The sequence below is a fragment of the Oculina patagonica genome, chromosome 12, assembly GCF_052425735.1.
Source record: "Oculina patagonica isolate OP01 chromosome 12, crgOcupat, whole genome shotgun sequence".
NCBI lineage: Eukaryota > Metazoa > Cnidaria > Anthozoa > Scleractinia > Oculinidae > Oculina > Oculina patagonica.
This window is the reverse complement of record NC_135769.1, coordinates 1,621,707-1,693,795: the sequence shown is the minus strand read 5'-3', so window position 1 is coordinate 1,693,795 and position 72,089 is coordinate 1,621,707. Positions and strand designations below refer to the sequence as shown.

General features: G+C 39.3%; 4 protein-coding genes across 5 annotated transcripts in view; all 4 read right to left on the bottom strand.

Moving 5' to 3' along the window:
• LOC144633756 (uncharacterized) overlaps window positions 1–5,962 on the bottom strand; it is a 16,518-nt gene extending 10,556 nt beyond the window's left edge. The window contains exons 1-3 of one of the 2 annotated variants that reach the window (XM_078492621.1): window positions 5,884–5,962; window positions 2,004–2,174; window positions 1–1,535 (exon numbers count right to left, since the gene is read on the bottom strand). The exon at window positions 1–1,535 is cut by the window's left edge and continues 2,530 nt beyond it. In XM_078492621.1, coding sequence (XP_078348747.1) covers window positions 1–1,535; window positions 2,004–2,073 — 1,605 coding nt within the window. In that variant the 5' untranslated portion in view covers window positions 2,074–2,174; window positions 5,884–5,962. The remainder of the gene's footprint in view (window positions 1,536–2,003; window positions 2,175–5,883) is intronic. The other variant, XM_078492622.1, reaches the window with a different exon arrangement.
• A 25,009-nt stretch (window positions 5,963–30,971) lies between these two features.
• On the bottom strand, window positions 30,972–39,304 carry LOC144632362 (uncharacterized). The gene is made up of 7 exons (XM_078490991.1): window positions 37,729–39,304; window positions 36,466–37,470; window positions 35,832–35,945; window positions 34,955–35,332; window positions 33,471–33,559; window positions 32,530–32,640; window positions 30,972–31,827 (listed from the first exon to the last, which is right to left on the bottom strand). The coding sequence occupies exons 1-7, from the start codon at window positions 39,302–39,304 to the stop codon at window positions 31,741–31,743; spliced, it is 3,360 nt and encodes a 1,119-aa protein (XP_078347117.1). The 3' UTR covers window positions 30,972–31,740.
• Window positions 39,305–48,534: 9,230 nt separating this feature from the next.
• Window positions 48,535–50,189, bottom strand: LOC144632361 (uncharacterized). The gene is made up of 2 exons (XM_078490990.1): window positions 50,182–50,189; window positions 48,535–50,124 (listed from the first exon to the last, which is right to left on the bottom strand). Exons 1-2 carry the CDS (start codon window positions 50,187–50,189, stop codon window positions 49,878–49,880), a joined length of 255 nt encoding a protein of 84 aa, XP_078347116.1. The 3' UTR covers window positions 48,535–49,877.
• Window positions 50,190–50,539: 350 nt separating this feature from the next.
• On the bottom strand, window positions 50,540–69,417 carry LOC144633806 (serine/threonine-protein kinase BRSK2-like). The gene is made up of 25 exons (XM_078492677.1): window positions 69,210–69,417; window positions 69,018–69,112; window positions 64,556–64,641; window positions 64,033–64,111; window positions 63,876–63,937; window positions 61,547–61,631; window positions 60,725–60,759; window positions 60,527–60,560; window positions 60,306–60,374; window positions 59,765–59,801; window positions 59,217–59,227; window positions 58,819–58,917; window positions 57,653–57,687; window positions 57,318–57,366; window positions 56,798–56,910; window positions 56,594–56,700; window positions 56,426–56,486; window positions 55,736–55,807; window positions 54,873–55,066; window positions 53,826–53,874; window positions 53,653–53,719; window positions 53,460–53,531; window positions 53,021–53,087; window positions 52,564–52,674; window positions 50,540–50,836 (listed from the first exon to the last, which is right to left on the bottom strand). The coding sequence occupies exons 1-25, from the start codon at window positions 69,277–69,279 to the stop codon at window positions 50,562–50,564; spliced, it is 2,034 nt and encodes a 677-aa protein (XP_078348803.1). The 5' UTR covers window positions 69,280–69,417; the 3' UTR covers window positions 50,540–50,561.
• Between the last annotated feature and the right edge of the window lie 2,672 nt (window positions 69,418–72,089).

Below are 72,089 nucleotides of genomic sequence, written 5' to 3'. Positions count from 1 at the left end.
TACACTAGTAGATGGTGAAGCAGACTTAGTTACTGCTACACTTGTTGATGGTGATGCAGACTGAGTTACTGGTACACTAGTAGATAGTGATGCAGACTGAGTTACTGGTACACTAGTAGATGTTGATGCAGACTGAGTTACCTCTACACTTGTTGATGGTGAAGCAGACTGGGTTACTTGTACACTAGTAGATGGTGATGCAGATTGAGTTACTGATACACTTGTTGATGGTGATGCAGACTGAGTAACTGCTACACTTGTTGATGGTGAAGCAGACTGAGTTACTGCTACACTAGTAGATGGTGATGCAGACTGAGTTACTGGTACACTAGTTGATGGTGATGCAGACTGAGTTACTGCTACACTTGTTGATGGTGATACAGACTGAGTTACTGGTACACTTGTAGATGCTGATGCAGACTGCGTTACTGGTACACTAGTAGATGGTGATGCAGACTGAGTGACTGGTACACTACTAGATGGTGATGCAGACTGAGTTACTGGTACACTAGTAGATGGTGATGCAGACTGAGTTACTGTTACACTAGTAGATTGTGATGCAGACTGAGTAACTGGTACACTAGTAGATGGTGATGCAGACTGAGTTACTGGTACACTAGTAGATGGTGATGCAGACTGAGTTACTGGTACACTAGTAGATGGTGAAGCAGACTGAGTTACTGGTACACTAGTAGATGGTGAAGCAGACTGAGTTACTGGTACACTACTAGATGGTGATGCAGTCTGAGTTACTGGTACACTAGTAGATGGTGATGAAGACTGAGTTACTGGTAAACTTGTTGATGGTGATACAGACTGAGTTACTGGTACACTAGTAGATGGTGAAGCAGACTGAGTTACGGCTACACTTGTTGATGGTGAAGCAGACTGAGTTACTGGTACACTTGTTGATGGTGATGCAGACTGAGTTACTGGTACACTAGTAGATGGTGATGCAGACTGAGTTACATGCACACTAGTAGATGGTGATGCAGACTGAGTTACTGGTACACTTGTTGATGGTGAAGCAGACTGAGTTTCTGGTACACTAGTAGATGGTGATGCAGACTGAGTGACTGGTACACTAGTAGATGGTGAAGCAGACTGAGTTACTGCTACACTTCTTGATGTTGAAGCAGACTGAGTTACTGGCACACTTGTTGATGGAGATGCAGACTGAGTTACTGGTACACTAGTAGATGGTGATGCAGACTGAGTTACTGGTACACTTGTTGATGGTGATACAGGCTGAGTTACTGGTACACTAGTAGATGGTGATGCAGACTGAGTTACTGGTGCACTTGTTGATGGTGAAGCAGACTGAGATACTGGTACACTAGTAGATGGTGATGCAGACTGAGTTACTGGTACACTAGAAGATGGTGATGCAGACTGAGGTACTGCTACACTTGTTGATGGTGATACAGACTGAGTGACTGGTACACTTGTTGATGGTGATACACTAGTTGATGGTGATGGAGACTGACCAGCTGATTCTGTGGCAGATATTGAGGGGGTCTGATTAGCTATTGATTCTTTAAGAAAAAAATCATATTTATGGTTTTTTTTTTCTCTTGACCATAAGATAATAATAATAATAAATAATTTCTTGATGCGTATTAGGGGATAATTTGAAAACCTTGTGGTTCATTTAGTTTCTACGCCCAAGTTAAAAAATTACTCTTCTTGTTATTTCCTTTAATTGATTTTAATGCAAAAAAACATCTCTTTTGTAATTAATCTAAGTGATTTAACAAAGATTTTATAATTGCTACTTTTAAGTTACATATTTACTGGGATAAGAGAAATAGGAGCTAACAAGGCCTGTCTTATACAAATAATAAGCTATTATGCACAGTGCGTAACTAACCAGATAGCAAGTTTTACTATACATTCAGGCAATTATTTGTTTTCTTTGTTTAATGTTAAATATGTTTGCTGCTAGTATTATGCTTAACAGTAAAATGAAGGTTCACAATCGTAAATTGTTAACATTGTCCTACCTCTTGACTTGATGAGCAGAATCAATGTCGCAAAGAAAAATACCATAGGCTGTTTCTTGGAATGCAACATCTTGATCACGTATATATGAGACCTCTTTAACAATGATTGCTCGAGGAATCAAACCTTTGTTGTTTCTTTCCTGTATTTTCGTCTGTTCAAGCTATTGGGACCTGTGCAAGGAAAGAATTACAAATGAAGATCTAGAATGAAGAGGGCGAGTTAAACTCCTCTATTATTTGTAGCTGTTAACGTTGTGGTTTAAATTTATCTTTGATTTTAAATTTTTGAAACCAGTTTGATTTTTATTTCCCTTTGTTTCACATTATGATAATGAATTGAAGACAATGAAAAATAACATTTAAACTGGTTTGAAAAATTTTAAACCAAAGAAAAATTTAAACCACAACATAGCCAAAAACAGTTTTATGCAAAATATTCTCAAGTAGTTATTTACCTGTAACTTTTGCATAAGAACTGTATTGCTTTTTTTCGTTTTCTCGAGTTTTCTTTTAGATACCGCTGATTGCCTGGAACAAAAACGTTTGGGTTTTCAAAGCCATTTAATTTGATTTGGTTATTATTATATTTTTATTTCCAATGAGCCCCAGCGTCCCTCTTGTCTAGTCTAGTTTTATTAACTGTTATGCGTATGTACGCCACTAAACTATCGGTCAAAGAACTTCCTTGCCTTTCCGGTTGCTAAAAACGATGAAGGTTTTTATTTTAAGAGTTTAAATTGTAATCCTCCTTCGCAGAGAAAGATTGCGTGACGTGCTAAATGAATGTCCTCCGTCACGCGAGCGCACAGCAAATTCGAATTGATTAACTTCCGGTACTATTTGTAGTCAAGGGGACTACCGTTAATGTTACACACAAACAACCTTCAAGAATTTTCCGGGTCCTTCATATTATGTGATGTAACCTCCTTGTTAGTCTGTTTTGTGTTGAAAAGCATCAATCGAAACACGTTCCTATAGACACACTATTATGTCTTCAGAGACATGTCTAGAAGCATATTCTAGATGGAAATTGACAAGTTGACATTCTTTCGGATGTATGTTAATCTGCTGTTAAAATCTAGTGTATTCGCGAGCTGTATATAGAAAGGTCGCCAGTTTAAGATGGACTTTTTACAAGACTTAAGAGCTAAAGTATCGTTCCAAAAAAATAAAAGTTTGAATCAAGATGCGTCTTTGTTAAGTGCCTTATTTACTACGTTCCGAAGTCATTTATTTTCATGATTGTCAATATTCACGGTTCATTCTTGATTTGTTATGACTACTTGTATTGTGGGAGTTTTAAAATAAGTGAACCATGAGATCACAGTTGTCATAGAATGTTTGTCATGTTCCAAACAAATCTTCTTTTTTGGAAAAGGCACGCGCCCAGAGCTCACCAGCACGTTATCCATTTCAAGTTTTGAACTTTAATTATCTATGATTTTTTTTGTAATTAACTCGTCCATCAATTAAATTTATGGCCACCCTTGCTGACATCCTTTTTTCCTTTTTACGCACTGAATTAATGGTTTGTAACGAAAATGCGCACAAAGATAGCACATACATTCGCGCGTAACTGATCATGCCACTTGTCATGTGACCTGTCTGAAACGAGGTTGTTCGGCTTTACTGAATTATGCAAAAATGAGATCAAATGTTTTCTTGTTAAAGCACAATCATTTCCGCAAAACCGTATTTTCAAAGAAACACGAATTTATCTCTAGTGATAGATTGTTCTACGCAATTGTCATGTTCTACTTCTGTTGATGAGATCGCAAGTCGCTTAGCCGTAACCCTTCAGCTGGTTGTTTAAGTCAACTTCTGTCATTCTAGACGATAGTTAGCCTCTAGTGTGAATATAGTAACTGGCTGGCCGGTTTTTCCGCCATTAAGAGCAAGGTACAAACATGAACGATACAGAATTCCGTAAATATCATTAACAGACGTACTACAAATTCGTGACGGAAGTTTTAAAGCTGTGTTTCAGCGTTTTTGAAACATTTTTCAGACCGAGCTCAAGCCCAAACAGTCAGTACGTTAGTAGACATTCCTACTATTTTTAAATACCTTGAAGTAACCTTTCTATATTCGATCTACAAAAACACTAACAACAGTTTCAACATTCTCATTGCAAGAAGTAAAACGTTAATTTAGTGACCAAACTTTGATATTCATCCGCCCTTATTCCATAACATTTTGTTTAACTACAATATATTGCGTGCTTATGACCGTAATGTAGAAAATTTCTTTTTCCTTTTTCTAGATATATCTATGTTCTATAGATAGAGCAGTTTACGGGATTTTTTTGCCGACTGAAGTGGCCGAACAAAAGAAATTTTGTTCTAACATTATTGCACACGGTTAAATCACTAACCACAAAAATGCAAATATTCAGTATTTCGGTTGAATGCCTACCCTCTGACACTTGAAACTAAGTAATCCAGTCAAATCCATGATAGCTTTGTTGTTCCTTGATTTTGATATTAATCAATATTACGTCTCTGTTGTAAAACATTAAGCACGATGACGTGGCAAACAAATTATAATGAAGAATTATTTTTTGATAAAGCAGAGAAATGAACAACACTTCTCATATAAACTCATCTCTTGTTCATTTTTGCTTGGAGTATTTTCAATCGATAAGTATTTATAGCTTCAATAGATTTTTTAAATCTAAACCATTTACAAAGGTTAATTATATGCCCGTTAGAAAAACATGTTGCGTAATTGAAAACGACTGTAGACGCGACCATTTTTTGCATAATGGAGTTTGGAGATTATTCATAAAGCTGTTTGAAAAAATGCTAGTAAATATATAGCGAGTCTAAAAACACTCAAACCCTCAATAATATGAGTTTAAACCGTCGTATAATAATTACGACATTCGATTTCTCATGTAAGCAAAAGTGACAGTTCCAAATGACTTAGAAGAACAATTTTACCGCTTTATGTAGCTGCTAAATTCATAATTGTTTTCCTTTCGAGCAACGAAGAAGAAGAGTATGAAACGATTTCAGTTCTTTCAAACTTAATCTGATTAGTGCTTTAAATCGCTTCACAGTGTAATAATTTATATTTGAGAACGTCAAGTCTCTAGAAAAAAGGCCAAATATTGTAGAATAGACCATTCATAAACATACTGACCAATATTTTAACCGTAAAAATAATCTACTGTAGATAACAAACAAATTCTTTGGTTCCTATCGCAAATTACAATTCACCATAGTAAGATATCCGGTGCTGGCAACGTGCGTCCATAGCAACTCGATCGTGGGATTTTTGCCCTCGTGTTTGCTAGTTTATTCTGCTGCCTCAAAATAAACAAATACAATTTTTAAGCAAACATGATCCCTTACGAAAGACTGTTGTCAGATGATATTGCTTAAAAGCTGCAGGTTGACAACGACCTTGTCAAATGGTTAAAAGTTGCCGCATTGTTCAGCTTGGCGTTGGGTTAAAACTCGGTCAATCTCTTAAGATTGAAGAAAGATGTCATATTTACAGCTCACGTCATGCTCTTTACTTGGAGTGAATTGAATCTTGTGTGCGAATGGAAAGTGCATAAAAACGTTAACGATTTGACAAAATTTAGTTTTGATACTGGTGCGAAAATGAGATTTCTTCCTTTAGTTTCCGCATCGAATCGAAGCGCAGCATTTCTATATATAAGTTTTTTTTAAAACTTATGTTTGGGCCAGAAACTTATTTTAACTTAGCCAACTCGCTCTTAGCGCGGCACTTCTATATATAAGCCTTGTATAAACTTATGTATGGGCCAGAAACTTATTTTAACTGAGCCAACTCACTCTTAGCATGTGCACAGACCTATAAGTACTTCTAGTTCTTTAGAACTCGAGTTTAAACAAAAATTATTACTTACCGGGAAAAGTGTCGTCCTCGAGCGAACGATAATTCAAGCGAATGTCCAAGAATTTATTAGTCGCATATTTTTGTCTCCACGAGCAAAGAGAAAAAATTTATTCCTGGATCTAAATTTACAAGCTGACAGCTCATTAGTAAAACATTTGAGAAATGAGCTTTTACGTATTTACCGGAGGCTAGTAGATTCTATATCAATAAAATAACTGATTATGTCTTTTGTCTTTTTTATTTGCATAGATAGAACGTGTCTGGTATAACTTTCGAAAGTTTAATCAGATCATAGTTAATGATCAGATGAAGTCCTTTCGTTGCGGGTTATGTACGAGTGTCATCGGAGAGTTGAATTTCATGCAATGCCAGTTGATGCTCAGTTCTGTCCAATCGATGCATTTCCTATAATTCATTGTATCATTTTAAATCGAAAACCACGAAATGTTTCTTTGGGGATAAAAATAGTAAATCTGTTATGCGTTTTTCTTTTGTTTATTTTTTTCTGTTTTTCGAAACTTAATTGATTTAGTTAAGTTTGTTTTTTAAGTAGCATTAATAGAACGTGTCTGGCATAATTTGAAGTGGACCCTAATAACCATTTGTGATGTCACGCATCAGCTAAGTACGTTAGCTACGGTTCATTGTGCAATATTTTACCGTTTTAGACGAGTGTCTCTGTTATATACAGGGAAAAAATAGTGTGCGCATTTCCTATAATTCTTTTTATCATTTCAAACCGTAAACCGCGGAATGTTTTCTAAGCGAGACGTCATAATGAAGTTCTACGTCAGGAGAAGCTGTTTAAAAAAAGAAAAATTATTGCATGTACGTTTCGTGGAATTGACGTTTTGTTTGTTTCTATACGTGATATAAATCATTCCAAAATAACACTTAGAATGTATTTGTAACACTAACTAAAACACCAGCCGCTGATTTCTATAGCCAAGTTAAAGAAACTGTGTCACGGAATTTAGCCAAATTTAGACATACGAAAACGGCCACCAAATATAAAGGGTGAAATATAAAAAAAAACTTCGGTAATTTCTTGACATTCTCTGTCTTTGCTATTCTTTGAACGCACGATTTTGGAGTTAAAATATTAAAAATATCTTTGTTTACTGCTATAAATTTCGCTGAAATCTCAGCCTCGTCAGGCATGTTCCGCCATCTTGGATTCTAGATGTTTCTAGAATCCTAGATGGCGGAACATTTCAGTAACACAAAAGAATACAAAAGAAGGTAGGGATAGACAATAGTGAAGAAAATTCAAACACTGATTCAGTGATACATTGGTTCGTGCGGCATTTTTGGTTTCACGGTCTAAACTTGTATCACAGAAGCGAGGCTAAGTGCTTTCGCTGTGGTTTATTGCTCAATTGTTTACAGTTCAATGCTTTACCGTTTTAGATAAGTGTCTCTGTTATATACCCGGAAAAATAGTGCGTGCGTTAATTCGTAGTATCATTTTAAACCGTAAACCGCAGAATGCTGCCTAAGCGAGACGTCATAATGGCGAAATACGTCAAGAGAAGCTGTTTAAAAAAAGCAAAAATTATTGCATGTACGTTTCGTGGAATTGACGCTTCGTTTGTTTTTTGCGTGATAAAGATCATTTCAAAATAACACTTAGAATATGTATGTTAAAGGAACTGTACGTGTCACGGAATTTAGCCAAATTGAGACACACGAAAACGGCCATTAAATATATTGAGTGAAATATAAACGTTACTGCTTAAAACTAAAACAGTGATGGAAAATAGTGAAGATGACTGAGTAGATTGCGATATGGGTTTCTGAAATACTGTTAGGATGAACAATTTTCAAAGTTAATTTCGTTTGCTTTTAAGGCCCGGAAGACATATTTGGTTGTAATGAAGTAGGGATGGACAATAGTGAAGAAAATTCATTTAGTTCCATAGAAGTAAATTTCTTTGCGAACATTAAGTTTGAGTAACTCAGCCGTGACACAGTCCCGTTAAAGCAGCTACGTCACGGACAACGCATGTTGAAAAAATTGGCAAGTTTTTTTCAAGTTTGTCATTCGTAATGCGTCTTAATCTTCGAATCGTCAGTTGAAACCATCCTTGTTTATTTTGGGGTTTTTATTTCTCCTTTGGTGTTTCTCTATGTTAGAAAACTTTTAGTTTGAGGTTTCCTTCAATTTGAAAGTAATCAGAAAAATGACTTAAAATACCGTGACCTACAATAGCTCCTTTAAGTGCTATTGTTATATTGCACAATACCGGTATAATTACCAATAAACCTCGTGCGGCCGGCCATGTAATAACTACAGTGGAAGATATCACGTTTCATTGTCGACCTTGGATAAAACTTTTTCCCGTTTGAAACAAACAGACAAATTTTTTCCAGTCAAATCATTTAGTTTAAATTTAGTAACACGCACGTTTGTTGTTTTGGGACAATGTTGTTACTACTGCACAGTATTGATATTGCTTTAATTTTTTGCTTCGTGAGCGGTCCAGAAGAATTATGTCATTTGATTGGTTAAACGAGTAGTAAACGTTAAACGCCGGTATTTCGTAATTCATCCGGACCGCTCGCGCGCAAAAGCCGGTTTTAGCTGCCTCTAGCATTGTTATAAAAGAATATTTATTTTATTTGCCAAGCTTGTTCGATCCGAATAATACAGAAATTTTGACCTCGATTATTAATTTTTTTTGTATATTTAAGGAACCTTGACTTCGTTTCTATTAGCCGGCAGAACAGGCGGTTTATACCCGCAAAATTAAAAAAAATTGCAACTTCGCGCTTCGACCCGCAAAATAAACCGCCTGTTCTGCAGGCTACGTTTCTGTCCACTAAGAGACAAAACGGGAAGTAGGTCAATATTTTTATGTGTGGACCTCACACTTGGTCAATAACCTAGATATCCGCTAGAAAATAACTTGCCAATATGGAAAAGCTCGATGCGAACATTTTCCGTAAGATATATTTTCATGGCAATTTATACATAACCCATAACCGCTAAACTACCTACTTAACTTAGAGCTAAACTGAGAAAAAATTTAGGAATATGTAAAAAAAAATTTACTGATCGGTAGCAAAATGATAACCAAAAAGATGATAGAAAACAGCAAATAAAGTTTACATACCAAATCAAATGTCGTCCATTCGTTGATTGCTGTCTGCCCATAAGGGTTTAAGCTACATTTCAGTGGGTGCTAAACACCTTTTATAAATGAACTAAAAGTCGTCATAAACGCGCTGAAATGCGACTGAAAGGTTTAAGTACAGCGGTAAAACAACAAAACAAAAAAACAAACAAAAAGTTTTGGTAGCAGGCATGTATTTCAAGCATGTTCGTAAAATTGGAGTCGGTACTGTCCAATCAAGTGATATGTTCCTCGTATATCCCATAATTATAACCGTAGCAGCATGCGATAATTATAAAAAACAGTTATAATGAAAATGAAATGTTCAACATGACACGAGCGTGGGACAAAGAAAAAAATCCAAATCCCAGTCTCGTGTCATGTTGAACATTTCACTTTCATTATTTATCACCGAGCTTAAAATTTACCATCTTTATTCTTTACAACAGGTATAATGCTATAGTGGTACATACCATTAGTTGACGCGTTCCGGTTCGCCTTCAACACTTTGCACTTTGTAGAAGAGTTTGTCTTTACACTAAATACATTTTATATAAGCATATTAAGTGGTCGGACGTACGTAGAATGCGAGATCAAGACTGCGGCAAATTCTCTCTCCGCCACGAATGTGACGTACAACTAAGTTTTTAATTCTTTGCATATATAAACTGTTTACAAAACAATATCGGTTTGTTGTTTTTTCCACGCTAATTTCTGCTCGGTTGCAAAATATGTTTCAGGTTAAGTGGTCGGATGTTTCAGGTTAAGTGTGTGTAGAACTGGAGTGTCCTGGAGATCAAGTCCGCAGCGAATTCACTATGTTATAAATCAAGAAAGTTTGCAATTCTTTGCATTTTTCTTTTTCTATGAACTGTTCACGACGAGACTGTGAAAAATCGAGTTGTTGAAATAAAACAGTGTTGAAAGTTTTGGATTTGTCTGCCTGTGGGCATCCTTCCTGCGTCGAAGAAGGGATGACAGGAAGGAAATACGCGATGGCTGAGCGCAAGCTATCTTTGCTGAGGTTTTTAAAATGTTAAAAAACCTCATATTAACTGCTCCACCCAATCAGACCAAATATGCTGTTTCTTCGATCAATTAGGAGCAAAATCAAAACCCATCGTGCCTTGACTTACACGTGTTTCCCGCGCTTGGCGCCATATAAATTGTAAATTAATCGTACAATCAAAATTTTTTTAACACCTCCGCCTCCCCCTTGTAAGGTCCCCTTTCTTATTAGCCCCGAATCTGGAAGTTCAACCTTTTAATAACCCCCCCCCCCCCTCCTCCTCTCTATTAACACCCCGTCCCGGATTATAAACAAGGGAACAAGAACGCAAGGCAACTATACGCTTTAAAGGCATCCATGTTGCTATTTTGTGAAACTGTGTTACCAAACAGCACTAAAACATTTATAAATAAAAGTCTGCTATATTTCTCATATATGTACCCCAGCTGATATACAATTTGAATTAAGACCCCCGTCTCTAATAAGCCCCAAGTCCCCCGCCCTTCAAAAGATCATAAAAAGAAATAAGTCCTCCTGAGAGCTTATAAGACGGTTTCCCCTGAAAATTTGAGCAATAAAGGCAAAAATATAGTTACCAATAAGAGCTCATGGCATAGAACATTTTGAAATACAGTTAAGAAGATCTTATCTAAACGTTAGCTCTCAAGCTGACCACGCATGAGAAAATTGAATTTGAAGTTAACCATATTTCAATAAACACCAACGTAGCAAGTAACGAGATTCTTGTATCAAGAAACGAGATTCTTGTATCAAGAAACTAGATTCTTGTATCAAGAAACGAGATTCTTGTATCAAGAAACTAGATTCTTGTATCAAGAAACGAGATTCTTGTATCAAGAAACGAGATTCTTGTATCAAGAAACTAGATTCTTGTATTAAGAAACGAGATTCTTGTATCAAGAAACGAGATTCTTGTATCAAGAAACTAGATTCTTGTATCAAGAAACTAGATTCTCGTATCAAGAAACGCAATCCTTGTATCAAGAAACGAGATTCTTGTATCAAGAAACGAGATTCTTGTATCAAGAAACGAGATTCTTGTATCAAGAAACTAGATTCTTGTATCAAGAAACGAGATTCTTGTATCAAGAAACTAGATTCTCGTATCAAGAAACTAGATTCTCGTATCAAGAAACGCAATCCTTGTATTAAGAAACTAGATTCTTGTATCAAAAAAATGCGATTCTCGTATCAAGAAACGCGATCCTTGTATCAAGAAACGGGGTTTTCGTATCAAGAAACGGTCCAGTGCAAATTTCAGTGCTGCAAATAGACCACTTTCGTATTCTCAGTATTGGACTGGAACTAGCTTGCAATGGAGGCTCATGCGGGGGAATATCATTAAAAACAGCTTCATGTCATTTGCATTTGAAAAGATTACCCGCATGAGCCTCCATTGCAAGCTAGTTCCAGTCCAATACCGAGAATACGAAAGTGGTCTATTGCAGCAACATGTTGCACAAAGTAGAACCGAGTTCTACTTTTTGCAGCAATTTTTTTCAACTTGCAACACCGAAATTTGTCGCGAGACAAGTTGAGCGCTCGGTAGAAATACGGGCAACAACTCGTTCAACTGGCAATGCAACAATGTTGCGCGACAAGTTGAGGGTTTTTGTATCTCGTATTTCGCCGCCTTAAAGCCTCAAGCCAAGTATGAACGGTTCACGACGAGACTGTGAAAAATCGAGTTGTTGAAATAAAACAGTTTTGAAAGTTTTGGAATTGTCTGCCTGTGGGCATCCTTCCTGCGTCGAGGAAGGGATGACAGGAAGGAAATACGAGATGGCTGAGCGCAAGCTATCCTTGCTGAGGTTTTTAAAATGTTAAAAAGCCTCATATTAACTGCTCCATCCAATCAGACCAAATATGCTGTTTCTTCGATCAATCAGGAGCAAAATCAAAACCCATCGTGCCTTGACTTACACGTGTTTCCCGCGCTTGGCACCATATAAATTGTAAATTAATCGTACCCTTTCTTATTAGCCCCGAATCTGGAAGTTCAACCTTTTAATAACCCCCCCCCCCCCCCCCCTCTTCCTCTCTATTAACACCCCGTCCCGAATTATAAACAAGGGAACAAGAACGCAAGGCAACTATACGCTTTAAAGGCATCCATGTTGCTATTTTGTGAAACTGTGTTACCAAACAGTACTTAAACATTTAAAAGTCTGCTATATTTCTCATATATGTACCCCAGCTGATATACAATTTGAATTAAGACCCCCGTCTCTAATAAGCCCCAAGTCCCCCGCCCTTCAAAAGATCATAAAAAGAAATAAGTCCTCCTGAGAGCTTATAAGACGGTTTCCCCTGAAAATTTAAGCAATAAAGGCAAAAATATAGTTACCAATAAGAGCTCATGGCATAGAACATTTTGAAATACAGTTAAGAAGATCTTATCTAAACGTTAGCTTTCAAGCTGACCACGCATGAGAAAATTGAATTTGAAGTTAACCATATTTCAATAAACACCAACGTTTCACGTCAGTTCAAAACAAAATGACATGCGTTTTTAGCATTTTTACGAGGCTTGACATTAACTTTCTTAAGAATGCTTGGGAATTTAATCGCGGGGTCACTTAGAGAAGTGGACTAAAGTGAGATGTATCAAATGGTATATATCCAGAAAGTTACTGTGCTATGAATAAATTTTTGGTGATTAGTTCTTGCACTTGTTACTTGAACTTTGAGCGGAATCCGTCTTATTAGAACTTTTATCTGTGATCAGCTTCGAGCTCTGATTGCTTCATAACCATAACCTTTGCCTTACTCGGTGTTTGTTGTGATTAATTTACCAGAGATATATATTGTTTAGTCAATTAGACTGTGTACTTTTAGGAAATGTCTTTGATCATTCTGTCAAAAAATAACATCAAGGTTATGTGGCAGAATCATAAGGAAGGAAGACCTCGAATCCAGCATTGACAGGCGGGAAATCGATTGGGATGACGATAACGAGCAGAAATGGCCAGTAAGTACTTCTGATCTTTATTTTTGGTTTTATGTTTTTTGAAAGACCAAAGTACTTATATAGCTGGCTATTTTAACGATTCTCTGGGCAAGTGAGTCCCTTAACAGTAACATACAACATAGTTTTAAATGGAAAATTATTTTTTAACTTCCCTCGTTTAAGTGGACTTAAGTGGTCCTACTCGCGTAGCACGAAACGCGAACCTCGTCTCAATTCTCCTATGAAGAAACACGATTCTTGTATCAAGCAACGAGATTCTTGTATCAAGAAACGAGATTCTTGTATCAAGAAACGAGATTCTTGATTTTTTGTACCAGGAAACGAGATTCTTGTATCAAGAAACGAGATTCTCGTATCAAGAGACGAGATTCTTGTTTCAAGAAATGAGATTCTTCTATCAAAAGACGAGATTCTCGTATCAAGAAACGAGATTCTTGTATCACGAGACGGGATTCTCGCATCAAGAAACGAGATTCTTGTATCAAGAAACGGGATTCTCGTATCAAGAAACGAGATTCTCGTATCAAGAAACGGGATTCTCGTATCAAGAAACGAGATTCTTGTATCAAGAAACGAGATTCTTGTATCAAGAAACGGGATTCTCGTATCAAGAAACGAGATTCTTGTTTTTAAGAAACGGGATTCTTGTATTAAGAAACGGGATTCTTGTATCAAGAAACGAGATTCTTGTATCAAGAAACGAGATTCCTGTTTCAAGAAACGAGATTCTCGTATCAAGAAACGAGATTTTCGTATCAAGAAACGTGATTTTGTATTAAGAAACGGGATTCTTGTATCAAGGAACGCGATTCTTGTATCAAGAGACGCGATTTTTGTATCAAGAAACGGGATTCTCATATCAAGAAACAGTCCAGCCATTGTAATGCTTAGATTCATTTATTGTGCAACAAATTAAAAGGGCCTATGAATGACATCGCAGGGCATGAAATTGATAGAGAATAAAGGTAAAGTAAAGCCTAAAGCCAAGTAGCCCATTCTTGCCGGAGCTTATCCCGGTTTCTGTAATATTAAGCAGCTAGGAGTATTTCTACTCCCCTCTGGATGGGATGCTAGTCCATCGCAGGGTTATCCCCCAGCATTATGTTGCTGGTACCCATTTATACACCTGGGTGGAGAGAGGTACCTTGAGAGTAAAGTGTCTTCCGGAACACAACACAATGACCATGGCCAGGGCTCGAACCTACACCGTTCGATCCATTCAAGGTAAACCAGACCCATAGCTACCAGATCTTGATCCGTTGTTTTCACGAATTGTCATTCAATAAGATGAGAACTAAAACTTGACATTGAGGACGATATGCGTTAGAGGAATAGCTCGTGATCGACGTTGTCGAAGGACTCCGATTCTGAAGTGGACAAAAGAGAGTGGTCTAATATCAAACACGGGACTCTATCAAATGTCATGCTCTACGAAGCGAGTATGACACATGACACAACGGAACTGTAAAGTTTGTGTTAAAACGGTTCGTGTGTATGGTAATGGGACGAATTTTCCATTTTAATTTGGAATGAAGAGAAAAGCCCTGGGAACGAGGTTGCTACTGAAAGTAAACAAGCCTTCTTCCCCGCTCGTCGTTTCTGCGCTCGCCCGCTTTTTTCGCTCTTCCCCACAAACCGAGAGCCTGGAACAGGCTATCAACATGCTACACATCGTAGACAAACTTAAAGGGAACTGAGGAAGCCGAGAACTTAGCCAAATTGACCTTATTCTTTCAACATTTGATTTTTATTTTACACTTGTTGGATTAAATGCTGAAAAGAATGTTTTTGGATAAAAAAGGTACGCAATGAAACGTTATAGTTCCTAACATGTTACTTATTGGAGACAATGTTTGAGGGAAGTCGAGAGATTAGCCATATTGACCTTATTTTTCACATTTTGATTATTATTTTACAGTTGCAGAGCTATCTGACGTCAGTACGCCGGTGAGCCAGTTGGATTCAGTGCTGTGCAAAGAATGTTTTCTCTAATTTTATCTTTTCGAATAACAACTGTGTGCATAATTTCAACTCATGCAGAAATATAATACAATAAAACTTCTTAGCACCTAAAATGACTGCTACTGACGTCCGATATGTCGTAAACCAGAAGAATGTCTTTATCTTTCAGAAAAACAAATACAATTAAAACACCGCTCCCAAAACCACTAATGACATGAAAACAATTGTGATTCAAGTCCTTTTCTCTCACGTTGAGTGTGCTTTTCAATTGTGGAATGAGGACAAAATGGTTTTTGAATTGCATCATTTTGAAACGATCTTGTGTAAAGTATACGTTTTAATTTTCTACACATACCACTACTGATCAATCAACAAGTGCTTATTTCATGCGCGTGATTTATAAATATAATATTATAGTAAACAAATACCGTATTACGACTGAGGCAACCTAAGGACGGGAAGTCGATATCGATAGTTAGCCGGCTAGCCGCTGCTGAAGAGCGGATGTAAATTACATCATTCAGTTAAAACTTCCTGTTGACAGTTCAGGCAACATCAAACAAGTGCATAGCAAAATAAACTTTGGTTTCATCCGAAAAATTACTAACAGCTGTTTTTTATTTCCATAGACATTCCACTCGTCTTATTATTAAAACTAACTAACTTAAGGATAAAGGCTAAGGTTGCTGCCTTTCTGTAATTCTATTTAAATAATTCGAAGTTAAAGAGAGGGTGCTACGGAATACTAACCAGCAACAAAGGGCAGTCATGCACAGATGAGCGTAGTAAGACTAGTAATGGAATATATACAACCAAATCAGCATTTCTGCTTTTACGCCGATACAAAACAAGACTATAAAGAGAGTTAAAGTTAACACTGGCTACTCTAGCACAAATATTTTTTCGTGTCTGGCTTGTTTTCACCTATTTTTTTTCAAAACTGTTACGACCCGAAGTGACATAATGACCCCACAAATGCGGAAAATGCCTTAAATTGGCAAACAATACCACGCCTAAGCTAGCCTAATTGTATATAAACAACTCAATATTAGAAATATAAACACAAGGCCTTCGAAGCGATCCTTCCATCAAGACAGAATACACAAGCCGAAGTCAAGCTAAGGACGACGTTGAGGACTTAACATCGTGTAACATGGCATCATCTTCCAGTACATGTCCCTCTCTTCCAGCTTCCTTTTACCAGGATTTTGGGATGACTCCACAAGTCTTCCATGGCGCATTTGATTATCTTGGTGACGGAACCTTTCGATTGAAACCAGGCTGGTCCTTGTCCTTTACCCATGCAGTTTTAACAACCGGCGACCGTGCAACAAATATCGCAAAACCAGAACAAAGTGGAAGCGCTGGTGAGTTGTGGAACAAATGCACAGGCCATTCTGTCACTACTGAGCGGTGTTGTGTTTTCAACTGCCCCAACCAAAGCTGTACACCAGGCAACCGTCAACCCGCACGTGCAACAGCACATGTCTACGCTACAACTCAGACGCCACATCATGATATTAGCTTTATGATACTTATCCCAACATGCGGTTGCTGCAATCATGCGGGACAAGCTGCCAAGAGCGAGACAAACTACCCGGCAACAGGTCAAGAGGCATACATATTGTACACAGAGACTGGCGCACGGATGATCTTCATCAAAGTCAGCGCACAAACAGTTGGTAAGAAAGGTGCGGGAAAGGGAGGGGCTTACGGACCAGGACAAGGTGGAGGGTACAAGGGACCCTATCCCCCTGGGCCACCGCCACCGCCAGCACATGTAGTCGGCAAGTAAAGCGGAAGCAAAGATGGTGGATTCCCATAACTTGACGTGTGTGTCAGTGTGAGTGTGCGTAACAGATAGCTATTAATAGGGAAGGCAAGCCTAATTAGCCAATGACATTTTTAGCAGTATATTAAGCCTTTTAAAAATTGCAAAACAAAATAAAAACTATTAAGTAAATTCAATGTCAATTGCTATAACATCAAAGAGAGTGAAACAACCCATATTTATTGAACTGTTTTTTTGTACGGGAATAAAAAAAATAAAGGCGGTGTGAGAAGCCAAACTTGTAGTTTGATATGGCGTACATAGAAAAAATATATTTTTTTTTTTCTGAACGGTCCTCTCAACACAGAAGAACTGGTCATAGTAATTAAAATTATTCTCAATTATAAAGTGATTTGTAACTAAATATAAACAATTAGCAACAATCACCGAGCAAGATGTAGGTTTAAAGTACCCTGTGTACGTTTCTTGGTCAGAAACCTCAACAGTATATACTTGGATAAGAAATCAAACCCCTTTTCAAGTTATGATGACTTAGAAACTCTTGGCAAGAACTAGAAATTTTCATTTTTAATCTCAAAGGCGAATGCCTGTTTCCGTAGATGGCGTCTTCGTATGGCAGAAGTTGTTCATTTGAAGATTTTATTTGCGTGAATGTTTGAAATTGCAAGTGAACTAAACACTTATGGGCAAAGTTTTGGGCATTGTTCGATTGATTATAAATCATGCAGAAATGTTATTTATTCTTAAATATGCCCGAAGGAAACAGAAACACTTTCGAGGAATTTATTTGAAAAAAAAAACGAAATACAATGAAATTTTACAACCCCTAATGCGTTACAAACCGGAGATGGAGTTTTAGGGGAGACGAGAGCTTATAGCCCTTTTGTCTTGTTTAGCATTTTACAGTTACTGAGCTAACTATCTGACGTCAATATATGGGTTTACCACTTACAAGATTCAGTGCTGTTAAGAATGTCTTTATCTTTCAGAATAACAAATACTATAAAAACACCGCTCCCAAAACCACTATTGGCATTTAAACAAATGTGATTCAAGTCCTTTTCTCTCACGTTGAGTGTTTTTTAATTGTGGAATGAGGACAAAATGGTTTTTGAATTGCATCATGTGTCTAAATTTTGAAACGATCGTGTGTTAAGTATACAAATTTTTACACATAGCACTAGCGATCAATCAACAGGACTTATTTCATGCGCGTGATTTATAATAGTAAACAAAACAAATACCGTATTACGACTGAAGGAACCTAAACTAGGACGGGAAGTCGTTAGCCGCTGCTGAAGAGCGAAGGTAATTTACATCATTCAGTTAAAACTTCCTGTTGACAGTTCAGGCAAACATCAAACACGTGTATAGCAAAAAAACTTTGCTTTCACCAGCAAAATTACTAACAGTTGGTTTTTTTTTTCATAAAGTTTCAAGGCGTCTTGTTTTTAAAACTAACAACTTGGCGATGAAGGCTTACGTCGCTGCCTTTCTGTAATTACACTTAAACATTTCGAAGTTGAAGAGAAGGTGCTACGGAATACTAACCAGCAACAAAGGGCAGTCATGCACAGACGAGCGCAGTGATGGAATATATACCACCAAACCAACATTTCTGCTTGACGTGGATACAAAACAAGACTATAAAGAACGTTAAGGGGGCACCCAAAGTTAACACTAGTTACTCTACTACAAATATTTTTCTCGTGGCTGACTTGTTTACACCTATTGTTTTCGAGACTGTTACGAATCGAAGTGGTATAATCACTTTGCAAATGCGGAAAATACATTAAATTGGCAAACAATACCACGCCTAAACTAACTTAATTGCATATAAACAGGGAGATGTGATAAGAATAATCACAAAGCCTTTGAAAGTGTTTCTTCCAACAGTACAGAATACACGAAGAACGTACAAGGAAGAAGTCGATTGCAGAGTCGAACATGGCAGCATTTTCCAGTTCAAGTTCATCGTCCAGCATCGGATCGTCGTCGTCGTCCGCGTCCAGTACTACGTCCTTTTGTCAGAACTTTGGCATAAGTCAAACAGATTTCGACAAAGCATTTGACGATCTTCGTGATGGAACTTTCCAGTTGAAACAAGGCTGGTCATTGGCCTTTACCCATGCAGTTTTAACAACCGGCGACGTGGCAACAAATATCGCAAAACCAGAACAAACTGGAAGAGCTGGTGACCTATGGTACAAATGCACACGCGAGCGTGTCACTGAAGTGAAGTGTTGTGTTCACAACTGCCCCAACCCAATTTGTAAACCACGCAATCGTCAACTCGCACGTGCAACAGCACATGTCTACGCTAAGTCCCAGACGCCACAGCACGATATTCGCTTCATGATACTCATCCCAACATGCAGTTATTGCAATCATGCGGGACAAACTGCCAAGAGTGAGACACATTTCCCGCCAAGAGATCAAGACGCGTACATATTGTATACAGAGACTGGCGCACGGATGATCTTTGTCATAGTCAGCGATCAAACAGTTGCTAGGAAAGGCGCCGGGAAGGGGACTGGACAAGGTGGAGGATACAAAGGCGACTACCCACCTGGACCACCAGAAAGAGCAGAAATAGTCGGCAAGTAAAGCGGAAGATGATCGGATTCACCTAATGTGATGAGAGTGTGTCAGTGTGCGTGTGTTTGCGTGTTTGCGTGTTTGCGTGTTTGCATAACCGAAAGGGACAGAAAGCAAAACCGATTAGCAATGTTGAGCCATGCATTTTATTTAACAAATAAAGAAGCCTAAGCCATGTTTTATACTGTCATAAAACACGACGGGCATTTGAGAACACGAGGAAAATGTAGAAAACATGAGCCGCAGGCGAATGTTTTCTACATTTCTCGAGTGTTCTCAAATGCCCGGAGTGTTTTATGACAGTATAAAACATGGCTTAGGCTTCTTTCTTTGCTTTATGATATAGATTTTAGACACCGCGAGTGAAAAGTTTAATTAAAAATATGTACAACAAGAGCGAGTAAACAAAGATGAAAAGCACAAAATAGTTTACGGGAAGACCAGAAAACTGACACAATTTCATTCAGTATTCGACGTAAAATAAGGCTAAGCATTTCAGGTAAGTTTGTTACCTTTTAATCTTGATCTTGTCTTTTTGAACTTCGATAAACTTCACCGACTGCACCGAGTGCAATTTCGTCTCAGCATAATATAGTAGTCTCGATGACATCCGTCCCTTGCTTCGTTCGACTTGAACAAGGCGTATAATTTCCAGAAAAGCTATTGCTTCGGATATTCCCGTAAACCTTAATTGTTGTCACAATCAAGTTCCAGCATGAATAGACGATTTAAGAGGAGATTGTCGAAGAAAATCTTCGAAAGAAAACTCTCTCGCTCGCTTTCCTTGCGAGTTTCATTCAACTCAAGCAGTGGACACCGCGCCACAATTTTTCCCGCCTCACTTCGTTTACATCAAAATGAAATGTCCAGTGGATTTATACTTAAAAAGGAATTTAATAAAACAATTATTCCATTCGCCCTTGTTGGATACGAGTGGTTATAGCCAACGAACAGTCAACGACGCACGAAGCACTCGAGGAAAGCTGACGAAAAACAATAAAACATGATTTTTCTATGTTTTATACTCTGATAAAACATAGGTTTTTAGCCAATCAGAGCGCGCGTAGACTCCTATCTATATTATAATACAAAATAAATTGTGGTACAGAATAAAAACTATAATGTAAATTCGATGTTGAATATTATAACAACAAAGAGAGTGAATCGGCCAATTTAATGGAGTGTTTGTTAGTAAAGGAATAATCAATAAAAGGCGGTGTGAGAAGCCAATCTAACCAAACTTGTTGTCTGATTTCGCGTATACATGGCGAGTATACATTTCCACAAGAGGAACCCCCCCCCCCCCCCGCCTAAACAGAAAAAAAACTGTTCATAAAACCACGGTAATGCGTTTACTCCAAAACTCGCCTAAAGCGCAATGTTTCCATAGCCTGTGCCATCTGCTGCGCATGATGACGTCATAAGGGAACGAGCTGGGGGACTCTGTGTTCAGCTAATACCGAGGTTCTATCGTCGTCGCGTCAATACATTTCAGTCCCCGTTCTTTGAAAGAAGCTATTTTGGTCAAAACTTGCTCATACGCTTTACCCTTGATATTCCACGTTCTTAGCAGTGACTGTGAATAAGAACAAGTTTTCCGCAATATTCCGTTCCAGCTCACTGGCAGATGATGAAAACAATAACGGATGGCGCTCTAGGAAAACTTCAAATTAAACTTTTCAAGTTTGGCATTTGAAATCCGTGTTAATCATCCCAATCCTGTTTCTTTTTGGTTTAAGATAGCAGTTTTGATGTTTCCCTACGTCAATAAGCTATTTTTTTAATGTTTCTTCGACGTGAAGGCAATGTTCTGCATCGCTGAAAGATTCTGAAATGACTCAATTGTTTCTATTATATGTTTGCAACTGTCATTCACATGTGTACTTCAAACCTGCAGTCATTGTTTACGGGCACAGGTTCTGGTTGCGGGTTACGGGTGCTGGTTGCGGGTTGCGGGTTGCGGGTTGCGGGTGGGACGTTGCTTCATGCCTCTGTGATGTTACGGTATGTACGATATGTACGTCACGATGTAGTATCGTCGTTCGTATTGCATTGTGTATATCGTTACGGAATGTACGTCACGGCACTTTCGTCACGGCAAGTCGTTTTTGTCTCGTGTCGTATGACGTTGTTATGACGACACGAGATAATTGTACAGGGGGATATTTTCCCGCCATGTCAATATTTTTCCCGCCATGTCAACATTTTTCCCGCCATGTCAACATTTGCTTTGTGAGGCCGCGGAATTTTCCCGCCATGTCAACATTTGCTTTGTGATCTGAGGCCGCCGGAATTTCGTAATCAAAGAACAGATAATGTTTCTTAACAAAGGTCGCAACTAACGCGCTGGTTTATCAAACTGTAGATTAGGAGTATTTATTGTAAAAGGCTTATTATGTAAAAATACAGGCACGCTTTACTGTTCTTAAAAATTTTTTTCGTTTATTGCTGTAGTTAGTTCACAGTCCTCTTCGGGTTTTCTGATCGGTGCACTCCCACGATGATATTAAGCGTTGACCTTTCCTGTTAATAAACGACACACAATGCAGGCAGAAGAGATGACGTTTTTTTCTGAACTTGCAGCAAACGAGCAAATTATTAGTGGTCCAACAGGCAATATAAATGGAACAGAAATAAGGCCCCTTTTAGCTGGCGACATTGCCTATCCACTAACGAACTGGCTAGTGAAACTTTACCCGGACAGAGGACGCCTGACTCAGGAGCAGAGAAAGTTAAACCTAAAGTTCGGTGAGCTACGATCTGTAGCATTTGGCATGTTGAAAGTACGCTGGAGAATTGCGTTGAAAAAGGTTGAACAAAAAACGAGCATCCTAAAATAGACTACGATTGCTACGTGAGTTTTGCAGTATTAAAAGGGGTGACAACGATAACAACGATTCAATAACAGAAGATAAACGATTAGATAAAGACAATTATTTTGATGCTAAATCTTAAAAATGTCAACTGTGGCGTTTGTTTGTTGCATTTGCCTGCTGCGTCATGGAACATTTCAGCCGATCGTTCAAATCTTGCGTTGTGCTGTTCCATACTTTTTTCCCACATTTCAATAAAAGAACTCTGCCAGTCTGGAGTCGTACTTTTCTGCCTTTCTTTTCTCAGGCGGTTCTGATTCATCGAAAGAAACATTTACACTTTCGATTTGCGAACCCTCGTTTACACTCGGCTCTGAGGTATAAAGGTAGAACTCGTTGCCATTTTAATAATCGGCCATAGGAATCGGCCATTTTAGAGGGATCGATGATGTGGCGGTGACCCATCACCTCAACAAAGACGTCGAAATAGGGAAGCCTTCTTTAATTTTCTGAATTCCATCTTCTCCAGTCGAGCGAGATCGCTGCTTGAACTGCTTGAACTCGTACTCTAGATTCTTCACCTGCTGTAGCATTCTCTGGCTTTCTGGACAACTTTCTTTATACAAAGAATAGATATCGTTCCAGATTTTGATTTTTTTCTCTTGGTGAAACTCCCCACAGCTTACTGAATTTGGGGGCCCACGCTTCAAGAAGTTCGTGCGTTTCTTTCTCAGTCCTATCAGCAGCCTTAACGCGAGGTTTTTTCGTTTTGTGTTTGCCGTAGCAAGTACTTCGACATCACTTGCAACTGAAGACTGAGGCGATGGCAGCGATGGCGTGCTTCTTGCCAGTAGAATTAGTGATTGCAATCGAATTGGATCATGTGCAGGCTCTGGACCTGCTGGCAGGCTTCGCAGTTCAGCTGGATTATAAAATGTGGCGCTTTTCAATGGAAATGGCCAATATTGGCCGCCGTTCATTGGCTGATCTGAATTTGCTCCTCTTGCAAACCGTCGATTTAAGTTATCGTGAAAGGAACAAAATGCGTGATTTGTGATTGTGTGAATTTTCTTGTTACAAAAAGAAATGAGCGTGTCATACAAGTCTTGCGTGTTCTGATAACGCATTTGATTGACATTCCGCGATTTCCTGAAATTGTTTTGATAGCGCGTAAGATATATTCGCCGTGATTCACTGACCTGAGGCGAATAATTGTTTTGGAAGTGCACTTCGGTTCTTTTGAACATGATACGTTGCCACGGCTACAATGTAGGCTACTTTTTAACTGTTTTCTAAAAGTTGAAATTAGACCTGTTCACATCTGAAGTAATTTTTACTAAGCTAGAGTATTAACTCAACTACTTTTAAGGAATTTTTTCAAAAAATTAACAAATAAAAGAGGCTGACAAATGCGGTGTTGAATGACTGTTCAACAAAAGTTGATATACGATACAAGGTCAAACGGTGTCTTGTCAGTTGTTTACATCGAATGTAAGAATTTCTGTCTACCTAATCATGATAGAACTCGTCAAATATAAGTTATCTCTTTCGTTTATACTTTGCATTAGTTCTTTCTAACTGCCAGAGAGTAGTTTGCTTTCATGTGCTTTGTGTTCTACGCGGCGATAACTTGATTTCTGTTCGAAAAGTAGCCGGGCAGTGGCTTTGCCATAAACATTGGGTAGCAGTGTAGCGTTTCAAGAAAAGAATAGCTTAGTGTAGTGTGTCAAACTTATAAAGATGCGATTACGCATCGTCCTTTTACCGTGGTAAAAGGGCTCTTTACTTCGGGAAACTCACAAATCGTGTGTGACCGACATTTCCCAAGGTAAATTTACCGCGGTGTTTTTCCCTGGATACATAAAAAAGAACAAAAGAATTGCCCATGAAAGTTACCATGGATACTATCCATGAAGTTACCGAGGTAAAGAGGTAGGTTTTTCAAGTACCCCATGGCCCAAGATAAAATCACAGGCAGACCACCCTATGTGTTCGTAGTTAATTATTGTTGTTGACATGAGACTAACAAAAGAAATTTTGAAATCGATAAGGGCTACTGAAATAAAGCTTTAGAAATAAAATATCTAAACTACATTTCGCTCTAAATATCTCAATAAAGTTTAATGAAATGTTTATCGACTCATGTGTCGTATTTTTTCGCCTGCGCGGGCCGTTTTAAGCGCTTTTTTAACTGATTTAGCCGGCCGAAGGCCGGTAAGAGAAGAAAGAGGAGACAAGGCTTGCAAGTCGGCGACCGACAGAAGCGACCTCCTCCAGCTCCACTTCAAACCGGAATTAACGCCAAACTAATGAAAAACTCACCTATCTGACAACGGCTGTCGATCGGTGAGTTGTTGCTCTATCTCTTCGCCGAATTTTAGCTTCATCCCTCCAACATTTTCCGAGAAAATCCATGCTGAAATCATGCAAACGGCTTTCTGACTATGATCGGTGCTCGACATAGCGACCAGGGAAATTCCAAACAGGCCGGCCGTTTCAAATTAACCAATCAGCGCTTGGTTGAAGTTCAGCGGAAGTGTCAAAACTCCTGTGCGGGGCAGGGTTGGGGTTTTGAACCGCGGAAGCCAAGCGCTGATTGGTTAATTTGAAACGGCCGGCCTGTTTGGAATTTCAACTAAAAAAAATTGATTGATAAACTCTTATCAGTGGAGTGCCCGGAAACATGCACGCTAACTTTCATTTTTCGGTATTCACGCTTATTATTACCATTTAGGACTGTAGAACATTTTAAATTCTCACCAATCAAACAAACTAAATGTAAAACCAATGGAATGAATTTAAGTTTGGTGACAAACTAATGAACAGGATCGGAGATGACATTTCTTTTACATATTATCTCCCGAAATTATCGGAAAGGTATGGCCATAATGGAAAACTTTCAATTCTTGATCTTCATTGCCTTGCTGTGTGTTCAGATTACATGCCCAAGATAATAAAATAATTGAAGAATTTTCTTTCGCCAGCTTTTCTTTTTTTTCAGTAAAGCGTTGCGTGAGACGGCTAAATGAAGGTCCCGCTCCTTGTATTCTTGGGTTTTTAAGAGGTGACTACCAACAGCCGGCTCTCTGTACTGAGACCCTCCCATCCATTCGTACAGAAAAGGAAAGTCGCTAAAGGATATACTCGAGTACTCGTTAGAGCAAAACTTTGAAAGTCTACAATACAAATCTCGACCAATGGGCGTCGTGTTTGGCCTGTCTCTGTTAATTGCCCTCATACGCTCAAATGACTACGGTTACACCCTGCTTTAGAGCTGGAGGTCCAGTATTGCACAGCTTCCAAAAATACCAAATAAACCAGAGAAAACTGTTTGCCTGTATCCAATGTTATTTTATTATCTTGGGCATGTAATCTGAACACACAGCAAGGCAATGAAGATCAAGAATTGAAGATTTTCCATTATAGCCATACCTTTCCGATAATTTCGGGAGATAATATGTAAAAGAAATGCCATCTCCTGTTCATTAGTTTGCCACCAAACGTAAATACATTCCGTTGGTTTTACATTTAGTTTGTTTGATTGGTGAGAATTTAAAATGTTCTACAGTCCTAAATGGTAATAATAAGCGTGAATACCGAAAAATGAAAGTTAGCGTGCATGTTTCCGGGCACTCCACTGATAAGAGTTTATCAATCAATTCTTTTATACCCATACCGTAAAATTCCGGTTATAAGCCCCCCCCCCCCCCCGCTTATAAGCCCCCCGGTTATAGGCCCATCTACCTGGAAACCAAAACAATACATCCGATTATGAGCCCCACCCCCCCCCTCCCCGGATATAAGCCCCCTCTACCGGATGACGGTACTGAACAGGGATAAATGTTGCTTTATTATACGTTTTTAACTTAAAAACGCATTTCGATCAATACTCCTGAGGCTCGTTTCGAAACTTTTCTTTCATTCCGCTTATAAGCCCTCCCTGATATAAGCCCCTCCGCTTATAAGCCCACCCAAAAACCCTTACGAAGTTGTATAAGCCCAGGGTTTATAACCGGAATTCTACGGTACCACGTTTGCGTGACAGTACAGAGAGCGCTGTTGGTAGTCATCTCTTAAAAAGCCAAGAATACAAGGAGCGGGACGTCATTTCGCCCGGCGTGTCACGCAACGCTTTATTGAAAAAGAGAAAAACTGGCGAAAGAAAATTCTGTCTTCATTTCATTAGTTATTTCTATATTCTTATTTTTTAAATTTATTTTTATATTTTTTTTAAGTTACCCTCGACCCTCGACATGTTACCCTCGACTCTTGACATTTTACGCTCGACTCTCGACCCTCGACAACTAGCTACAGTCCTTTGCGTGTTCAAGGCAGCAAAAACGTGGTCTTTCTTAAAATGTGGAAAGCTAAATTGCTTGCTGATTTATAAGTATAAGCTCTTTTTTGGAAATTTGGCGTTTTAATGAACACAACACAAGTAAAGGAAGATCTATAGTGCATTTTCTTACATGTATTTCGATTTATAAACGGAGTCTTCGCTTTCTAATTCTTCGGTGTCTGAAACACTGACATAACAAAGCAGTAGAGGACTGTTGAAACAGTATGAATAATAAATGCGAGATGATGCTAGCAAGCACCCTCGAATTATCCACTTTCGCATTTCGCGCCGAAAACAGTATGAAAGATTGACCTTGGTAAAGTGTTAAGTGTGTGACCGCAAACACCTCGGTAACGTATTCCCGCGTGAGTTTACCTTGTATTTACCTTGGGAATGTATGTGTAAGACGTTCGTTACAAACATACCGGCATTTCTATTTTCAGCGTTTTCGTCACAAAAAACATGTATGAAATACAGTAGAACCCCTATTATGCGGCCATCCTCGGGGAAATGGCAACTGGCCGCTTAATAGGGGTTGGCCGCTTATTAGCATAAGACATTATAAAAAGGTTACGTTTCTTCAATACAATCGCAGAACTTATATCTGGTCTTGAATGTGACTAATTAATATTCATGAAAAAATTGGGACCAGAGAAGGAAGTCCGGATAATCGAGAAATCCGGATAATCGAGGTCCGGATAATTGAGGTTCGACTGTAGCATGAAAAGGAATAACGGAATCACGTGAAGACGACAATAAACCTGTGTTCGAAGGATTTTATCAGCCTTCACTCTCATTTTTGTTGAAAACAAAACCAAACATCGTAAATTACATTCTTACTGGCCGCTAAATAGGGGCAAAAGCAATAGAAAAACGTTCATCGGGACGGCAAAAAGGTGGCCGCAGCCGCTTAATAGGATTGGCCGCTTAAAAGGGGTTTTATTAACAGTATTTTACTGACAGTAGTTTCGGGACTTTAGTAACTGGCCGCTAAACAGGAGGTGGCCGCTTAATGGGTGGCCGCTTAATAGGGGTTCGACAGTACTCTATTTAACAATTAGACGGCAAGCTCGAGGTTTCTACCGGCTGATAGTTGGCGAGGGGCGAAGCCCCGAGCCAACTATCAAAAGCCGGTAGAAACCGAGAGCGAGCCGTCTAATTGTGTTAGCATAACCCACTGACCGATCTATTAAACACATAATATAGCTAGAGTTGATTTATGAATGTTTTGATTGATAAAATGCAGCGAAGATTAAGCGCGCACTCCGAGAGCCTTCTACGGATCAATAGTAGGCACCTGTGTAGCCAATCAGATTGCGCGATTACCAATAGTAGGTCAGTGTGGTTATGCTAATTTCTAATATTGTTCTTTGATCGTTAAAAGCGGGCAATGAATCGCAAAAGAAATCGAAAACAGCGCAAAACGGTCGGCGCAAGGTGACGTAGAGAGCAGAGGTGTAGTCTCCTAGTGAATGTTGTGTAACCCTCACTTCATGGTTGTTGTTAGTGGTCAATGGATGCTCACCAAACAGTTTCCGTCTTATTTCAAGTGCACCCTTCTTGGACTCGAGAGCAGAGTTGTAGTCTCCAACTGGATGTTGTGTAGCCCCCACAGAAAGATAACTGTCAGCAGTCTCTGAATGTTCTTCACCAAACAGTTTCCGTCTGATATGCTTCTTGGGCTCAAGAACGGAGATGTAGTCGCCTAGTGAATGTTGTGTAACCCCTGCCCCAAACAGCCTCAGTCTAATGTCGAGTACACGCTTCTCTGACTTAAAAGCTTCTGAGCAGTCCCCTCTCCTGTGTTGAATGGCGGCTTGATCTAAATAGATGTCAGGAAAAACCGAATAGCGAATAGTCGCGAATACTACGAATACTCCCGAATAGTCGCGAATAGTATGTGATAAGTCGTGAATAATGGCCATTAGCATAACCACACTGACCTACTATTGGTAATCGCGCAATCTGATTGGCTACACAGGTGCCTACTATTGATCCGTAGAAGGCTCTCGGAGCGCGCGCTTAGTCTTCGCTGAATTTTATCAATCAAAACATTCATAAATCAACTCTAGCTATATTTTGTGTTTAATAGATCGGTCAGTGGGTTATGCTAACACAATTAGACGGCTCGCTCTCGGTTTCTACCGGCTTTTGATAGTTGGCGAGGGGCGAAGCCCCTCGCCAACTATCAGCCGGTAGAAACCTCGAGCTTGCCGTCTAATTGTTAAATAGAAGCGAATAGTAGTTGGATAGTGACGAATGGTAACAAATAATGACAAATAGTTTCAAATACTAACGAAGAGTTGCGAATAGTGACGAATAGTCCTGAATAGCGACGAATACCATATTATATCAAAACAGTAAAAAATTTTAAATGTTTGAAACTGCAGCTATTTATCCTGGAAAATACATTTCCGTCTTGTTTTCGACTAGCACCCTTCATCTGATTATTGTTTTCTTCAATTTGTAAATCGGCCAAAACCTCTTTAGTACAGTCACCAAAGTTTCCGTTTGCCGAGACTCCTTGAACCAGATCTTTGTATATGTCTAGTAGTTTCTTAGTCTTTGACGACTGTGCCATAAAACACTGACAAAATCGCAAAATTTAATACACTTTTGCCTTAATTTTTTTTTGCAATCGCGAAAATTAATACTCGCGAAATTTAATTGAGTACGCGCGAAAATTAGTAAGAATAAGGTAATTTGGAATGCCCCTTCTTTATAATCCTCTGCACCCTTAGCGAATTGAAACTGTGAAGTTGCCTTTAAGACGAAACAAAACTACCTGGTAGAAAACTAGCCTTTGAGCCTGAGAACTTTCCAAAAAAAGAAACAAGACCTCAATACATCAAAAAGAATTATAAACGAACAATCACTTTATGAATTTATAGAACGAAAACAAGCTTAGCACCAAAACGAGGCTATACCTCGTGGTTTAACATAGACTACGAGCAGTCCCTATTTTTTCGCAGAGTCCGTCGAGCTTGAAGGAAATTTTTTTTCGAAGAGTTCGTCGAGCTTATAGCGAAAAAAATTACGCGCGGGGGGAGGAGGCGGGGCGAGGCGAGAAGCGAAAGTTTAAATCGCAAATTACACATATTAAAAAGAGAGTGACACGAGACAGCCCAAAGGGCCTTTGATTAATTTTTCCAATTTAACATCTTTCCATCTTGAAACTTTTAAGATACAAACTTCACCACGATCGAAAGAATCCCCCCCCCCCCCCCACCCCTCATTAACAAACCAGCAAAAAACAAATAAATACAGACTGTGAAAGATATTACTTTTAAAGTTGTCAAGAGTATCATCCAACAATAACTACAGCACTTTAATTTACCATTATACAATCACTTTTTTACCCTCGGTGGCATATGGTATTTGACTGAGCTATAAAGCTAAGCACTTTTTTACAAAACTATTAGAAAACGATGATATAGACTGTAAAATAAATTATTCGAAAGTTATCAAGAATATTAATCTAGCTATATTGCATATTAACCTATAGTTTTACAAACACTTTTTTACCCTCGGTGGCATATGGTATTTGACTGAGCTATAAAGCTAAGCACTTTTTACAAAACTATTAAAAAACGATGATAAAAACACTTAAGACTTTAAAATAAACTATTCGAAAGTTATCAATAGTATAAATCTATGTAGCGTATTAATCTATAATTCTACAAACACTGGATTTACCCTCAGTGGTATATGGTATTTAAGCTATAAAAACTGAGCACTTTTTACAAAACTATTAGAAAACTATGATGCAAACACTTCAAAAATTCTGATTTGATTTTTATAAATATTACAAAACAGTTTTCTGTTTAACTCGAGCTTTAACCTTATTGTAGAAGACTAAGAAAATTGCTTTCTTTGTAGAAAATTTATGGCACGAAGTAAGCCTATTCCATTTACTAACAATGCCCTAAAAGTTCCTTTGTCCTGTACTACTTTTAAAGCTATTTCACTGAAATAGAACCTGAGCTGAGATATTTGTGAAATTTTGCCTAATGACTTTTGAAAATGGAGGATGGCCATGCTCTTTTAGGAAAACACTTTCTTATTTATACCCAATAAATCCTTATAAAATCACCATGATTATAAACACGATTACTTGCTAAATTCACGTTTCCGACGATAATTTCTTATTCTACACTGAGAATACATTTTATTTCATATTTATTCTACAGAAAGAAGGTTACTACTCAATTCAAAACAACAGAAAATATTGATTGATCACCGTACTCGTTTTCGAGAAAATGACGATTTACCTCTCTGGCGAGATCCAGTCGTAAAGAAAAAGCCGCCATTTTTTAATGCGCGCGCGCTAATCACGCGTGAAATTATGTGCAGTAGGGATGCGCAATGCAATGCTAGGGAATGACTTTACACAAAGGAATTTGTTACAACTGCGAGCTTCACTTCACTATTCGCACTGCATAAATTATCAACATCGCATATAAGTACTACAAATCATAGTTAATATAGGGAAATGGTTAGGAAGCCCGGCAAACATCAAAGGAGCAAACAAAGAGGCCAAGATTTATGTTGGAAAGTCCACGACCCTGCACATCTTTTGTTTTGCGCTCATACACTATGCATGACTTACGAAATCGCAATGTTTTTATTGGTTAGTTACATGAACACACGTAACCACCTATTGTATTTTGTCAGGTTTTGTGCAGGGTCAACCCCCAAAATAGCGAACAAAAACATACAACAAAGAACTTTGTCGGGATTCCTAACCACTTCCCTCTATTAACTATGTACAAATCATGAATAAATTGACATTGTTCAAGTGCGACGGCGGAGGGAACATACTAAGTGCTATTAAGAGCCAGCTGGTTGTTTTGTTGAATATTTTTGGGAGTCAGTTATGGGTGTTTATATCATTTGAGGGTATTATGGATGGTACAATTTTTCACCTACCCACCCACCCTCCCATTATGTACTTAGTTTGCACTGCGACTCTTGTCGGGTCGCCGAATTTTATCCCCAATCTTAAATGCGATGCGATGATTGTTGCAGTGCAGAATAGTATACTTTTCTAAACGAGTATGAAGAATTAAGGATGCGTTGTGAGAATTGGGGAGGGCTTTGCAAGACGGTGTAAAAACAAGGGCCAATAAGCAACTTTTGGTGAAAATCAAGTCTTTCTCATCAAGTTTTTAGTTTGTGTAGTTTGTGTTTGGTATTTCCTTCAGGGTTTGTTGGTTCTCCAGCAATCCTCTCCATTTTTTATCTTGTCACACTCTGTTCATATCTATGCCATTCATCTCAGTTTCGCTGACATCGTAGTTCGTGTTAGAGTGATTAAGTCGTGCCATCGACATCTGCAGATCATAACCAATTGCAAAGAATAAATACAATTTCTGTTACCTTCTGAAGTCACAGATTTTGCATTGTTGCATTGCACGCTCAGAGACCTTTGGCGGAAACAGTCTATTGCTAGATGTCATGTGACCTCAAAGTATCCAATGACAGCGCGCTCTGTTGAGAACAATTGCGGCTATATAATAATTAGCATTTATTATATGAGCCCGAGTTTTCTGTGAGCGAATAGACAACGAGGCGCAGCCGAGTTGACTATCGCTCGTAGAAAACGAGGGCGAATAGTCTTATTGTAGTAGAAACTCTTAAATTATTGCAGTCCAAAACTTACGATTTTATGCACTTCTAAACCAGAAATCAAGAATTATTGTCTTTTAAAGAGCAACGCGTGCGCGATTATGTTCTATTTTAACAATACAGTGTTTCTGTCGAGGAACTATCGGCTGATAGTTGCCCCGCGGAAATTTGATGTTCTTAAAACAAATATTAGCCCGAGAAGCGAAGCTTCGAGGGCAAATATGCTAGTTTCAAGAACATCAAATAAAAATGCCCGGATCGATAGTGGCCGCCCGTGACTGTTGGCCTATTTCTGTTATAAGACCATACCCAAAGGTGTGGCGCATGCCTATAAAGTTTATACGGGCCGGGCATAGGGTATATACGTCGAATCAAGACTTCTAGCGCTGGAGTTTTTTACTGCTTACCTCGCAAGTGGTAGCTCGCATACTGCCTTGATTTTCGAGGATGTATTCCCAACTTCCGTCCATCTTTATCTTGTCGCGATTCCTCGCTCTGACAACACGTCGGTATTTAAACTATAGGTTTGTGAAAGTGATATGAAAACAACGCAATTCAATGGCAAAGGTAAAGTCTGTTCAAGTGCTAACTGGCGTTTAGCTGACTCTTCGTAACTTCTGTAGGATGAAGCGACTATGAATATTATTACTCCACCTGGATGGGATGCTAAACCATTGCAGGTGGCTACCCCCAGCATTCTGTCCTATTGCCCTTAGCAAAGAGCTCACCGTACACATTTTCACCCCTGGGGTGAGAGAGACACTGTAAGAGTAAAGCGTTTTGCCTAAGAACACAACACAATAATCCTTACCAGCCCTCTAAAACTAACCCGGAGCGCTTGATCTGCCCTAAACATTAGGCATGGGCGCACCGTGGTATACCGCTACACCCTCGCTAAAGGACATCTTCAGTAAGCGGACACCTCTCTTAAGTAGGCACATGTTCTGGTCCCAAGGGTGTGTACTTACAGCAGGTTCCAATGTACAATATTGTAAAATTCATTAACTATTCACGAGGGTGCAAACCAATCCCAGCACAGTATTCAGATCACATGTACACAACTGTAAACCCCAATACAAATCAAACAATATAATTAACTTTTGATACAGACTCCTGCTCAGCTAATTAGCATTCATTAACTTTTGATACAGATCTCGACTGATTCGCATAACAAAACTTTCCATTCAATTTATTGTTTTCATTTCACAAGTAGAATAAAATATTCGCGTCCGATCTGTATAGCCGTTTACAATGGCTCGCCTATCGGCTCGCCATTGTAAACGCCCATACAGATCTCCCGCTCATATTTTATCTACTACTTAAAATCACAATGGACGGAAATACTTACCGCTAAAATGACAAAAATCAGAATAAGAACGAGTACAACTGCCCCATTTACAATCGTCACAATGATCCACTTCTCGAGGCCATCAGGGTCTGTTCAATAAAGAGTACGTATCATCTAAGTACTCTCACAGCGCCAACTACTTATACCTAATCGTACCTGTTTGGTCGAGCCATGGTTCGTACCCATGGCGATACCCAAATTCAGCCAGGAATCTGGTAATGTTAATCGCTCTGTTGAAGCCATGCTTGCCACGTTCGTGGTGCAAATTGTTTTGACTTGCTTGTATTTGTGCCATTTTGGTCTTCAACACTTTATCAAGTAACTCTTCTGACATTTTTTAATTCGTTTGTTTGGAGTTTCATTATCTAAATTTTCAAAATCAAATGTTAGAAAAACTCCGACTCAATTGTTTCAGTCTGAATGTTTCAGTACTCGTCGGTAAACATCGTGCAATTGGCAAGCGCAGTCAAGTTTAGTTTTCGCGGGAAAGTTTTTCTCCTTTTACGACTGGTAAACACCGACTAACTTTAAATTACGAGGTTATGTTTTATTGGTAAAACCTTTTTTCAATTCATCGTACGGTAACACTATTTTATTTCAAAGTGACCCAGATATCGTGGCATATCAGGTCAGTGACTTGATATTGTAGGATATCAGGACAGTAGTAAAGATCGCGCTTCTGATTGGGCACTTGCGAATTTTGGTACGGTAAATCACCATATCAAACTGCATAAGAACAAGGATGTGACTCCCGCGATACCCTGTTAACCACTCACGATGTATTACACCAGCTTACCACTGAGTGATTGTTCTGCTTGAGGCACAGATGATGTGTTAAATCGTAAAATCACTTGCCCGGAGGTTCTGAGACACGAAGGGCACAGGAATGCTAAATGGAGAATTATACAAATCTAAGAAATTCTCTCTGAGAAACTCTGAGGAACTCTCTCTGAGAAGCTGAGCAATGTATTGCAAGAATATGCTCTCTTTGCTTCTTAATCTATTTGGTTCTTACAGTTCTTAGACCATATAGCTTCGTCTGTCCCATTGTGAGGCCTGAATGTGGATTACCAAAACGTTAATTTCTTTCCCAATCAAGAAATATTTCGAACGAGAGAAAATACTCCACGAGATATCTTATTGCTAACGGCAAAGAATAAAAAACAACAAATGAAAAAAGGGATTGAAACTGACGAGCGAAATTCAGTGTCTATATTCGTTCCATTTAATTCTTTTAATCGTCAAATGTTGTTCCATTGCAAATTTCCGGACAAATTACGACTGATATTTTTAAACTACAAGGTATAGTTTAATAATCTTTTATTAGGAAGCCTTCATTCACTATACAGTGGTTTTCAGAAAGGTCCTAACTAAGATTAAAAATACTTAATAAGACTATATAAAATAAAACGAAAACTACCTAAGAATTAAAAACTATTATATCTTAAAGCCATAGTATGAAATTATTAAAATTGAATTGTTACCTTTTTCTCGAGCACCCGTACGTGGTCTGTCGGTAGTAAACGACTCTGTAATTTCTTGTACGCTGATGTTCCCTTTTAACACGACTCCAAGCTCTCCTGTGCTATTTCCATCTATCAAAGCGTTTACTATGGCATTCGTTGTCGCATTCGAGTTTTGCTCTAGTAAAATGATAAAATCTACCACCACACTTCCATCTGATAGCCTTGTCACCTCAATTCCTCGGAACTCAGACAGTCGCGCACTCAAGAAAGGCTCAACTTTGTTAGTGAAGTTCTCAATAAAGGCGCGAGATTCGGATGAATCGAGGTCACTGTAAGACGGTTCGTAGTTCGCTTGCACACTCACTGTTGTTTCATACTTTTTTGGAGCAGGTTTAACTAAAAAGAGAAAAAAATCAGACTTAAGGTGGTGTTTTATTGTGATCAATGGTTATCGCATCGTTCGTTTTAAGGAGGCAGCATGCCCGAGTGGTTTAGGGCGCTGGTGTTGTAATCCGGAGATTCCGGGTTAAAACCCTCCCCCCTGGCCTAGCTGGATTTGTTCTCGGTCATTCGAGTTCAAATTTTCGGTCATTCGAGTTCAAATCCTTTGTATATAGCCAACTGGTCTGCCTCCTGCTAGTTGGGATTTTTAACAATGTTGTGTGCATTTAAAATATTTTCTTCTTCTGTTTCAGTGACATGCCTGTAAACTAGGTATCTTGAAGAGATATGAAGCTATATGCATCACCACTACAATCAACGTTTACATTTTTGGGGTTTAGATGTTTTTTTTTTGTGTGTCCCCGAAAACGAAAAAATACCGGTATACTGATTGGACAAACAAATTGACAATTCATAAACCCAAAAGAAGATGGGAGTATGCCACAATCCTTACCATTTTCACAGAATTCTCCTTGATATTCCACTGCACATTCACAAATGTAGGAGTTTCCTCGTTGTTTGCATGTTCCACCATGCCGGCATGGGTTTGGATGACATCGGTCAGTTTCTATGTATGCAAAAGTCAATTGAAAATTATTATATTTAGAAAGGAAGCCACATCAGCTCTAGCTTGTTTTCACGCGGGTCCTTCAAGTCGAATTGGAACTTGAAAATGCTGGTTTTTGTGGAGGAAGAAAAACTGGAGAACCAGGAGAAAAACCATAGGAGCAAGGACGATTACCAACAACAAACTCAACCCACGTATGGCACCGGGCCGGAATGTTGCAACATATAGCGCTTTCACCACTACGCCATCCCTGCTCCCGTAAAGATTATATCATATCTCCAGACCAGTAAATTCCAGAACAAAGGACACTCTGTGTGACACAGATCTTTCAGCTGGAATGTGCTGTAGACAATGTGAATTTACTTTAGCCTATGCAAAACCGTTTTCTCATTTTAATCTGTTCTTACAGGCCTGGAAATTACACCACACTGGCCGAAAATTGAATTGACAGCAAACGTAAGATGAGGGCTAATAAAACTGAGTCAGAGAACCGATTGTAATAAGGTGTTAAGTATCTTACCGGAACAATTGACTCCAGTATAACCTTTAGAACAAGATGATAATGACGGTACCATCGACGTTGATCCGATAGCCCAAGTTTCCCTGGGAGAAACTATCAGGGGCGTTGTAAATACCATAAAGGAAGACGATGTTGGTGATGCTGCTGCTGGAATCGTACTTGTTAAGGCTTCCGAAGTCGGGTAAAGAGTAGATAAAGACGACACTTTGGTTGTTCCCAGCGTTGTTGCTACGTCTCTTGTTGCAGCACCAGAAATCGCACTTTGAGAAGATGATGCTGATCTTACTGTGGTCTCTGGCACGACACTTGTAGTAGCAACAAATATCACACCCAGAGATGATGATGTTGCTGCTGTTGCTGTTATTTTCGTAGATGACCCATTACTTGTTGTTGCCTCTGTTGTTTCACTCACGGTATGTGATGTTGGTTGCATTTCTGCTGTTGTTGGTGAACCCGTTTTTGTAGCACCAGATATCACACTTGTAAGAGATGACTTTATTACTCCATCACTTGGTATATCCCTTACAGAAAACGAAGTTCTTGGTATTACTGTCGTGACTGGTGCATCTGTTGTTGTAGCCTCCCTTCCCTCACTACCAGAAGATGGCGTTGTTGATATTAGTGTCGTTTTTGGTGCAACATTTGTTCTAGCCTCAGATGTCCCACTTACAGAAGATGATGTTGTTACTGTCATTGACGCCGTTGGCTCATCACTTTTTGTAGCATCAGATGCGTCACTTACAAAAGATGTTATTGTTGGTGATACTACTGGTGTTGGTTGAACACTGGATGTAGCAATAGATAGCACACCAACAGAGGCTGTTGATGATGATGTTAATGTCATTGTAGATGCATCGCCTTCTGCAGCCTGAGTTGTCTCGACACTAACTATAGATGTTGTCGGTGATGTTTCAGCCGTTTGAGAATCTCTTTCTGTACCATCAGTTGCGACAAATATAGAGGATGATGATGGTCCATCACGTGTTGTTTCCTGCAGTTCCAACAATTACAGTCGATGCTGTTGGAGTCACTAACGTTGCTAGTATACCACTTATTGTATCATCCGTTGTCACACTTGCTAAAGATGTTATCGTTGGTGTTAATACTGTTTTTAGGGACAGCACTTGTTGTAGCATATGGTGTCACACTTGCAGAAGATGTCGCTACTGTCATTGTTGGTTTTGTAGATTAGATGTCACATTTAACTGAGAAGAGCTAGAGTTGGGTTATGAGAAGATAATAACAGAAGATGTCGTTACTGTCATTGTGGTCCTTCACTTGTTGTAGCATTAGATGTCACATTTAAACTTGCATAAGATGTGGTTCCTGCCGTTGCTGTTGCGTCACTTGTTGTAGCATCAGCTGTCGCGGTTACAGAAGATGATTTGGTTGCTGATACGCTTATAGTGGGCGTGTCGCGTATTGTTATATTGTTAGCAGTCACACTTGCAGAAGGCGCCGTTACTGTCTTCGTTGATGCATCGCTTGATGTAGCACTAAGTGTCATGCTTACAGGAGATGTCGTTGCTGTCATTGGTGTTGCTTCACTTGTCGTCGCATTTGGTGTCACACTTGCAGACGATGTTACTTTTGTTAGTGGTGCATCACTTGTCATGGCATTATGAGTCTTATTCACAGAAGATGACGAAACTGTTGTCGGTGATGCTTCACTTGTTCTAGCATTAGGTATCACACTTTCAGACGGTGTTGTTACTGTTGTTGCTGGTGTATCACTTGTTACAGTAACAGTAGATGATGTTGCTGGTGTTACTAGTGGCGTCAGTGAATCACCTGTTGTAATGACAATTACCGCAGAAAGTGGTGTGCTTGGCGTTACTGCCGTTATTGGTGTCACGTCAACAAGCGATGTTGTTGATGATACTGTCATTGTTGGTATATCACTTGTTGTACCATTGCATGTCACAGTTGCATAACATGAAGTTGTTGTTGCTACATTCCTTGGTGCTGCATCACTTTGTGAACCCTTTAGTGTTTCACTTACAGAGGATGATGTCGTTTGTGTTACTGTCATGGTTGATGAATTACTTGCTGTAGCGTCACACTTTACAGTAACATAGCACGATTTTGCTGGTGTTACTAACGTTGCAAGTACATGTATTGTTAAAGCATCAGTTGTCGGACTTCCCAACGATGTTGGTGTTAATGCCACTGTTGGCGCATGACGTGTGGTAGCGTAAATTGAAACACTTGCAGTAGATATCGTTGCTGTTATTTCTTGTGGTTTACTTGTTGCCGTATTAGGCAACACACTTGCAGAGGGTGTCGTTACTGCCGCAGTGGTTGCCTCACCTGTTGTACCATTTCGTGTCAGACTTGGATAAGGTATCGCTAATGTCACTGTTGGTGCCTCACGTGTTAAAGCACTAGGTGTCACATTTACACTTGGAGAAGGTATCGCTAATGTCACTATTGGTCTTTCACTTGTAGCATTAGGTGTACCATTTACACTTGGAAAAGGCATCGCTACTGTCAATGTTGGTGCCTCACTTGTAGTAGCATTAGGTGTCCCATACACACTTGGAAAAGGCATCGCTACTGTCATTGTTCCTGCTTTACTTTTCGTAGCATTAGGTGTCATGTTTACACTTGGAGAAAGCATCCCGACTATCATTGTTGGTGCTTCACTTGTTGTTGCATAAGGTGTCCCATACAAGCTTGGAAAAGGCATCGCTACTGTCATTGTTGCTGCTTTACTTGTCGTAGCATTAGGTGTCACATTTACACTTGGAGAAGGGATCGCTACTGTCATTGTTGGTACTTTACTTGTCGTAGCATCAGGTGTCCCATTCACACTTGGAGAAGGCATCGCTACTGTCATTGTTGCAAAACCCGTGCTTCACTTGTAGTAGCATTAGGTGTCTTATTCACACTTGGAGAAGACATTGCTACTGTCATTGTTGATGCTTTACTTCTCGTAGCATCAGGTGTCACATTCACACTTGGAGAAGGCATCGCTACTGTCATTGTTGGTGTTTCACTTGTAGTAGCATAAGGTGTCTTATTCACACTTGGAGAAGACATTGCTACTGTCATTGTTGCTGCTTTACTTCTCGTAGCATCAGGTGTCTTATTCACACTTGGAGAAGGCATTGCTACTGTCATTGTTGGTGCTTTACTTGTCGTGGCATTAGGTGTCTTATTCACACTTGGAGAAGGCATCGCTACTGTCATTGTTGGTGCTTCACTTGTCGTAGCATTAGGTGTCCCATTCACACTTGGAGAAGGCATTGCTACTGTCATTGTTGGTGCTTCACTTGTAGTAGCATTAGGTGTCTTATTCACACTTGGAGAAGGCATCGCTACTGTCATTGTTGATGCTTCACTTGTAGTAGCATTAGGTGTCTTATTCACACTTAGAGAAGGCATCGCTACTGTCATTGTTGCTGCTTTACTTGTCGTAGCATTAGGTGTCACATTTACACTTGGAGAAGGCATCGCTACTGTCATTGTTGCTGCTTTACTTCTCGTAGCATCAGGTGTCTTATTCACACTTGGAGAAGGCATTGCTACTGTCATTGTTGGTGCTTCACTTGTAGTAGCATTAGGTGTCTTATTCACACTTGGAGAAGGCATCGCTACTGTCATTGTTGGTGCTTCACTTGTCGTAGCATTAGGTGTCCCATTCACACTTGGAGAAGGCATCGCTACTGTCATTGTTGCTGCTTTACTTGTCGTAGCATTAGGTGTCTTATTCACACTTGGAGAAGGCATTGCTACTGTCGTTTTTGGTGCTTCACTTGTAGTAGCATTAGGTGTCTTATTCACACTTGGAGAAGGCATTGCTACTGTCATTGTTGGTGCTTCACTTGTCGTAGCATTAGGTGTTGCATTTACACTTGGAGAAGGCATCGCTACTGTCATTGTTGGTGCTTCACTTGTAGTAGCATTAGGTGTCTTATTCACACTTGGAGAAGGCATTGCTACTGTCATTGTTGGTGCTTCACTTGTCGTAGCATTAGGTGTTGCATTTACACTTGGAGAAGTTATCGCTACTGTCATTGTTGGTGCTTCACTTGTCGTAGCATTAGGTGTCCCATTCACACTTGGAGAAGGCATCGCTACTGTCATTGTTGCTGCTTTACTTGTCGTAGCATTAGGTGTCTTATTCACACTTGGAAAAGGCATCGCTACTGTCATTGTTGGTGCTTCACTTGTCGTAGCATTAGGTGTCTTATTCACACTTGGAGAAGGCATTGCTACTGTCATTGTTGGTGCTTCACTTGTAGTAGCATCAGGTGTCTTATTCACACTTGGAGAAGGCATCGCTACTGTCATTGTTGGTGCTTCACTTGTAGTAGCATTAGGTGTCGCATTTACACTTGGAAAAGGCATTGCTACTGTCATTGTTGGTGCTTCACTTGTAGTAGCATTAGGTGTCTTATTCACACTTGGAGAAGGCATCGCTACTGTCATTGTTGATGCTTCACTTGTAGTAGCATTAGGTGTCTTATTCACACTTGGAGAAGGCATCGCTACTGTCATTGTTGCTGCTTTACTTGTCGTAGCATTAGGTGTCACATTTACACTTGGAGAAGGCATCGCTACTGTCATTGTTGCTGCTTTACTTCTCGTAGCATCAGGTGTCTTATTCACACTTGGAGAAGGCATTGCTACTGTCATTGTTGGTGCTTCACTTGTAGTAGCATTAGGTGTCTTATTCACACTTGGAGAAGGCATCGCTACTGTCATTGTTGGTGCTTCACTTGTCGTAGCATTAGGTGTCCCATTCACACTTGGAGAAGGCATCGCTACTGTCATTGTTGCTGCTTTACTTGTCGTAGCATTAGGTGTCTTATTCACACTTGGAGATGGCATTGCTACTGTCATTTTTGGTGCTTCACTTGTAGTAGCATTAGGTGTCTTATTCACACTTGGAGAAGGCATTGCTACTGTCATTGTTGGTGCTTCACTTGTCGTAGCATTAGGTGTTGCATTTACACTTGGAGAAGGCATCGCTACTGTCATAGTTGGTGCTTCACTTGTAGTAGCATTAGGTGTCTTATTCACACCTGGAGAAGGCATTGCTACTGTCATTGTTGGTGCTTCACTTGTCGTAGCATTAGGTGTTGCATTTACACTTGGAGAAGGCATCGCTACTGTCATTGTTGGTGCTTCACTTGTAGTAGCATTAGGTGTCTTATTCACACTTGGAGAAGGCATTGCTACTCTCATTGTTGGTGCTTCACTTGTCGTAGCATTAGGTGTTGCATTTACACTTGGAGAAGTTATCGCTACTGTCATTGTTGGTGCTTCACTTGTCGTAGCATTAGGTGTCCCATTCACACTTGGAGAAGGCATCGCTACTGTCATTGTTGGTGCTTCACTTGTCGTAGCATTAGGTGTCTTATTCACACTTGGAGAAGGCATTGCTACTGTCATTGTTGGTGCTTCACTTGTAGTAGCATCAGGTGTCTTATTCACACTTGGAGAAGGCATCGCTACTGTCATTGTTGGTGCTTCACTTGTAGTAGCATTAGGTGTCGCATTTACACTTGGAAAAGGCATTGCTACTGTCATTGTTGGTGCTTCACTTGTCGTAGCATAAGGTGTCGCATTTACACTTGGAAAAGGCATTGCTACTGTCATTGTTGGTGCTTCACTTGTAGTAGCATTAGGTGTCGCATTTACACTTGGAGAAGGCATCGCTACTGTCAATGTTGGTGCTTCACTTGTCGTAGCATTAGGTGTCGCATTTACACTTGGAGAAGGCATCGCTACTGTCATTGTTGGTGCTTCACTTGTAGTAGCATCAGGTGTCACATTCACACTTGGAGAAGACATTGCTACTGTCATTGTTGGTGCTTTACTTGTTGTTGCATTAGGTGTTACACTTTTGATTAAGGTAATTAGGATGAACGTGATATAAAATCGCATTGCAGGCGAATGTCTGGTTTCCAGCGAAATAGAGTCCATTTCCTTTCTTGCCATTGAAGTCAGTTTGTCATTGCCTGGTGGAGATATTATAAAGAAATATCCTTGTATGATTGATTAAAACAGTAGTTTCACATTTTTATGGTCCCCAATTTTGTAGGTCTTATTTCTCTTTCTCCTCTCCACACTGATTTTATGTTTTCAATTGCCACTTATAACTCAAAACTGCATTCATAATGGCGTAATTTCTTTGGCTTTTTTTGAGATCAAAGTTAAGTACTATTGAAATTTTGTGTTGAAATATTTTGCCGTGTTTTTCTTGACTTAAGGACACCACTCTAGTGGAAAAGAAATGTAGTTTAACGACTTATTCGGGGATTAAAAGCAAAAACTTTAAAAAAGAATACTGTTTTGATCGCTTTGCTCTCTCAGGGCATATGGCACCTTAATTTAAGATATTTCAACATATCATGGAAATATCACATAACGGACAAGTTTTTATATATTGACCAAAGCTAATGCTGGGTCACGCACGGCAGTGAAATGTTGACTTTTGTGTTTGTTTGTTTGTGTTTTGGTACTTGACTTTCTCTCAGTTTATTGAGTAACAATCTTTATTCCTAAAAAAATCAGAAAATCAAAAAAGCTATAAAAGACTCTTTTTTCATCGAAATTAACATACCAAAAAGTTGCTGTCTTCAGGTACATTCATAACTCAACAAGACACTAAAGCAGAAACAGTTATTTTACAAAAGCGGTAGCTGGGCATTAGTATCAACTACGCAACAAACAGAACACCGTTGGAACATGAAGTGTTGAGTGACCGCTGTCTGGCGGTAGTGAGGCGTCAGAGTTGTAAGCTGTATCATGTTAGCTGTAGGAATAGATCGTATTTTAAAAAGCATGTTGGTTTTTATGCCTGTTGTCTTGGTGCCTCTCCGGACTCAACAAACACGGGATCTGCTCCTGAAAATTAATCAGCCTGAATGGATCTCGAGTTTTAACAGAAAACCCATAGGAGGTATGAAAATAGTCAATTGCAAGTCATTTTAAAGTAAAGATGAAAAAGACGCCGAAGATATGGAAAAACATCGGAATCAATAGTCGTTCGACTGCCCACCCCCCTCCCCAAACCTAACATTTTGCCCAAGAGAGTCAGTGTTAAAGTTAGGTTAGGGGGGGGGGGGCGTTCCGCGCTGATCAAAACATCTTGCTTAAAAGCCCCACACACACGCATTCGCATTCCACACGCATCCCCGTTTTATAGAATATGTAGCGTTTTTGAATCGTTTTCGCTCATCCACAAGTATTCGTTTCTGTTTGAAAACAGACATTTTTGATACAGATTTGCCTTGAATCGATCTGTCTAAAATTCTCCCTCTCTTCCTTTAAAATCAATGTTTGATCGACAAAGATGTATCACCAAGCAATTTCACATACTGCAGGTCTAATTTAGGACATTCGAAGTCTTGCTTGTGGGCTTCTGTTGAGTCATTTAACCCGTGGATTTTTCGAGACCGGTAGTAAAAGAGATGTACTGATGAAGTCGTATTCTGAAATAACAAGCTTGAAGATTTAACATGTCTGAAAAGTCCTTAATTAATGACAAGGTGTCAGTGAAACATTCTGATCGGCGCAAGATCAGATACTGTGTCGTCATCGTTTCGAAAAGTTCCGTTTCCACCGTCCACTCTGGAGATCGTTTTCGAAAAGTTGCGTTTTCGTTCACCGTTTTTAACGGATACGTGTGGACGAAAGGTCAATCCAGAAAGAAAAAGTTGCGTTTTCAAACGAAAACAGATACGTGTGGTTAAATGCAAGGAAGATGCAAGCAGGTGTTTTTTTTATCAACATAGTTTCTTGGAAATTTGTAAAAGAAACGCAAAGGTTTATACTTACGAAAACAACTTTGTAGTTGCAGGCAATGGTATTATTTTCGTTAACCTTTCCCGCGCTTGGTCAGAGCTAGAAAGAGTAAATTTCGTGATGCTCTCGATAAATGCACTGCCGCATAAAAATTTTCACAGGGTGCTGCTCCGGCACTTCAGAAACTTCACTTTACTTGTGATTACGATAATTATAAAACAGGAACGAGAACCCATAAGGGAAACTGAAATAACTTTTGAACACGTCAAATACAGTTGTAACTGTCAAGTCAAAGTCCTTTCAAACTGAAAAGCGATTGTTTCACAACTCAAATATACTGTTAAATTTTAGTCAGTTTTCAACTCGTCATTGGCAAGGGAGATCTAGTGCCTAACTATATGTCAATCAACGGTTTAGTGGGCTGGAGGATCCCCACAAATGTTTACCTTTACGTCTCAATCCGTAATATCTTGAGGAAGTTCCCTAAAACAACACTTTCCTGCCTAATATCTTGAAGGAGCTCTTCACAAAAACCACCAAACAACTAATGAACAACTCAGTATCTTGTTCGATGATTCAGTTGTGGGGCATCCAGCAAGCCCAACTTATTTTACGGATAATTACCAAGCGGTAGTCACAATATGTACATTACTCCATTCTTTTTAACGTCTGGTCTGTCGGTATTTAACAATATAAGAACTATTGCCAAACCTCTCCTACTGAGTAGCCGCTAAATTTATCCAGCAATTAATTTTTGTTTAAGTCACCTATTCTAATCAACTCTGTCCGTACTGCAAAATTAACTGTGTACTCGAATAGTGAATCTCACCTAACTTTCACCAACCAATTTTGGCATGAGAAAAAATTGTATTCAAAAATGAAAACTAGCTGTCTAGGACTTAGCAAAACTGCAAAATACTGACTTGCAGTATAGTGCGCAGACCCCCGTTCTTCATAAGGCACCGCTTTTAGCATCGATTAAACACCGCAGCTTGCAGTGAAATGCAAACCCTTTTGACCACCTGCGTCAAATTAGAAAAAAAATTCACAGAACCTTTATGATATAAAGCATAAATTCATGCCGCTGCAAGAATAAAATTAAGCCAAAATAAGATCACTCTCGCTATTTGAAACATAACCAGTATACTGTGAAATACTGTAACCGAGTCTATATATGCCCCCAAGTCCCAAACAAGCTGTCGATGAGTAATGCCTCACTTTCCGAAGTTTGTGTTTCTCCTTTCATTTTTGCATCACATTAGACACTAATGACGAACTTTGTCAAACTGTCCGGTCTGCATATCTAGCTATTCTTCACAGCAGCTAACTAACTTTGTTGGTTGAAAACGAAAATAAATACACCAACAAGTAAGAACAACTTACCGAACTCGAGGACTGGGAGATGGTTAACCAAACTCTGATCGTAGACAAAACTATTGTCGCTTCGAAAGTCCTCTGCCCACATAATTTATGCCTGAAATACCCCATTTGTTTGTCTGGGCCGCTTGTGGGCACTCTATCGTGCCTCTCTCTTCTCCCCATTTTCCTATACACCCATTTGTTCTGGCCGCTTTTTTGGCACTCTTCGTCGACGCTTCGTCTTCTCCCACATAATTTATGCCTGAAATAAGACACCCATTTGTTTGTCTTTGGGCCAAGCTTTAATTGAATGTGGAAAGCACTTTATAGGCTGGCATGTGTTCAAAATATGAAGATGAATGAAGACCGAATCTCATTATTAGAGCTAAATTTAAAAGAATGTATTTGCGGTAATTAACGTTTTCGCCAAAACATAAAATTTTAAAAACTCGCGAATTGAAAGAAAATATTTGAGCTCTTGTTACAAATTGGTCAAAAACACATTTGAGGGAATGAAAATATGATTGATCGATTTTCGTTGTCCTTGTTTTCCTTTTTTGTTTTTCAAGGAATTATCTTGAAACGCAAATTTTGACTTTTCCTAAACTTGACAAAAAAACCCTCGACAGCGGAAACAGGCAAGGAGTTTTCTGTTAAATTCTTTTCCAAAACAAATCCTTAAACAATTTTGTTTCCATTGAATCAGCATCAAATTTACAAAATATATCCCAGTCCCCGTACTTTCTCACCCAGCACGTTTTGGGAAAAAGTAATTAAAATGTCATTAATTGTCAGTTCTGTAAGTGACAGTTTGTAACACCGTAGTCCCTTTCTCTTCAGAGAGCAAGAGTGCTGAATATCGACCATACGTGGAGGCTACCTGAAAAGGGGGGGGGGGGGGGTGTCCATGGCTTTAATTTCAAAGGTAACATCTGAGAGCTGGAATAGTGGGGATGGGGGTGGGGGAGGCGAGCCGGAAAGGAGTCAACAAAGTTTAGTACGGAAAGGTTGCTCCGAGGCCCAACCATCACCATTTATCTGCCATTTCTCACAGAAAAGGTGACTGACCGTTTTACGAACCTCCCATAGAAAATGGAAGCTATGTGATACATCTCTTTCATACATCACTTGGATCGACTCATATCATTTTCACCCCAGCACCATTTTCGGGCGAAGCCTCCCACCGGTATAGACCATTTATACCACGGGCCACAACATCGTTGTAGCCAAATGCTGGCTTCAAATGCAGTAGTACTAAACCTTGTGACCGTTCATTCGTAACGAATAAACGGAACAGACATGTGACTTACATCATGTTGCTCGCTGTGGCAATGCTTTCCACAAATCAGCGCACAATAAACTTCCACGAGGTGGTTGCTGGAAGTTATGAATCCTTTATTAAATAGTTACAAATTCCATTTCATTCGAGTCGATTGTTTACAGTATTAAAGTAGATTGAGAAGATACAGGCTACTTTCAGAGACTAGTACGTTGATAAAGGTCGAGAGTGAACTCTATCGTCTGTCATCTGAAGACAAGGCGCTTGCTTTCGCGTTGAAAATTCGTCATTCCGAATTGTCTTAATCTTCCCAGGGCGCTAAAGGAAGCCCTTTTTTAGCGCCCTGATCTTCCCTAGCTTGAGCATCCTTGTTCTTTTAAGTTTATAATTTCGTCTTTTGCGTTTATTGACTTTAGTTAACCATTATTTTGAGCTTTCGTTTTAATCCAAGATAATTTTGCTCAAGACGTAAACATCGGCTTGCTACATCGTACCAGCGATCCTATATAAGGCCTAAGAGCTCACTCGCGATTTCAAAGGACTTTGTATGAAGAAACAGGGTTCATAAACGGTGCAGTAACAGTAAAAGTTTACAAAACGAGTGGATAAAGGAGGTACTATTAAATTATCAACGTTCAGTCTGGACAGATTGGTTCAGTTTTCAAAATACAATCTTTTAAATAAAGTTGTTCACAAATGGCCTGCGAGCAAGGTCTCTTAGGGGCAGCGGCTGTAGGAAAAGAACATCCCTAATAGGTTTCGCCATCCCTAATAGAGCTTTCTCGCAGGCTAGTTCACAATCGATACATTTGTTAAATAGAAAAAGGTTTGCTTTCAGAACCTGTTTGAGTGGAATTCAAAGCAGTAAAAAATGTACAAATCAAGGCGGTTGAATAGGACAGTGTAAGTTTACAAACCGTTAAACGACAGAGAATCCTTCCAGTTCCAAGATTGATATATAGATTCCCCTAAGTGGTCGCCATACACTTCTTTTCATGTCAGTTGTGAGAAGTTAGTGTTTCAAGAATTCTCCTAGCCGATAATTTTCTTTATTCTCACAACCCGAATGCTGGACAATATATTGCAAACTTAAGGAGAAAACAGGTGTTGATCACTCTTGGAATTGAAAGAGTTTTGAGCAAGCTCCCTGTCGTGCTGTGAACGAGACAAGCCTCACATTTTGGTCCACAAAAGACAATATGGGCTTTTTATCGACAAGCTTTGATTTGACGGGGTTATTGTTCCAATTGTCTTATCAAAATGTTAAACTTAAAGCCCGACACAGCACGACACGCTCTCGGACTGTTAGGTGTCTTAGACTACCGCATAAACAGAGCAGGTTTTAGGGTTATGCACCTATCAATGTTAAGCCCGAGGGGGGGGGGGGGGTCAGGCAAGGGGTGGGGATTTTGACATTTTCTACAAAAAAAAGTCAAATTCCCCACCCCCGGGACAAAATAATTGGTCAAAATCCCCACCCGGGAGCAATGAAAGGTGGTCAGATGTCCTTCAAACCTTGTTGCAGGGGATCATATACGACCAAAATCCCTAACCTGGGGCCATCAGGTACGATCAAAATCCCTACCCTGGGGACCGACCTCACGATCAAATCCCCGTGGTTAGCCCGACCCCCCCCCCCCCCCTGGGGCTTAACATTGATAGGTGCATTAATGTTTGAAGGATTATCCGTTTGATAGGAAAAAGTACCAAACCAGAATGTAAGGTTGTATAAATAGTAGAAAAACAAGTTAAAACATTCAGAGAATGAAGTACATACAGTCAGTAACCCGATATTCTGAATCAGAAAAATTTCACAAAAGTACGATACACTGCTACGTTTTGACTGGTATGAGTGAGGGTTTAAGTGCAAGAAACAAAGGTTCAGTAGATTCGTTTTCAATAAATAAGAGGATGATTTAAGGGAGCACTGCCAAAGTAAAGCGCATGTGTGAATGTCCAAGATTGAATAATAAACTATATTAATAAACTACTGTGATTCGCCACAAGCCCCGACTGTTCACTAAAACGACGACGAATTGTGTACGTTTTATAACATTACACGGCGGAATATTTGGGATCGCTAGAGCACATAGCAGACCTTGCCATTTCTGCTATTGGCAATCCATTTCTTTCTAACGGTTTCATTTAATTTGTCGAGTACATGTACTGTTGTCGGATTTTCTGTGATGTAGGATTTTTTTTTTGCGGTTTTTCCTGGAAATCATGCTTAAATAGTTGGCAGTGCTTCTTTAAATTTATCTGTTGCATTAATTAATTATTATAACCTTTGTCATGGTTAACAAGCCACCGACACTGAGGATGCTGCGACCCTTTCAGTCAAAGAGTAGACAACCACTACCTTGTTATTTTTTCAAAATATCAAAATGAAATTGCAGCGTATGCAATCACCGGCTGATGAACAAGGAAAGATTGTATCAAATTCTCTCAACTAGGTCAATAAGAAATGTATACAGACCAGTTATGAGAATTTGCATGTTGACTTAGAGCAGTTTTCAATTAAGTGTCGTAGAACCAAAACCAGTGATCACTCTAGCCAATCACAAAGAACACAGACAATCCAGTAAACCAATCAAGACTCGAGGCAAATACATGAAGCCGGCACGAAGCGCGGGAAGACGTGCGCAAGCGTCACGATTAGTTTTGGTTTTTCTTCTGATTGGCTGAGAAAGTGGCGCGAGAGTTTTAAACCAATCACTGAGCGTAGCAATGCAAAACCAATACAAACGCGAATTACTTTCGACACTCAAGTGAAAACCACTGTAAAGGCTCAAAGCCAAACGCACATTGTGCCTCGTGACGGCGACTTGCAACCGACATCAACTACAGAGCTGAATTATTTTTCATTGTTATATTGTTTAGCTACTACCTTTCTCAGAAGTGTGGTAGCTTCGTTAGAGTCTTATCGATCATCACTGCCATCTTCGTCACATTACAGGATACGTTCACAGTTATAGTCTTTTTCACAATTAATGGTATGGTGTTAGAAGCTACAGATCTATTTACGTTCGTGGTAACAAATTATTGAAGGCACTGCTGGGCAGTCGTCATCTTTGGTGAAGCATTGTAATATAGTCGATGTCTCAGTTGCTTTTAAAATCGTTGCAACTTGTTTGCAATCATCATATTCGTAATCGTCATCATCATCATCATCGTCGTCACCATTGACGTAATCGTCGTCATCATCGTCGTCGTCCATCTTCACGTCATCATCATCATCGTCATCATTATCATCATCATCACCACTGTCATCCCCATTGATGTCATCGTCATCATCACAACCACAAATGACATCATATCACGTGGCCATTATGCCATTGTTTTTAAGGTATTTTTTCGATAAACAGATTTCATTACAATTGAAATTTTTCATCAAGGACCGAGTAAACAGATCCAAAAATTTAAATTCGATTGTCGTGGATTTCCAGCAATCAATAAATAATTTGCATCCAATCGAGTGACTGGAGGCTTAAATATTACGTGCAGTTGGACTATCACTTAGTTTTCATTCCAGTGAAGTCGACTGCGTATATAATTGTGCCACACGCCTCGAAGACTGCAAATAAATCGATTCAGAATGATTCTTATTCTCTCGACAATATCTTGCACTTTGGGCGTGGTCTGATTGTCATGAACATTCTTTACGAACGTCGCTCCTGGCTTCTAGTAATAGTTTCGACTTTCAAATTAGCTTATCAGCAGTTTTCCCATTCACGTTGCTCGCGAGAGGTTTCTTGGATACCCTGGGACTGTCTAAGAGCTCGCCTTCACTCTCGGTGTCTGATAACTGAGCAAGCTGCAGCTTAGCGCTTTGTGAACAGGGTATTTTCTCTTCTGATGCGGGTTTTTCCTCCGCGCCGTCTTCATCCGCCCGGCAATTGCTCGTGCTTCGTCTTGTGTTGGACAGAAGAATAAGCTGGAGTTTCTCGCATAACTTCTTGAAGCGATGAACGGGTCCTAAAATTGTTAAAAAATATATGTGTAAATTCTTTACTCTTGGCTTTTGCCTACAGTCGCCTGTTCGTGACGTTGATGTGAACTATTCCCTTAGTCTCGTTACGAGGCGAAGTTTTACAGCAAGGCGCCCAAAAGTGTGACCACCTTTAATTAATTCACATTCTTTCGTGCAACCACCATCCAATCAGAAGCCAAGGACAGGTTCTAGTTGACTTCTGATTGGATTAAATCTGCACTGAAGATTGTGAATAAATTAAAAGTGGTCACACTTTTGGGCGCCTTGCTGTAATCTATTCCTATTTTATTTGCACTTTTTCACCAAACTAGCCTGCAGTGCAGGCGTTTTCCGTGGGCGCGCGTAGTATTAGTTCGCGATCGAGCAGATTCGCCGCCATGTTGGATGGGGACAGAGAGATTTCTCCTATCCCCAATCCTCTCCCGAGTAAGAATCCAAGATGGCGCCCGATCAAAATGCATTCGAATGCGCTCACTAAATACGCCTGCTCTGCAGGCTATCACCAAACTGTTTCGTGTCTTCAGCTTGGAGTCAGAAATAGCACTTAGCACTTGTTTACAAAAAGCAATAAAAAAATGTGGTTAACTGGCAGTGGCAATCACCTTCGTTCCCAAAATCTCCCGCTCTCTCCCCATCCCCCCTCTTCTCTCGCTCTTGGGGCGGGGAGATAGAGACTCTGGGAACGAGGTTGAATGGCGATAAGGTAAAACAGTCACGCTGACGGATGGCGTGACCTGACAGAACGAGGTTAGACTGCGTGACATCTGAAAGCCGTCACGAGAGTTCGCAGGGTCTTGAAAAAAAGTTTTCGAACTTAACTCGCTGTTCAATACCAAGATGAGTGCAAATGTGCCATTCCATTCGCTACTAATGTAAACATGTCAAGACAGTTAGCAAATTGATTGAGATACGTGAATTATTTATGACCGCTTGTTCCAGAAAACTGAGTGCACTAAAAATAGGCACGCAAGTTATTCCCGAGGAACATTTACGGTTAAAGACGGCTTTAAAATATTGATCACTGGAAGTCTTAAAGTCACGTTTCCAAATCACACGAAAAGAAGTGAGAAAGCGCGTTTCGTTAAAGGAAGGAAGAGGTATTTAGTTCTTTTCTCGACGACATTCTTTGCACAACCTTGTGAAAAACAAGCACTCGCGAAAATAACATTTGTCGACTGTATTATATTTATCTGGTAGCCAGCGAACACAGGCGGTTTAATAATCATGTTTATTTTGTTTTGAACAGGCGAGAAAACCGGCCACCTGAAATTTGCACTTTAATATTCGAACAAATTACTTCAGATGTCTATCAACGGCTTCCTGCAATTATAATTATGCCGGTAGAAAGTTAGACTGCAAAACAGTCGTTTTTTATCTAAAGTCGTTGGAAAAAGCGCTTATCGTCTCGCTAGCCTCGCAAGCCCGCACGACTGGCTCCAGACCTCTCGCACTCGTTCGAAGACCGAGCGCGTTCTCAAAAGATACGACTGTTTTGCAGTCAAGTAGAAAACCGAAAACTTATGGAGTCAAAGCAAAGCTCGATTGTGAGGGACTTGGGCTCACCATATCCTCCTTCCCAGTCCCCTGAGCAGCGCTCCCATCCCCTCTCTTTCCCTCGCCTTTTCTAACACAAAGGCGTAGAAACTTCCGCAGCTGTTCGCGTGGCTTTAAAAACTGACGAATTTTCCCCGCACTTTTACATAACACTAACCTGACTCCAGAACTATCGAGATCGTGTGAACTGAACTGTTCTCTTGCTTGCTTTGGTCTGTCGGAGAAATATTCACCGATATACGGACTGCCTTCTTGAACATTGTTTTCCCTAAGAAATAGAATAAACAGTTACTCAGAACTGTTGCCGGCAATTTCGTGCTTAAACGTGTATTTGACACATGAAATGTTACCTCGATTTAAAGAATAATTATTTTAAAATAAAAGCTTACTTATATATAGGAAATCCTAATAAGATATGTGAAACGTTTTGTGCAAAAGATGATTCCTAAGCATCGCTGCATCAGTTGGCAAAAATGGCCCACATTTCCAACGCTTAACAGTGATTTTCTTAGTACAAAACGACCAGGGTTTTAGCCACCAATAGAATGCTAGGCTGTCATGGGTCTTCCCCTCCCCTTCTGATAAATTCCGTTGGAAGAAAGTTTTCCACTTACCTCCGGGTTTCTTGTATTCCGCTTTGAAGCCGTTTTGTGATAAGACGGAATGCGTTAAGTGACTGACCTACAAAACAAACACTAGCGTCAAGATAGTTTTCTTCTTTATGCCTGCTGTACAATGGTTGTCACATACTATAGTCAATGCATAAAGCGTTTACATGGCAGTTAAAATGTTGTTGTCGAAGTTTTGCATCAGAAAGGAACTCATTATTCAAAAGAGAGATATTTCATTGTCTAGGAACAACATGGCCGCTGTTACGTCAGTACGTAGTTAAGAGGGTCGATACAGAGAGCGACGTTCTGATTCGTCCATTTTGGGCACGTGTTCAAAATTCGACTCTCTGATTGGGTACTCCCTGCATCGACACCACTTACTACTTACGTGATGTAAACGTTACATTTAGCGTGTTATAAAACCTTTCAAAGTTTAACTTACTGATAAAAAGGCATGAACAACGTCGGCTTTAACGGTGCTGAAGGGTTTTTCTCTTGTGATAATAAAGAATGGCTAGAAGGAGATAAAGAAAGACACAATAAGAAAAAATCCAAGTACCTGTAAGTTATAGTGCAAGTAGAAACAGTTTTTAAAACAGAAAAAAACAAAACAAAGACAACATTAATTGTCTTACTTCATGTCTTGAGTGTGAGTTATGGTGTCCTAACATCAAATGGCCAAACCAGGAGCGCTTCACGATGCTGCAGAGAGATATTTAGTCATTAATTAATTTTAAAAACCTTTACTGTCTGGATTTACTGAACAGAAACGTGAGTACATTGTCGCAAAAATATAAATTAAACTTACTCAGGGGATGAATCAGGTGAGGGGGAAACTGGGCTGTTGTCCGCGCAATCTGAAAAGAAAAAAACAACAACTCAAAATCACATTTTTATCTTCTTGGTCTCATGTTCAATCAAAGTTGAAGATGTATGGTACATATTTAATACATCTAAAGTACGGTGTTAATGTCTAAACGTTCATTTATTCGCCTCTGGACAAGATTACCAAGAGCGTTTTTGGTGACTTTCAACGTACAGTAGAATCCCGATTTCTTGAACTTCCCGATAATTCAAACCAAAAGTCGTTTCCCATGGATTTGCTTCCCTAAGACAAGCACTGCCACTTTACCCCCAAGTTTTCGAACTCCCGATTTCTCAAGTCAATTTATCCGTATTCACAGTAAATGTTATGTTTGCGCTAGTTTTTGCTTTATTGATCGTGCTCTAGCTAGTCTCCTTCGCAGCTGTTGTTCAACCGCCTCGACCGGTTAGCTCAGTTGCGGGAGGTCTCGGGTTCGATTCTCTGACCGGACCAACACTCAGGGTCTTAAAATAACTGAGGAGAATATGCTGCCTTTGCAATGACCTCTGCAAATGGTTAGATATTCTAGTCTTCCCGGATAAGGACGATAAACCGTAGGCCCCGTCTCCTGCATCTTTAGTGTCATGGTTAGCAGGGGACGTAAAAGAACCCACACACTCATCGTAAAGAGTAGGGCATGGAGTTCCCGGTGTTGTGGACTGGTCTTTGCCCATCGTGCTGTGTACTGTTGAAATGCTCGGAGATATTAGCTGTACAAGCTACTCTGAAATCCGAGGGTAAAAAACATGATTATAATGAATGATGATGTTTGGGCTTGTCACGCAACGCTCGTTGCGTGACGAGATTCCACCGAGATAATAACGGCCGCGAAGGAGACTCTGCTCTAGCACGAATAAATCAATCATGACACAGCATTCGTGCCATTTCTCGCGCTTGTTGGCAGATACACATGTTTTGCTTCGCCCTGATTTGTTTGTTACGCTGTTGTTACTATGATCAATGGAAATCTTATGAAACATCAAAACCTACTATGTGCTAACTTCTTCCTGTGAAATCTTGGCGAACCAACAATCGCGTTCTTGAAGGTGGCAAGTCGTGTCCGCCAGGGGCTCCCTGGGGGTGTGGTGGCGTGGTGCGTAGGTGACTCAGGGGGGCTAGACAAAGGACTGTCTTGCTGCAGATGATTGTACGGCTGGTGTTTAGGACTCACATGTACCAGAGGACTGCAAACAGTGAAATACAAAGCAATGAAACTATAGCAGACAAAGTTCCTTGATGGGAAGGGTCCACCCATCTATAAAAACAAAAGAACACGAGTAAAAATCGTTAACGAGGATTCATACGGCCAACGCCGAGGAACAAACGAATAAGACCTCCAGTTCCACACAGTGCAACTTGTAGCCACAGCTCTGGTGCATTTGTTGACAACATGCAGGTGCAATTGTGAAGAAGCAGTAATCATAAACAGTGGTCAATTTACTGAAAGAGAATTCCTAAATTTCTTCTCTTACACTAATCTAGTTCTACTCGAGTTTTGAACATTTTTAGCGTCATTTCAAGGGTCTACAAGTGTAGACATGGGAAAATGTGGTCGATTTGTATCTCACAATAACATTGCACATTTACCGGTGACAAAGAAGGAAAGTTCAGTGCAAAATCCTGCGTATATGACAGAAGAAAAGACCATACCATCAGTGACGTCATTTTCACGGTCTGTATTCTCTTGGTTGTAGCATGCGGAAGGTATTGTAAACATGCCAATAGTTGAATAGCTAGAAGTTATTGGCAGAATTTACATTTGGCAAGTAAATTTTTGGAGATTCGTAGTGCTACTCGTTTGTTAAAGTGCTTACATTAAAGTGCTTACACTGGTAACCGAGTTGTTATAATACCTTACACCTCCCGAGTAAGTCTCTGCTCTTGTTCTTGGGGTAACAGGCGGCGAAGCCGTCAGCGACGATTTCCTACAAGCAAAAATCACAAGACACTGTTTGAAAAGAATCACTTGGAAGGAGCCTTAAGAACGTATATGAAATACATTGTACTGGTAAGTCAAAAAACACTCCATCACTGATCCCACTGTCTCGAATAGCCCATGCTTGCTTATATTAGGTTTGTTCATTACTTGCATGCTTGATTACAAAGGTTCAACGTATCGGGATTCCACTGTTAGGGATTGTACCCTTTTTCACAAACAATTTTCCAGGACTTTTCAGGACTCAGATTGATTTTTCCAGGACTCCAAGATTCACATTAACCCTTTTACTCCAAAGATCTTGATATTATGTCTCCTAACTGTCTGCCATACTTTTCTTATTATGTTAGTTCTGAGAATTCTGGTGTTACTCGAGTTTAACAGACCTCCAGACTTTTCCAGGACTGGAAGTGTTTTTCCAGGACTGTCCAGTCCTGGAAACTGCCACAATAAAATTCCAGGGTTTTCCAGGTTTTCCGGACCGTACAAACCCCAAATGTGTCTTTATATCACTGTATCTAAATTATTTTCAAATAAAAATCATTTTGAAAAAAATTGCGGGTTGTGCTGACAAGTTGTTGCCTGTGAATATACTCATAATGTGTACCTTGGTCTTTGTAGTCTTGGAGATCCACAAGAATCAACTCTTTTTCTTGGCGCATCTTCCACTACAAAACAACAAACATAGTAACTATAAATAAATAACCAATTAAATGCAGAGCCAATCGTAAAATTGCTCTACATAAAACGGCAATTTCTCAAAACAAAATCTTACCAATCTCTTTCAAATTCTTTATCATGGCCACTGCGGCATCCTCGTGAGTCGGAGATCTCTCTTTTCTCTCCAGCAACATGAAGTAGATGACTTTCTCTATCGTCTTTCTAAAGGACGAAGTCAGACAAAAACAAACATAAAAAATAACTCTTTCTAAGATCTTAGATCTTCAATGTTAGCTATAGTAACTTATGGACGACTTACTCTTGCTTCAATAGGTTGCGTAGTAGTTTTTCTCTGTTCTTGAAACAACCCAAGGATGACATACTGTGTAAAACATCAGGGTCGACTTCCTCTTTACCAGGAATTACCTCAGTCTGTTAGCAAGATCAAACATTGTCTTGTAATTATTTCAGAGAAAACTTCACATGCACCAAAACTAGACATTTCCACACAAAATAGAAACTTGTCAGGATTTACACTCTGGCCATTGACAGGCATCAACAATAATGGAGATGCAAGTACATGTACAGTATGAAAATGCAAATATCTTTTTTTATAACACTTGCTATAATGTAATCAGTAACTCCTTTTTGGTTGTTCCAGCAACTTTGCAGCTTGAAAAAACTGTAGATTTAAATGGTAGCTCATTTAGACTCACATCAGTCTTTTAATTTTAACAAACACTTGTTACATGGACAACAACCAGCAGAGCAAGAACTGACAGTAAGTAATAAGATGTCTTTATACAAGCAGATTACAATTAGAGTACATGCTTTGTTACCTTCACAATGTCGACAACATGAGGCTCAACTGGAAGTTCTTCTTTGAAACTGTAAGATTTTACAAAACTTGTAAACTAACGTACTCAGTATTTTCATAACTTTAAAAGAGTGTAAAAGGTAAGGGTAATTTATTTTACATAAAGTACACAGGGACTGGTTTCCCAATCTCCCAAGCCAGAGGCTCATGACAAAAGTGTTTGACAATTTAGGAACATCTAGAATAAATGAAATAATATTAGTGTTTTACACAAGTATTCATTTTGGCCGTATACATTTACGTGAACAAACTATCGCAGCTTCAATTTACTGAAAATATTACAAGAAAATACCATACCTGTTCAGAAAACTGTGTTTCTTAACCTCTTCCATCTGCAATGTAAGGTAAAATATTGCTTCTGATACTGTACTAGTGATACGTTATGAAAAACACACTCGTCTGGTAAAAATAACAAAGCTGTTGTTTTTGCCTTACATGTAAAACAATTAATAGCCCAGAAAATAAGAGGTATGTGACTCGTAGGACATTGAGGATAGGGAGGTGCAGTTTTTTTCTTGGGGGGGGGGGAGACAGGGATAGAGCTTAAGACTAGAAATGTGTAACTTACAGAACATCCCAAAGGTAGTAAAGCCAGTATTTTTTTTAATTGGCTGTTGTTCTTGCACAATTTACATCTAAACTATGTTGATAGTATTTTGTCAAACTTTGAATATGTCAGACCTATCAGATTTGAAAGCAAGTGCCTACACCATTTTGCCATGGGCATTTGTCAATAACGTTGCTCTAAGTCCATAAGTCATTGCTCTAACATTTGTGTTGCAAACATGAAAATAGCAAGACATAGTGTGATTCATAAGCAGCAAGTGGTGTAGCCACAAGCCACAAGAACATGGATGGATCCAATGGATCATGCTAGATTTTTTCCCCTGGGGGGGGGGGGGGGCACTCCCTAATTGGGCTATATGGTATGTGTTGGTGTGAAGGGTATGGTTTGTAAGCAGTTTAGTTTGGGATACTGTATAGCAATCAGAAAGCTTTTGGTCTAGAATGGAGTATCATTTGCTGGAACAACTGATCGGTAGTGTGACGAATTAAGTCAAGAATAGAAACTTAGAAACGAGGAAGAGAAAGTTAGGCTTTCCCTTAACGTAAATAAAATTATTGCGGCATCATTGTTGACAAATGGCTTTCCATTGAAACATTGATAGTGATACAGTTCTAAATAAAGCAAGTCTGGGATTACGGGGATAGGGTAGGGATTTTTTTGGTGTCTAGTCTAGTATAGGGTTGCAAAATCTGCTGAACATAACATGGCATGGTCTGGTATAGGGCAAGAGTTTCAAAGTCCCAGTGGCACACCCCACCCAAAAATAAACAGAGTGCCCTCCCCCCCCCCTCCTCAGAGTTCAGAAAAAAAAAACTGCTTGCAGTCTACCATGCTGGCAGACTGGAGCTGATGGGCTTCAAAAATATAAACACTGATGAGAGCTGGTGCACTCAACTGTAATTCTTTTTTCTGGGTCTACAGTGATCATGCCTCTGATCATTTCCTGAACATCTGTTGGAATGAAGACTGGAATGCTAAAATGCCCCCTCTTCACCTGAAAATTCAACAAACATGACTAATCAAAAACTAAATCAAATACGTGCCAAAACACTACACTTGCCAAAAGTCTGTCACAGATTATTTTTCCAATGCTGCTTTTCATTCTGGTCGTATCCCCCACCTGGGGGCAAGGAACTAAGCTGCTTCTCATCGCACAATGTGTCAACAACTGCTCAAACTGTAATTCAAGTGAGCATTATACATGTACAACATACTACAGTAGGTGAATTTGAAGCAAGTCTACAAAACACCCATAGAAATGGTATAAATGTGTGTGTATTTGTACTGAAAAACTAGCTTCAGCACTTGAAAATCATATGATCTATCAGAAACCCATAAGGGTTGCAATTTAGCTCCCTTTGATTCCCATTGTACAAAGTTTGCACTCGTTTACACTAACTACCATATTTAAAATCACGAGACACATTTACCAATTAAAATTATTTATTCGATTAAAAGGACAGTGCACGCGCTACTAATAGAATAAACTTATTTTTGAACAAGCTTAGATAATAAATTTAAATTTATTAAGTACGCCTGTTTCGTAATCTTCAAATAGCCTGGAGAACTTCGCTAGACTACACTTTATGTAATTCTTTAGTCTGTAAGAAATTAAGGCTGGCTAGGTGACATTCAAGCAATTTACTGCAAAACCAAACAGTATGTTCGTTGTCATTACGTCGTAAAAGCATTCGCGTATAAATTCTTCGTGTTTCTAAATATGATACTTAGTAAAATGACTTTTCAAACGCTGTTCGCGTTCACTAGCCACGTCAATCCAAATGGGTTTCTACTCGTAGGCAATTCAGCTCTTTAAACTTTCGGCACTTACTTGCTCCAACAATTCCTTAAATTTTCATCGTCAAAAGGAAGTGCACCCTATAAAGAAAAACAATGATAATTAGATATCAGTTTGTTTTATTAGTACACCTGTCGAATTTCACAAGTCACAAGTTTTTTGACTTATCAATTAAGTTAATGATGAGTAAACTTGACAAATTCAAAATGAGATTTTTTGATTTAATCAGTTGCAAATTATTGGCTATTGAAACAGTATTTCAGGTGCATTTAAATTTAGGGCGTATTTACTTGCAACATACAGGTATAGCCGTCCCATTTCCCTGTTGGGATTTTTAATTGTTTTTTAGCTCAAAAACAATAAAAAATTCGAATGGGCAAATGCGACGGCTATACCCACATGTTAATAGGTATATCCACCCACAATTTAATAATTAAATATTTGGCATGAAAAGTCTCTTCAAGGGGAGTGATAAGTCAAATGAGGTACTAAATAAATCTTGTAAGTAACATTGTTTTATAGCTACAATTTAGGGTAAATTATATGGTGTCATAAATAATTACATGTAGGCTGAGATAACTTACAACTAAAAGTGCATACAAGATTACGCCACAGCTCCAAACATCAGCTTTGCGACCATCATATTTCTCTCCCTATTTAAGAAAATCAATCAAAAAAATTAACACACCAATTTCACAATATGCAACCATATATTAACAATGTAAAACTATGCATGTTATTAATTGAAACATATTCAATTATTATATCCCATCAGATTGGGATAATTGATTTGGCTGATACGTACTCGAATAACTTCTGGACAAGCATAATGTGGAGACCTGCAGGAAAAATATGAGAGGTGATGACATGAATAGATAATAATTATTATAACAAATGACAGCAAAATTAATCAGGATCAAAGAAAGGCGCCATCCAAAGAAAATTACTGGGAGAGAGGGCAAGGATATAGGGCCTGTGTTTGTAAATGAAATGAGGCACATACCCACAGCTTGTTTCAAGCATGGCATTATCTCCAACCTAACAAAAAAAACAGAACAAACAGTGGTCAAGAATCTGAGGGATTATGTTTAAACCAAGACAAATTAAGAAACACTGCAAATCTGCTAATTACACCAATATCTAATTTATGGGCTTTAATTCTAATATTGCAAATGTCTGTGCAAACTTGTGAATGTAAGCAGTTACATGTGACCTAAAAGTTCAACAAAGTTTTAAATGGTATGAATGTAATTTAGGCTTAGTTAAAGTCGAGCCAATGCTGATCAGCGGCAATCAGTAGACAATGCGCCATGTCACATACAGCTGTGCAGGGTTTTCCCGATTTACACGTATCGTGTGTTCCAGCTGCTGTGGTTGTGCAGTTCGTTTCTAGCTCCGAAACGTGCGTGTGAGTTGCTGTTTTCTTCCTTTTCCTCCCTCCCTTATTGGTGGATTTGGTAATAGTAGGGTTGGTAAGTATTTCCACTGACTTGGTCAGTGTGACGGTGTCATGTGGGTGGTTGCCGTTCTTGAGTTGCCATGGATACCTGTATGCCCTGCTTGAGCTCGTTTTTTCACTGTGGAACCACCACCCCAACCCTCCAAGATAGCCATTTTAGTCGCCTGCCCTAATTTGGGCGCCAAAGACGTTGCCAGCCTGGCGCTAGAGAGAAGGATTGAAAGTATGAGCTAATTGGCGACTAAAATTTTTTCTGCGACCCAACTTAGCAGTTGGTGCCAAATGCCACTAAGAAACTTGGAGGGTTGCACCCACTGTGATAGGCACCTTTCCCAAGCTCAACTATTGGCAATGAGTTGAATTTACCTGTAAGGAAGCCATTCCAAAATCTGCAACCTTGATGTTCATCTTTTTGTCCAGAAGTAGATTCTCAGGTTTTAAGTCTCTGTGGCTAAAATGTACAGAATGAAGGTCAGGTAAAGCCTGCTGTTGAGCCAAGTGGCTCATCAGGCAGGAGCTTGTCCCAGTTTCCATAGCATAAAGCAACTACAGTAGGAGTATTTCTACTTCCCCCTGGATGGGATGCTAGTACATTGCAGGGTTACCCCCAGCATTTTTAAAATTCACCAACACCCATTTACACACCTGGGTGAAGAGAGGGCTTATGAGGGTACAGTGTCATGCTCAAGAACACAATGCAGTGTCCTGGCTAAGGCTTGAATCTGGACCGCTTGATACGGAGTCCAGCACACTAACCATTAGGCCACTGCATCTCCCATTGTTCAGAATGAAGGAGGTACACATTTCGAATTTGAAACCAACAGTCTCAATAGGCAAAATACTCAAAACCAGATTCTGTCTAGCGCAAAGAGGCTAGCAGTAGGAGTATTTCTACACGATCCCTTCTGTATGGATGTTACCGGTAATTCATCACAGGTTAGCCCACCCCCTCCCCCCCACCCAGCAATTTATCAGGTGGTCCTATTTCTGGTTTTTGGTCCCATATCCCTGGGTGGAGAGGACCTAGGATTGCTCACTAGCCATGCATTAGGCAACTGCAAAGTAATAGGCCACAGATAAAGGCGTTTGGGCTAGCGTACAGTTATTGTAGGGGTTCCAGGGTTCCAGGGTTTCCAAGCTGGAAAATTCATTTTTGTAGCACCCTGATCTATACAGTTCTATGCTATTGATGTATGAATAGAGAGCTTAAAAATATTTTAACTTGCTTCCAAGTAATTGGCTCTAGGTAGCAATGTACAGGGACCGCGGAGGGGGAGGGGCTGGTAGGGCTATAGCCCTACCACTTTTTTGGTTGGGTTGATAATTTAGGGCTCCGGATGAAAAGGATAAATAAATGTAATATAAATATTTAGGCAAGCATAAAAGCAGAGCTCCTCATTTATTTAAAATGACTTAAATGGAAAAAATCTAAACCTTAACCATACGGAATATATCGAAACTGTGTTCAGAAAGTATAAACATGATGACATTTTCTGTCATAAAATCACGCTCAGCAATTCATGATCACCACAGGTTGTTAGCTTGCATCAAGGTCCTGTCTCTTTCTTCAGCGGACTTTATCTATGCAGTGGTTAGCTTTGTTTTAACACAATCATTCGCTAAAGTTATGCTTACTTTATTGTTGATGGTAATAGCCGCAGATTCAACAGCAAACAACAGAAACAAGCAAACTGGACTTGCACAAGGAATATCATTCGCAATTATTTCGGGTCTCCTCGTAAACCATTTCCCACAATTTCACGGAATATAGATGACTTTTGAGGACATCGTGGGAGAAATATTGGGTAGGAAAGTTCTCTGTTGCTCTTTTTACTCGCGGTTTTATTCAGCCTACACAGTGAACACCGTGCAACAAATGTTACCGGGCGGCATTTCAATATCATAACTTTGTTTAGATCTAACTGAAACGTCCGCATCATCTAGTCGATAGAAGATAACGCCAATTGCTCGTTTTAAGACCAGAGACCAATAAAATTAAAATTTAACTGTGAAGCGATTGAACGAGAGCCACATTTTCTTTTGCGTAAAGGCGCATCAAGGTTTCGATACACTCACACATAAAAAAAGACAAACAAAACGGAGCAGAGCGACGCTATCAACGAACGCAAAGCTTTTTCTCGCGCTTATGTGCCGTTAATTCAAAATTAAAATGTCGCACTAACGCACGGATTGGTAGCGCGCATGGGCACCAACAAACTTTCACTTACTCTGATGAAGGTGAACAGATGTCACCGAAAATTAAAAAAAAAAAACAACCTTCTTTAAAACAGAGCAGTTGGATAATAAACCTCTTGATGTTTTGCTGTGTACTGTCGCTGAGTTATTTTACCTGTTGTCTATATTTTGTCTTGCCCTGCGAGCTTTATTTGTTGTTTGTAATTTTCCTTCCTTTTCTTTAGCCACAGGCGGGAAACCTCCTCGTCCCCAGGCCTAATCCGTGCGTACGTACGAGGTGGCGGCGATCCCCGAAATTTCTCGGCTCGATGGATAACCATTTGCTTAGTACTTATGGTTCATCCGCTCGCGCACGCCTTCGTAGGAGCTCCACTATGAATTTTTACATGATAAATGGCGGAACAGTGACCCCTAATGCTTGCTTGTCTTAGCCAGCTTTTTAGCCCTACCGCTTTAAAATGGTCTCCGCCCTCCCTGATGTAGCACTAGAATAACTCACCAAACACAATGTTTGTGACAGAAATCAACAGCTGAGATCATCTGAGCAAAAAATCTTCTTGCCTTTAATGGGAGAAAAGAACGTTGCTTAAAAAAGGCTTGACACAAAGACAATGCCTATATAGTTGCACATAATTTTTTATAGATCTAAACATTACCTCTCCCAATGGAAGCCTTCCTCTTTTCACCAAGTAGTCAAAGAGCTCTCCACCAGAAACATGCTCTAATACTAGAAACCTGGAAAAGATGCACACATTCTTTAAAATTGCATTTTTGGGGGAGATCAATTCAATTAATATTTTATTGGGGGGGGGGGGGGGCAGTGGGGGAACATTCATCATCGATAATAACCATCTATTTCCTTGCACTGTTAAATGTTAACTAAAGGTAGGAAAAATGAACTAAAACATTGCCTATGTACCGCACATCTTTAAATCATAAATTTTTTTTTTTTTTTTTATTTTTCTTTAAAAGAAATAAAAAAAAAAAAAAAAAAAAAAAAAAAAAAAAAAAAATAAAAAAAATTAAAAAAAAAAAAAAAAAAAAAAAAAAAAAAAAAATTTTCCAAAAAAAAACCAAAACTACAATTTCCTCTTAATCTCTCTAAAGTCAAACATTAAATAACTGTACAGAAATCAGTTACTAAGGAAGAAAGAGTTAACACCATGAACATCCACTCACAAGTGTTTCTTGCTCTCATAAACATCATAGAGCCCCAGGACATGAGGGTGATCAACAAGCTTCATGATGGCAATCTCTCTTTCAACCTAAAACAAAATCAAATTTATAAATGAATATTATTAGATGTAACAGTTCTTTTTTATCTAGCGTGAGGTCTACATGCTGTGTAAGACACAAGCATAAAATATGCCGGCCAAGAATCAACAGGAAAAGAAACATGGGGATCCATAGCTTGCAGTATGGACTGATAAAGCAAGGTTAATAACTGTATTTATACCATGCCATCAGCCATCAGCGGCTGTTTCGCGGTTCCCCCCTTCCCATCTGCTCTGCGTTTCTGGTAGTGGTATCCAGGTGGTACCTCGTGGTCTGTCCACGTCGCCGGCTCGGTGTCGGTCATGACGTGCCTGCACTAGTATATCTCTCACTATGGATAAAAGAATTCAAAAACATATCAGGTCAAGCGTTCAGAGGCTTGACTTAAAATAATCCACACTTTGAATATTTTTTTTATGTCCCATATAATTAACCAATCACAGTGCACATACTATCTAAGAATAAAAAAAAAAAGAAAAATAAAATAAAATAGAACAATCCTTTCTGGAGCAAACCAACTTGTTTTGGATATTATGCATTTATGATTGTGATTAAATTCCTTCACTTGTCGCTGTAGACTGTAAACCATGAATAATTTTTACAACCAAAGTGAAACAAGGACAACAGATTACCTACACATGTATCGCAAGAACTTTTTAACTGTATAGAAACGCAGAACTACAACTCACATATAATATTTTATTATTTAGAAATGAAGCGCAAGCTGTTGACAAATTTACTGCGCTTGCAATGAGAATTTACATTTTGATAAGCGCTCGACTGTGTAAATGCAATAAACAAGTGATTTTTCTTTGAACTCGTTTCTCGCAGTATTTTTTGTTTGTGTTACAACAACTTGATAGAAACACAGCAAGCCTGTGTTCAATTATAACACATGGTCAACCTCTTACATTCACATTCCGACATACAGAGCTGCATTTTCTAGAATGTACAACCTTAACACAATTCCATTCTTATTAAAATTATATTCTTAAAGCATTTAATTTCTGGAAGTCCTGTGCTTCATTTGACAGGAACAAAGCTAAAAATACTGTTTTATAATCAAAACAGTGTAATTTTATTTTTGAACCAAAGTACGTGTGCAGAACATAAACGAACACAGCAGGATAGGACTGTATAAATTATATCAACCACTGGGTAATTAAGCCAGTCCAACAATGAAAATAATGGCCAGCATTGTTCTAGAAAAATCATCTTTTTTGTGATGTACAGTAATGCTGTACATGTACTTCCGCTACATTGTTTAAATAGTAATTTTTATCTATGCAAAGAAAATCTGATCTGATCTGATCTGCAAGGGAAAGTGTGAAACCTCTAAAACTTTTATTACAATTAATAAACACTTTCTAGGGTTGATTTGACACTATGCAATCAAAATCTTTCACTTGCTAATGCAAATTTTACCATTGAAGAAAAAAGTAAGCCAAGAAATAGATTTCTGTCCCTTATTTCCTTTCAAAAACAATATTTATATCTCAGGCTTAATTGATCTATTTCCTACTTTCACTGTTAAGATATTAAAGATGATTTCTATTTTATAGTTTTTTATTCAAAAGGACAAATTTTATCATGTTTTCATTATCAGCACAGGAAATTAAAAATAAGTGGTTTCCTTATTTATATCAGAACAGAACCTGAAAGTCATGCAATACCAAAGAAACCAAAATCTTGGGAAAACTCACTTAGTTTTTTCATTATATCTTTTACTAAAGCAAGGGCAACAGATTCAAGCTGAGTAAAAGACTGAATGCAAATACAGAGCAAACTGATTTTGACTCTGATTCCTGATTCTAAAAATATCTTCTCCCGTTGCCTTGGTAATTAATGAATGTCCCCTTTGCACATTCTACTTAATATATACCAAGTCATATGCACATATAACAGTTAAATCTTTTTTCACTCTCTTCTCACTTTAGAGGGCATTTTTTTAATCAGTAAAATACCCAGCAGCTTTTCAGACATTTGTTCCGTTGAATTAGGTACAGTACACATATTACATAAATTAAAATTTCTGCAAGAAGAAGAATTTGTTCTATGCGTCTATGGGGCTCATGTAATCATGAGCACCAAAATAAAATGCAGATCAAGCTACCGGTGTACCATCAAGCACTTGCAAGGTATAACTCAGTGTCCAAGCCAAATACAGATTTACCTTAAAAGCTGAATCTAGAAACTAATAATTAAAAATAATTATAATATGGTCCAAATGGCTCAACTACAGTTGAATCCCGATAACTCAAACCCTCAGTCTCCCTCCCCTCTCCCTTTTTTTTTCCCTTCTCATTTTCTTCTATGTTCCTTCGTCTCACTCCCGATTCTCAACCTTTTCGTTCACAGGGTTCGGATCAGATTCAACTGAGTGTATACTATTATTTTACACTAACAGCATATTCCCTTACTAGTCCTGTTACTTAGGGTCATGATCTTACTCTGTCTATTTTATTTGCAAGTCAAATTGTGACTCTGCAATAATGTTATTATACATCTTTTCCCATGTTAGAATTTAATGGTTGTTGTAATTACGGTGATAATAGAATTAATGTTGAAATCTGAAAACTAACTTTCTTGAGCAAAACATTGCTTCATTGCAACGGCATCTGTAAAAGATCAGCCTTCAGTTGTTGAACGCATTTCAAGCATATGATCAACAGTGTTCTCAGTGGAACACACTGCGAACATCTGCGTGTGAATTATGCTTAAAATCTGTTTCAAAGAATACATAAAAATCACACAGTCAAATGGGGGCACAGTGGGATGCGAAACGCAAACACAGTCATCACAAAAGTTAATGGCAGAATTTCACAGCAGTGCTCGCACTGACAAGATGATATTTTTATTTCCTGCTGCCAGACTGACAAAAATTACTTGTCATTGATTATGACTTTCTTTAATACAGTGCATGAGAATATGGTGCACTCTTACAATTTTCCTTTATGTACCAATAGCAAAAAGCAAAACAAAATCTTCAAATCTAACCATCAGGGGTACAATTACTACATGTGCAATGTAAATGAAGAGGAAGCCTGCAGCAGAAGTGTGACCAATAAATTTGTAATGAAATATTCCAAAGAAAAATGAACTTAGCTTGCTGTGAATCAGTTTTACAAAAATTGTACATGTACGATTCAAAATCATAGTATGTTCTGACAAGACGCAGCGATTACTCTTTTTAATTCCTTATAAAAAATAATAAAAAGCTAATAACAAGATCACACTGCAGTAAATTTGTAGCTCTGAACGAAAACGGCGAATAGATTTTATTAACACCTTGTAATAAAGAAATACGAATTCAAAGCTGTCTGGTAGTTGCATACGATACAGGAAATGATTTAAGGAGCACGGGTCAAAACCCTCTAAAAACACTTCCTGGAAATCGAAAAATCATAAGAATTAGAAGTGTGGAGATCGAATCTCGATCTCTTGAACATCGAAGCTGAAATCAACATCTACATGTTTTCCAATAAAAGTCCCTAATTGGCCAGTTGACAGAAAGATAGCCGAGTAAAACTAACAAATACAACGTGGAAATTAACGGAAGCAATTTCTGAAAATTTTAGCGTACATAAAAGAGTTATTTATTCGGCTGAAGCTCTTTTCTGTTTTAGCTTCGATTTTTCTTTTGGAAAAGCAAAGAAATTGCTTCCAAATCTACGACAATCGAACGAAGGAAACGCGTGCTTGAAACGAAATTGACATGTTCCATTCTGCTTCAAAACAAAACAATCGAAAGTGTTTTACGGTGAAATAGAAAAGGCGAATGTTTGTTTTGAGTTTTATTTCACGTCGAACATTACCGTCATATGTCATCTCGTTGACAGAAGACGGAAAAAGCGGAGTTCAGAGTTAAATCAGGCTAAATTTGTCACGGAAGGTTTTCCGTGGGGAAAAAGCGAATAGTTTCTGAGTATTAGCTGATTTATCGTTAACAAAAACAAGCCGAACGATAAATCCAAAATTTTCGACATATCCAAGGGAAACAAAGCAAGCCTGAAACTCATAAATATTTCAAACAGGGAAGTTTTAGCAAAAACCTAGCCGAAATCAAGTGTTTATAACCGAGACGAGTAACAAACATGTGTATTAGCGCGATACTCGCGGCACATGCTGTAGGCAAAACCGATTTGTTTCGCTTGTTGTTGAGTAGTATTGGCTTCAGCGAAACCTCGATAAGGCCGTTACGGGATAATCTCAAATGTAAATGCAGATATGTCAAGCCGTTTGTTATTTCCATCGCACAATCAGATGCAAATTGCATGTTTACATCTTTGGAATATTCTAGAATCTTTCAAATTTTCACCGAAGTTTATGTTTGCGTCGGAACGACCTATTTGGGAGAAATTATTACCTTGCTTAAAACTTGTTCACTGAGCTTGGTCCTGTCGATGATTTTTACCGCAACTCTCTTCTTGGTGGCACAGTTAACTCCAAGTTTTACCAGGCCTGTGGAAACGAAACGAAATGTTAAAATGGGCTGTAAAATAAAATAAAATGAGAAATCACAGACTCCATTTTTAGCGCGAAAATCGCCGATTCGTACCGGTTTGCCCTCTGCCCAAAGTTCCTTCGAGAATGTAGGGTCCCACAGATCTTATTTCGCATCCCGCCATGGCAAATCAAAGTCTTTAACACCTGTGCTACCGAATTGGTTTGGAAAAAATCAAACACTCCCCAAATCTCCCGAATTTCGGCATCCTTTCGACGCTTACACTAAGTCCAGGAGAAGTCTCAAACTTCAGCTCGAAAGCCTTTAGTTTTGAACCTCATTATCCGGGATCTGTCAATCACAACCTATTGTTTTTCTATTGAATGTGATTGGTTAGCGGCTATTTCCAGAAACAAACAACAATCAACTATTTTTTCGCGGCAAATGAACTCGACCGGATCATGATCTTCATTCTGGAATAACTCATCACACCTGCAAAGAAACAATGTCTGAGAATATTTTTTTTGTGTGTTGACAGGTCAGGTTACAATTTTTTAATTGAAATGTTATATTTTCACCACTTCGCTTTTCCCTTATTAAGTAAATTGAAAACCTTCGAATTCACTGGGTAAACTTACGGCGGCAGATGTCCCAAACCGCCTTGAGAGTGCTAGTTAAACTATTTCAAGATCGTTTTAATTGCTGTTACAATATTGAGGGAAATGTAAATTTGATCGTCGTGGATAGTGAATTTTAAAAAGATCCATTTGTTTGGCGCAAAAGTCCTTTGTTTTATTTTATGTTTAAACCTATTGCTGCTTGTTATTACCACAAATTTTAATCGATTGATAAGAAAAAGACTTCTCAAGTCACGCAAAGTAAAAAATAAAAATAAAAGCCGAAAAAATGCTTTCCATGGCTTCAGAGTATTCGAATAATACAAATGTTTGACATGGCTTCAATTACCGTGAAAAGTTTTTTAAAATAAACGGATTCCCTACAGATAGATGTTCCCAAAATCGCCATCGTTCGAATCTGGTATTAAATATGTTGGACTCCCCTGGTTGAAATAATTATACCGAAAAAAATCTCACTGGGAAATGTTAAAAATAATAATAATATTTGTCATGTTGACCGATCGGTTCTGTGTAAGATAATTTGTAAAGGAACGTAGTTCATAGCATTTAAATCAAGACAGAAAATTCGCAAACTAACGACCTTCTCGTGGTAGATAGCAAAATGGAAGATCCATGAAATGAACAACAAAACGAGGAGTGATGTTTTTATTTCTTACTTTCCAAAGCGGTATAATTCTGATGCCGTAATTACCATATTACATATAAATGTTATACTTTAAATTTTATAACCGATCAATTACAGGCATTTTGCGTTGGTTGACAATAGTTGCTCTCAGGAAACTAAAACTCTTATTACAGAATTCAAAAGAACAGAAATCGAGAACCCTTTACATTACTGTCCAGTCTTCCTCCCATTGTTTTTTTTTTTTGTGTGTGTGTGTGTGAGTTATTTGCCCTCAGACTGGCCACCCTATGGACTCTATGACCCTGTGGGCATGATGCGTAGATACGTCATGTAGTTAACATATAGTGGTTTGACTAAATCCCATATAAGGAATACATAGGAGAGGATACACAGCACTAAACAGCTGTACATGGCCATACCAAAGCTATACATGTCCCTACCTAGCCGTACATATCTATACCCGGCTATACAAGGCCGTAAATAGTTCTACATAGCCCTACATAGCCGTACATAGCCGTACATAGCCCTACATAGCTATACATAGCCGTACATAGCCGTACATAGCCCTACATAGCCGTACATAGCCCTACATAGCCCTACATAACCGTACATAGCCCTACATAGCCCTACATAGCCCTACATAGCCCTACATAGCCCTACATAACCGTACATAGCCCTACATAGCCCTACATAGCCCTACATAGCCCTACATAGCCGTCCATAGCCCTACATAGCCCTACATAACCGTACATAGCCCTACATAGCCCTACATAGCCCTACATAGCCCTACATAGCCCTACATAACCGTACATAGCCCTACATAGCCCTACATAGCCCTACATAACCGTACATAGCCCTACATAGCCCTACATAGCCCTACATAGCCGTCCATAGCCCTACATAGCCCTACATAGCCCTATATAGCCGTACATAGCCCTACATAGCCCTACATAGCCCTAAATAGCCCTACATAGCTATACATAGCCCTACATAGCCCTGAATAGCCCTACATAGCTATACATAGCCCTACATAGCCCTACAAAGCCCTACATAACCGTACATAGCCCTACATAGCCCTAAATAGCCGTACATAGCCCTACATAGCCGTACATAGCCCTACATAGCCCTACATAGCCCTACACAGGCCTACATAGCCCTACATAGCCCTACATAGCCCTACATAGCCGTACATAGCCCTACACAGCCCTACATAGCCCTACATAGCTATACATAGCCCTACATAGCCCTACATAGCCCTACATAGCCGTACATAGCCCTACACAGCCCTACATAGCCGAACATAGCCCTACACAGCCCTACAGAGCCCAACACAGCCCTACATAGCCCTACATAGCCGTACATAGCCCCCCATAGCCGTACATAGCCCTACATAGCCCTACATAGCCCTACATAGCCCTACATAGCCGTACATAGCCGTACATAGCCCTACATAGCCCTACATAGCCCTACATAGCCCTACATAGCCCTACAATGCCCTACAATGCCCTACATAGCCGTACATAGCCGTACATAGCCGTACATAGCAGTACATAGCCGTACATAGCCCTACATAGCCCTACATAGCCCTACAATGCCCTACATAGCCGTACATAGCCCTACATAGCCCTACATAGCCCTAAATAGCCCTACATAACCGTACATAGCCCTACATAGCCCTACATAGCCCTACATAGCCCTACATAGCCCTACATAGCCCTACATAGCCCTACA

What these genes read in the sequence shown, in the direction of transcription:
- LOC144633806 (XM_078492677.1), bottom strand. Translation starts at nt 69,279, where the DNA reads ATGGCGGGATGCGAAATAAGATCTGTGGGACCCTACATTCTCGAAGGA. An exon ending in GTGAACAAGTTTTAAGCAAG is followed by an intron (nt 64,642 to 69,017) that starts GTAATAATTTCT and finishes ATTTTGTTTTAG; the next exon opens with GTTGAAAGAGAGATTGCCAT. An exon ending in ATGTTGTCGACATTGTGAAG is followed by an intron (nt 56,911 to 57,317) that starts GTAACAAAGCAT and finishes TCTTGCTAACAG; the next exon opens with ACTGAGGTAATTCCTGGTAA.
- LOC144632362 (XM_078490991.1), bottom strand. Translation starts at nt 39,304, where the DNA reads ATGACAGTAGCGATGCCTTCTCCAAGTGTGAATGGGACACCTGATGCT. An exon ending in TACTGGAGTCAATTGTTCCG is followed by an intron (nt 35,946 to 36,465) that starts GTAAGATACTTA and finishes TTGCATACATAG; the next exon opens with AAACTGACCGATGTCATCCA. An exon ending in TGCGAGCTACCACTTGCGAG is followed by an intron (nt 31,828 to 32,529) that starts GTAAGCAGTAAA and finishes TATGATCTGCAG; the next exon opens with ATGTCGATGGCACGACTTAA.